The following is a 72,089-nucleotide window of genomic DNA, read 5'->3' on the forward strand; positions in this document are numbered from 1 at the left end:
ATTCTCAGACCTCTTGCAATCTCTTTTTTCAACTTCCAGCAGTCTGTCTTCTATGGTCATTGATTATCGGAGACTATTGTAAAGCCTATCTGCTAGTAGAAAGGAGACCGTTTTACAGTGGGCCCCTGGACATTCATTGCGGAATCCATGGCAATGAGATTGCCGACTCATTGTCCAAAAAAGGTGCCTCGACGCTACAATCATATCATGCTAGTTTATCCATCAGGAACAACTAAACGATCAATCAAAAATACCAAGACAGAGGAGTTCAAAAAGTTTAGAAAAATGTCAGAAAGTTTTCATTATTTAATTCAATTTCATAAGAAAATGGGATAGGATTTGTAAAATTTCCCAGCAGGGTAGCCAGACAGTCAGTAAACATAAATCACAGTCATTCAAGTATTTTTGAATCTTTATAAATACAGTACAAACCCAATTTAACGATTGTCAAGGGACTGGAAAAAGTTATCGTTAAATGGAGGAGCATAAACACCCAATGCAGTCAGATCTGGACCAGTGAAATGTATCATTAAATCGAGGAAATCATTAAATTGAAGTTATAGTTTTGATATAGAAATATATTTTATTACTTTTGGTATAAAACTTAACAAATAAAATATTTTTTTTTAAAAATAAAATAAAGAAAGTTTAAATATCTAAATTAGTTTATAATTTCTAGCTTTCAAAATGATTGAAATATTTACAACATGCAAAGGAATTGGAACTTGAAACAGACGCAATTTTCAACAAAACTATTTTAATCTTTAGAGTTTCAAAATTTTATTTACAAAAATTCATTAAAAATTGCATTCCAATGCAATTATTAAAATATAATTTCAGAAAAAAAATTAACTACCATATAAAAAATATGATTTTATTCATTATGTTTATGCGAATTGTACTCTAACAAAATAAATACAACTTAACAAAAATTGCATAAATAATAAACAACATGCACAAAACATCATTTCTGCACTGAAACAATGACTGTCAGGTAACGTTGAGCATTTGTAAAAATAAAAATTTAATTAAAATTTAGTCCAATAAATCTAAAGAAACTTCATTTTTTCTTTCACTTTTTTTAAAACCCCTTTTATTCTTTGGAAAGTCCCCGTAGAATTTGGAAGATTTTCAAAATTTATGTGCGAGGTGACATCCTTCGAAAAAAGTTCATAGTCGGGAAGCTTGGTATAAGAACTGTGACGGGACAGGGAAGGTGTCCCCAGAGTCATGAATTTGGATTGGCTAGTCCTGCTCTCGGACCTCACTAATTTATTCGAGGTCTGAACGGGAGATTCTGGCCGAGACGGACTCTTGCTATGGACACTGATTTCGCTGACAATCGACATGTCGTTGCTGCTTTCTAGAGCCACGAATTCTTCATTCAGGGAAGACGGGCTGCTAGCAGCAGAGTTTTTCTCCCGAGCTACGTTGAGGCCGGTTTCCAAAGCATTGTCCCGGAGAGCATCGTCGGTCATGGTGTCTTCATCCAGTATTTGTTCAGTCAGTTCCATGACGAGTCTCTTTCTCATCTCTTCCAGTTCCGTAAGAGAAGGAGAAGATGTTCCGGAAATGGCTTCGTTCGAGATTCCGTCGTTGGAATTCAGATTGAAGCCAAGAGGTGGCACAAAACTCGGTGTATCGTTTTCAATCTGGACGGGAGATTCCATACCAGGAGGAGGAGGTTCAGGTTCCTCTTCTTCTGGTGGAGGAACAGGTGGAGGTGGTGCTTCATCCTCTGGTGGTAGGGGAGGATCATCTGGAGGTGGAGGTGGCACAGTTTCAATTGGCAAAGGTGGCACGAACCCGGAAAGAGATTTTTCATAGTCTTGACTAATGGCATCCTCATCTGAAAGACAGGTGCAGCTATTTAAGTATCCAGAAATCTGAACTGTATGCAGAAGTGTCATTAATGGAACTAATCAGAAATCATTAACAAAAAAAAAAGGAGTTAGAAAAGTGGAATAGGTCTAAGATAATCACATTTATATCTCTACATAGTATAAAATGAAGTCTCCAAAAAGCGTCTGTTTGTTTGAACTCGCAAAACTCGAGAACTACACGGCCGATTTTGCTGAAATTTTCACAGTTTGTTCCTTTAAGTCCTGAGAAGGTTTGCAGACCTGTTCGAAAAAAATTCGACGAGTAGTTCTTATTTTATTCCAATTTAGGCCCAATTTTCACATAAATTCCCGAATATGGGGGTGAAAAATTACTCGCAATTAGTAATATTATATATCGTTGGAAAGGGAAGAATTTTCAGCGTTCTATACAATTTGTTCCAATACTCTAACTTCATTGCAGCGGGAGTTTTTTACGTTTTTAGCTCGAATTTTTTTAGGCTTAACTGAAATTTAGGCACTACTTTCTTCATTAAATTTATCAATAAAAAGTGAATGAATTGTCCTACAGTTTTCGTTTTGACACCATTGAAAAGAGCTACCTTTTTTACTCCAGATCTAACTCGACCTAAGGTCGAAAGTTTAACCCTGTATCTCCATTAGAAAAAAAGTTACAAGTGAATTAAATGAAGTTCAAAATCTTTTCTCTATTCAAGTTTTTAACCATTTTATTTTGCTTTTCCACGGTAACGCTTTTTGAATCCATTGTTTATTTTCATCTTTCTCATTTTCAGTTCTTGAACTTATTTTATTTTGTGTTTCCATGGTTATGCTTTTTAAATCCATCTTTTTCATTTTATTTTAATTCCTTAAAAGTATTTTAGTATCTGTCGTCATTGTTTGGCGAGAAAATTTTGCATGATGGCTTTTTTTCTTTCATTTAATCCTGGTTATTGAAGATACTTCACTTGATGCAATGGTTTTTTTCAAAGTCGACCGGGCAATGCAGCTAGTATTTACATATGAAAGAGAACCTGAACTATTAGTTTATAAAATTAGTATTGAATAAAAATACATTTATACACTGAACTTAGCCACCAATTTTTCATTGGGTTACTGCAAAAACATGCAATAGTAAAATGTAAGGAACCCAGAATAATCAAAACATGCATGAAAATTAGAAATAGTAAATTTTAGATGTTATTATAACTAATATTATCATTAAAAAAAAACAATGACTAATTATTGAGGCTCATTCATTCTCAATATCTAAATTAAGTTTTTCAAAGATACATTAAAAAATATTTCCACTGATCTACCAAATAATGTTTTGTATAAAATTAAAAAAAATTTTCAAAATAAATAAATTAATAAAATTAAAAGTATCTTAATACATTACAATATCAAATCTTTAAATTATAACCTTTTTTTTTTTTCAAAACTTTTGAGTTTTATTCTATTAGATTTGCAGTAAATAACATGATTGCCCTTTGCCTGAAATGTATTCTGAAAATTACTTTTATGCTTTTGAAAGTCTGGTTTTGCATGAGAGTAAAACGCTAGATTATTTCAGCAAGAAAATAGCAAATGTGTTTTGAAACAACTTTGTTAATTCTAAATTATGGACATGCCGCATGCTGTGGAAGCAGTTACATAATTTACTTTCAGTAGTGTGATGACGAGAAAAAAAGCTTACAGAAACAAGTAAAAGTTAGTGACGTCAAAAGGTGGGGTGGTTCCATTCCAACCCCACAAAATAAACTCTCAGAGAGATCACTCTAAAGAGATTGCCATAACCAAGTGTTTGTTACATCAGATTAAAAATAATTAATACTGAATGCCTTTATTACACACTAGTGGTACCTGCACGGCTTTGCCTGTAGTAGAAAACTAAAAAGTCATTTGGTTAGCATATTGTTATAAATTCTGTAAATAGTAATTATTGTAGGAACGTAACCTGTAAATAGTTTCCCGTAATGAATATACAACCCCTTTTTCATATGGCTAAAGTATACGACCCCTATTTCCTTTTTGTTCATTGATAAAATTTGATAACGGTCTACTACTTTACAGAAGCGTGTGGAATATTTGAGAAATTTCTTTTCGGTGTATTTAAGCCGTTAGCGATGGATAAACAGTTTAGTTTCGATTGATATTTCGAGCTGAGGGCATTTTGCTCTGTTTATAGCGAGGCATTTCGCTGTGTTGTTTTCGTATTTGGAAGTAAATACGTGTGTAAACGTTGAGTTTACGGTGTTGTGTGATAATTGCTTAATTGCTGATGAATAATTTAGCAGTTGTTGAAGATCTTTCCTGTACATAGTGTAAATAAATTTCCTGTGTTTTTATCAAGAACTGTGTCTTCATTTCAAGAAAGTGGAAGCCGCACCGAATCCGTTACAATATATATTTACAGATAATAGATGATGAATTTCTTGCCAATTTGCTATGTTAAATGGCTTGCCCATGTTGTGGTAATTTGCTACGTTATGGTAATTTGCTCATCCATGTTATGATAATTTGCTTGGTATAATATCCTTAAGATTGGAATACAATCAAACAAAAAAGAAAAAAATCGAATGTTCGAAAAATCGCTTCGAGGTGCACACCCCCATGCTAAAAACTAATTTTGTGCCAAATTTCATGAAAATCAGCTGAACGGTCTAGGAGCTGTGCATGTCACAGAGATCTAGATATCCACACTTTCAGCTTTATTATCAGTAAATATTTTCATTAGTGGTTTGGATAAGATTAAATAAAATGTTAGTATTGCGTACTAAACTTGGTAATTAACAAACTAGAAATGTATCTTTAATTATCCATAGTATAGGAAGAAATGCTATTTTTATTTGCATGCTCTTGCCTTTTATGTACATTTCATTCATTTATCTGTCGACTATTGTAAACAAATCTAATTTCATAAAAGTTATTGAATAAAAATCACCCCATATTTTTGACTTTGATTATTAATTAGGGATTTCTCCAGCTGATTTATTCTAATTCATTAGCTTATGGTAGATTAGAATAAATATGTGTAACTAGCATTCCCGTACCCGGCATTGCTCGGGTAATGGAATTAGCAGGGGTTAACAGTGCTTGGTGCACCTAGTTTCGAAAATCCCCTATAATAATTACTTATTACCTATAACTTTTTCTAATTTGGGGAGGATCCCGTGGCCCCTGAACTCCTTACATATATGCCTTTGTCCTTAACCGATCTTTAACTGTCATTAACGATCCTTTTAAAGTATTGATTATCTTTGCAAACACAGGCCATCCACATTTTATTGATATACCTATGTTTAAGCAAGAACTTCTTTGTATACAACATTTTTAGTTTTTTTTTTCTGGTGCTAAAATTATTAAGCTGCTTGATGAACTGACTTTGGAGAAAGCTACATAACATTGGCCATGTGAAAAAAAGTCTTCTCTTAAATTGGTCCCTGCTACTTTTAATGTCTGTCCTTGTGATTTATTAATGGTTATTGCAAAGCAAACTTTAACAGGAAACTGTACTCTTCTTAATTCAAAAGGATAGTTCGCCTGTGATGATGTTCTTAAAAACTACGTTTCTAGTTTTGAAAAAACGAAAGCAAAAGACAGAAACATTATGATTTGACTTGAGAAAAGCCTCGAAGAACCACGTGAGAAACAAAAACAATATCAAATTTATAGTTCGCTATCGACCAAAAGTTGAGATGAAGTACTGAATAATGATTTGAATGGAGGAAAGCCTTCGAAAATAAGGGATTTGAATTCAATGACATGTTTTAATTTCTCAGAAATTAAGGGGTTTTAATTAATTTCTCCCGAACTAATTGAGATTTCGAAAAATCCTTTCTTAGTGGTTACTTTCGTAGTCATGCGGACATGCCTGCCAAATTTCAAGTCTGAAGCTTCAGCGGTTTCGGCTGTGCGTTGATATATATATATATATGTATATATATTATCTCAGGACATTGATTTTTATATATTAAGATTATTTTAGACTTGCCTTCGTTTCTCAATGATGAGAACTCACAACATAAAAAGCAACCATTGAATTATACACATCCAGCAACATATCCCAAGATTTTGATTACCACACATACCTGAGTTTTCTTCCATTTCCATATCAACTTCACATCGCTGTACTTTAAATGGTCTATTTTCAACCAACTCTCGCTTTCTTTTAGGTCTCACATCCTACATTACAACGTTTAAACAATAAATGTTAGCAGTGGATATCAAAATGTTATTTTCTAAAAGCTAAATCATAATTCAAAGTCTTAGAAGAGAAAAGTATATTTTATGGTTACTATTTATTTGAAATTTATGATGGTTCTTTTTATTATTAAAATTTTATTATTAGAAAGCAAATTTAGACAAATTACTTTTAGGATTTTAATCCAATTGAATAAGACATTTTAATAACATAACAAATGAAGGTTTTGAGCATTCAAAGAAATCATTTTTAAACAAACATGTTTTATACATTCTGGTAGCAACATATTGCATCCTATGCAAATGAAATTTTCCTTCCTAATAAATAAACATTCTTCAGACTTTTAATGAAAAATACACTTACGGGCTTCACCATAAAGGTTTCCTGTACACATCTCAAATCTTGGAAGTGGATTGGGGGAAATCCTAGTTTATCTGCTTCCTGAAAGCATTTTTTTTTTAAATTAAAAAAAAGGAAGAAGAAATAAGTAATTTAAACGGAAAACATTTTACACAACTAAAACATAGGGAAAGACCAAAAAATGAATACAGTCATCCCTCTCTACTTCGCCGTTTTTTCTGTTTTTTTTTCTTCTTCAATTATAGCGCTGAGCCTTTTTTTTATGTTCTCGCGTAAACTTTTTCTTACAAGAGAATTACAAATTATGTCTTTTAAGTAAGGTACGCTCTTCTTAGGGACTGTAGTTGTACTAGTTGAGGGAGTGGAGGTTTAAAATCGCCAAAGAAAGTTTATCTCAATTTAACCTTAAACGCTAACTGCAAAGTATAAATCACCGTATTATTACTAGGGGATAAATACATCTCGAATGGTGTTCAACAACGTACTAGCTTTTTAAGCTGTATGCGTAATACCTTTGATGAGGATAAATGTAGAGAAAGAAAAGGGGCACATACAGTCACTAACTGGAAATTAATTCATCATTGAACAAGTTGAAGTTGAGCTATTTTCATAGTTTAGTAGTGTGTTTAAGAACTGCATGTGTGTGTGTGTGTACTTTATTTTCCAATATATATATATATATATAATTAATGTGATATCGATTCCGTCTAATATATCTCGTTTTCTAATATTTTGTGCAATATATTAACCCTTACAGGCGCGGGTCATTAAAATTTTAGAAATATAATTAAAAACACAATGGATGGGATAAATTGGTTATCTGGACATAGATTTTACAGTCAAATTTTTTTTTAATTCACCCCCTCCAGCTGGGTGTGGTGTCCCCGTTTGTGACCACCGCCCTCCTAGAGCAAAAATTGTTTTCTGAAGTGGTTATGCTTACCTCGTATGACAATTGGAGTAATTTCAAATATTTTAAGCTCTTAAGCATTTTTACTAATTCAATAATTTATGCCATTAAGAATATTTAGAACACAAAATTCAATATTTTTACTATAAAAATTCCAAGATAAAGATGAAGTAAAATTCAAGAAAGTTCATATAGATTATATAAAATTATCTAAATAAGCAACTTAAAATGTTAAAAATATTTTTGGCATATTGTTCTTGCTTTATGTGCATTCCTTTTGTGCTATAAAATATTAAATGAAAAAATACGACTGTATAATACCATTTACAGAAAAAATAATATCAAAGCTGATAATAAAAAAAGTATACAATTGTCTGGTAGGAAAAGCAGATCTCAAATGTGTGCAGTCATGGACCTTCATATTCACCTGTTCTGGGTCAAGAACCCAAAATAAATAAACAAAAGCCCATTGTAAACTATTCTTTTGGTCCCCCTTTTCTGAAATGTATCAAATTACATCTTTCACCCACAGTGAGATCAATGCCCTAGACGGGCGGTGTCCACAATTGGGGACACCTGGAAAGAAACTTTGTTTATGCATTCAAAAATGAACTCGAATCTTTTGCAAAATTATGATTGATTAGCTCAGGATTCCTGAGGGAAAATGGTTGACTAATTTAGTTTATGGTGTAAATTTTAAAATCTTGAAAAAATATTGTATTTGAGCTTGAAAATCGAGGTATTTTGAACAAGAAATTAAGCCAACAAAAAGAGTCATATTTAATAGTGCTGCCATCTGTGTGCATTAAAGAGAAATAAAAGCAACTAATGCAGTGATTTTTGGAGTTTTAAAGAAAAAATTTTTTTTTTAAAGAAATTTTTAAAATTGGTGTCCCTTTTTGTGACCACCGCGCCGGAAAGGGTTAAGTAATACAAATGTAATGTTGGCTAAGGGTGCTGTTTCATGTCTAGGGGGATCTAACTATGTTAAAAACCTATTTAAATTGTCGTCAGTATGTTTCATGCCCTCTAATTAAGAAAATATTCGGTTTACAAATACAGAATTATACTTCGCGGAAATTCAGTTATCGCGGTAAAGTCTGGAACGAATTAGCCGCGATAAACGAGGGTTAACTGTAAACCTACCAAATTCCATTAAAATTCACTTAAAAAATGTTTTGCAAGAGTAAAGCATCAACTATCTGAAGCGATGGCAGAACTGGCGTTCAAAACATTTGCAAATAAAATTTAAAAACAAAGTCACAGAAAAAATGAAAATCAAAGAAGCAGTACATTCAACACTAACTCAGTTCAGAACTTACATCAACAAAATCAGTGGGGAGAACAGCATTAAAGCCTGGATAATCAACCAGCTTATCAGGATCATATTGAACTGTTGAAAAAGAGCAAGTAATATAGTGACACAAACAAATGAGAAGATAAGAAACATTGTCATATTTGCAAACTATATGAAACTATTTCTTTACATTTAAAACACCTGATGCTCTAACAATGGTCACTCTTTCAACTCAAAGTAACTAGGGAAGAATTTTCTGGTTATAGAAGTTGTGTTCAACTGCTGTCAAGTAAAGCTTTGCGAAACATCTGGGTGCACAAAAAAAAGTACACAGATTTTGTTTGTCCCAAAAAAAGAAGAGGGACTTGAAAATTTGAAAAGAGACAAGGGAGGAATAACCTTTAGCTCAATATTAAAAGGTAAAAAAAAAAAAACTGTTGTAATAATTGGTAAACTCAGAGCGAAAATAATTAAATCTGCCCAAAAGCTATCTGTTTCTTATTTGAAAATAAAAAAAATGCAGTTTAGGTGGTGAAAAAACTTGCTTGGAACAAATTTACTAAAGTGTACTACAAGCAATATAGTATATAACAGCAGGCACAGTAGTCATCATATAAAGGGTAAGCTGAAAAATTGTTCATTACAACTTGAGCATCACCTCCCAATGTTTAATAAAATTTTGAAAAGGTTGATCATGGTCTCCAACTAAAAAAGGGATTACTGTTAAAATTGTTTTAGCATAAAAAATAATAAAAAGAATAAGATTATTTAAAAAACAAAGTTATACTTTTCTTTAGGATGAATGAATTGGCTAAAATTAACAAAAAAATTATAAACCTTCAAAAATAAGTACAACAGTACAATTAATCAGCTGAACCTTGACACTAGAATAATAACCATGAAGACTATGAATAAACAAGTATAAAAATGGACAGGATTGTGCATTTTTACTCATCTACTTAACCATGTAGTTTTCACTCATCATTCAAATATATTTTTATACTTATAACATAAGTACAAATATGCAGGACTCTCAACAGATTTTTAGTTTGCCACTAGGAAAAAAAGGACTTAAATTCTAAAAGTAAGCAACTAAAAAAGGGATCTAATCTTTAAAGGTTAAAATTAGGGATGCACATTCATTAACATGCAATCGGTAATCTGCCACCTTGCTTATTATTTATAAACAGCTAATTTTACCCGATTTATCAGCTAAAAAAATTTTGTTCATTAATACTGTAAAAGCATTTATTTTCAAAAGGCTTTAATTTTCGCGAACCCATTGTAATCGCGAAAATTTAAACCTCAAGGATTTTCTTTTCTTTTAACTTTCTGTTAGGGATTAATATAATTTCGGGAGCCTTTTGTAATAGTTTAAACTTCCTAAGCCTTGTGATTTTTATTCCTTTTGACTTTTTGTTCTGTTCAGAAAAAAACCGCAAAATCATCTTCCTTTTCAGAAAAATTACAGGTCGCGAAAATGAGTGCTTTTACAGTATTACTTTTGCTGAGAACAAGAAACAATTCTAATTTTAGCTGATCAATTGGCTAAACGATTATATTATTTAATTAAAAAAAATAGGACAAGAAATTATGCTGAATGAATACAAATTATCATGGTAGGTGTAAACAACACATTCATATCCCCCCCCCCTATTTTTTTTGCAGAAAAAAAAAGCAAATGCATAAGAGGTTGCAGGGAAAATTAAAAATGAAATTGAGAAAAGGTTTGAGAAAATAACTTTGAAATAAATTCAATATTAAACAAAACAATTTACAAATTTTCATTTTCTGAATGCAAATTTCTTGAAATCACATCAATTTAAAAATCTTCTGAACAAATTTCAAGCCAAATTCTAAAGGAAAATCAAGCTAAAAACTAGGAGTAGTAAGAGCTTTTTGCTGTAGAGTAGGAACTTTTGCTGAAAAGTAGGACACTTCCTACTTAAGTAGGAAAAAGTAGGAACAGTAGAACGAAAATAAGCCCTGTTGTTGAAATGATCATCATAAGCCAATTTCTTTTCTGTAACATTATGGGTGAACAAATAAAGACTCAAGAGTACTACATTCTAACTAGGAAAGACTGAAGAGCCAATATTTTTAACGTACGGATAGTTTTTACTACCATAATTGTAAAACTCGTTAATTCGGTTTTTAATTAGTATCTCCGGTAATTAAAGTGCTACAAAAACGAGGCCAAGCTAAGAACGCTTTTGATCAAGTCACCTTTTGAACGAAAAAAAAAGAACTATCAAAATCTGTTCATCTGTTTAGGAGCTATAATGCCACAAATAGACACACAGATACACACTTTTAAAACTTATTACCCCTTCCTTTTTGCGACTTGGGGGTACAAATTGGCTTGGGAAATGATACCTTATAATTTAACCCTTACAGGCGCGGGTCATTAAAATTTTAGAAATATAATAAAAAAACACGATGGATGAGATAAATTGGTTATCTGGACATAGATTTTACAGTAAAAATTTTTTTTAATTCACCCCCTCCATCTTGGGGTGGTGTCCCCGTTTGTGACCACCGCCCGCCTACAGCACAAATTGTTTTCTGAAGTGGTTATGTTTACCACGTATGACAATTGGAGTAATTTCAAATATTTTAAGCTCTTAAGCATTTTTACTAATTATTTCAATAATTTATGCCATTAAGAATATTTAGAACACAAAATTCAATATTTTAATTATAAAAATTCCAAGATAAAGATGAAGTAAAATTCAAGAAAGTTCATATAGATTATATAAAATTATCTAAATAAGCAATTTAAAATGTTAAAAATATTTTTGGCACATTGTTCTTGCTTAATGTGCATTCCTTTTGTGCTATAAAATATTAAATGAAAAAATACGACTGTATAATACCATTTACAGAAAAAATAATATCAAAGCTGATAATAAAAAAAGTATACAACTGTCTGGTAGGAAAAGCAGATCTCAAATGTGTGCAGGCATGGACCTTCAAATTCACCTGTTCTGGGTCAAGAACCCAAAATAAATAAACAAAAGCCCATTATAGACTTCTTTTGGTCCCCCTTTTCTGAAATGTATCAAATTACATCGTTCACCCACAACAGTGAGATCAATGCTCTAGACGGGCGGTGTCCACATTTGGGGACACCTGGAAAGAAACTTTGTTTATGCATTCAAAATTGAACTCGAATCTTTTACAAAATTATGATTGATTAGCTCAGGATTCCTGAGGTAAAATGGTTGACTAATTTAGTTTATGGTGTAAATTTTAAAATCTTGAAAGAAAAAAATATTGTATTTAAGCTTGAAAATCGAGGTATTTTGAACAAGAAATTAAGACAACAATAAGAGTCATATTTAATAGTGCTGCCATCTGTGTGGATTACAGAGAAATAAAAGCAACTAATGCACCAATTTTGGAGTTTTAAAGAAAAAACTTTTTTTTAAAGAAATTATTAAAATTGGTGTCCCTTTTTGTGACCACCGCGCCGGAAAGGGTTAAATAGGGAACAAAAGCTAATTTAAATTGAATTAGAGTCTTTTATTCAAATATTTAAGAATTTTTAGAATAGAAAAGATTCGTTTAAGATCTGCCAAAAAGGGAACAGATACAGATCCTTATCTTCCCTCAGATATCTACGGATATGGATATCCGGAACAGCACTACTACAATTGCAGGAAAAGTGCAACTGTCCAGAAACTGTGGGAAATGCTTATGTTCAACTAGACAAAATTTTGTATAGTTGTTTATATGAAATCTTTTTAGTAAATTCAAATTTCTTTCTGTTCCAACTCCGTTAATTCCTTTATAAGATATTACAAGTATATTAAATAAGCTGTAATGAAACAATCTCAATGCATGTAATTAGTTTTGTATATTCATTTCAAAAACAGAAAGTTAAATATGGAAAACAAAACTGAATATTACTCTTAATGTCAGGAGGACCATCTTCAGAAGTTCCACCAGCTTCAACTGCAACACAAATTAAAAAATTAACTAAATTATTTTAACATAAATTAATAAAATAAAAAATACAGTTGAATATGGTTATAATTTCTTTGCTTAAAACAACTTGCTAACAATGTCAATAAGAGCGCATTAGTTGAACTGTCGGAAAATTTTACTGGTAACGGAACTCATTAATAACAACCAGCTCAAATTTATCACCAAGTAAAAGTTTATCACTGTTCAGAAATAATAAAATAATGTAATGTAATCAAATGCAAAACTAAGCATTAAAATAACAACCACATGCTTAGGAATTCAGGACTTCTAGCACTAAATGCTGAAGAAAAAAAGGACTTTAGAGACCAAAACTCAAGCAAAAATAGGGACTTTTAGTATCCTGTCATGTCAACTCATTACTATAAGTACTAAGTTACAAAAACAAAAACCCAAAAAAAAAGAAGAGGGGGGAGGTTTAGTTTGCTAGAATGTTAACTTGAACAATTGAGTTGCATCAATTTTTAAGGACATTTTGTTAAGCGATTTAGTGTCCATGGGAAAAATTCGAAACATTTATACAAAAACTAACAATAAGAACAAATTAGCACAGTCAGATCAAGAAAATTACAGAGATTCAAAATATATTTTCAGTTTTTTGTTTTAAGAAATAGAATCAATGTCAATAATAAAAACGAAAATACTTTTTCAGATGTAGGAAACTAATGAATCTGAAGTGAAGTGAATTAAAAATATTTTAGCAAAATGCTGCAAATGATTTTATTTTCGACATAACCGATTGTTGACCCTAAAATATTTACTTTCATTCTAAATTTTAATACGTATCAGTTTGTTTTATATAAAAATAGCTGCACTGCCCAGCTTTGCACGGTCTGCCTCGAAAATAAACGTTATGTCAAGAAGCGCATGTTCAACAATCAGGCTTCAATTAGAGAAAGAAAAAAAAACTATAATTCCCTGCCAAAATAACACTGGTCAACAAGGTTTCTGTTCATCAGTAAATAAGTCGTGACTTTTATATTCTAGAGAATGTTGAAAATGAATATGACAGTAAAAATATTCCATCACCCACAGATTTTAATCCAAAATCTTTAAAAAATCTCAATTTAATGAGACTCACAGAGCCGTGTCCAAGGGGAGGGTTTTAGGGGTTAAACCCCTCCCATTGAAAAAAAAAAAGTATGTCAAATGAAGAAAACGATCGGCTTAAATTAACTTTAATGCGAAAGTCTGCGTTTAACGCCCCCCCCCCCCCTTTCTCTCTGAAGTTTTTCTGTAATTTTAACTCAGTAATTCTGTATTTTTTTCCCTCTAATTCAACTCAGGTGGACCTAGACGCTTGCATTTCTTTCTCTTATAACTTAAAAAAATTTGCATAACATTCAAATGTTATGTATTACAACTGTTAAAGCTTTGCCGACTGAAATAATATTTTGGAAAAACTGTGGTGGTAGAACCGTTGAATTATCTACCGATACAAAGCATTAATATTGCTTATTGTAAGGAGGTAATGATGAATTTGGCATGTGTTGCAGCTATGAAGATGTATTAGTGATGGTGTTTAGTAATGTAATTTGCATCTAGAATAAGCTCGTTCGAAGCATTATTTCAGAACGTAAAATCTGATATACATTCTCTTACATAAAAAGAATTCGTGGAGAGTTTTTAATACTTGTTAAACCGCATAGTTAACAGATTTAATTAAAAAGAAACAAACAAGGTTTGATAAAAGTGAACCTGTAAAATGAAGGAATACTTTGGTCACGAGCAGCCAGAATTATTCTTCTAAGGGAAGGGGGGGGGGGGGGTACAGCAGTACTTACAGATGCATAAATGCCATACTGGGATCGATAATTTGTAGTAAAACTAATAAAGGTTGTGAGGGATTGAATTTCCCCTCCCCAGGTAAGATTAAAACCCCTCCCTTTATGAAAATCTGGACACGGGCCTGGATACTCATTTAATACAAGTACAATATTTTTATCATTTACCATTTTATAAACAGTTACAAAGCTTAAAACTAGTATAAAACACAAAAATATATATTGTTTAAAAAGTTGTAGAAGAATGGAAGAGATTTTTGATGAAAATAAATAATGACACTCATAAAAAATTTCCTAAATTTCATACTTTACATAGTTGTAAATGCTTTAACTGTGGATGCTCTATTATCGGCACTAACAAACTTTAACAAGATATAATATTCTAATAAGATTATAAAGTATTCCCAAGCATATTAGGAGTAAACCGTCCGTGATATTTCGTGTCCATTACAGAAATATCCTGGTGGAAGCGCTTTGCATTCTTTTCGCTCACAGCTCCCATACTTTCAGCGGGAAAAAAATTCTGTGATGTTGAACATCCTAATTTTTTGTAACTTTTTAACATGACTTTAATTTTTTTTTTCATAGTTAGGATTTTTATTATTTCCTAAAAACTGTCACTACATTTTTTAAATCAATCCATGCTGTTTTTCCTAAATCACTTAACCCTAGAACACTAGTGTACGTAAAATTTACGTACAAGCCTTCTATATTGGCTGCTTTCTCCCCTTTTTTTTCATCGATGAACTCGTCCGAGTAGAAGTGCTTCGAGTGATGACTTAGTTAGCTGCCTGCCACGTGGCTTACCTTCATCGTCTATTGTTTAGTCCACACGCTTGTTGTTCTAGATGTCACACGTAAATTTTACGTGTCTCTAGTAATACATGTGCAGTATTTTACACGTATATTTAACGTATCGCTAGCGATAACGTCTATTTTATAGTTATTAAAAATTTTATAACAACATTATTCGCAGCATTTTCATTTCGTTTTTGTATCAGTATGAATCAGCATAAACTGCAATCTCCATCCTCAAGATTGCAGTTTATGCTAAAGCTTCAGCAACAGCTATGTGAAAATTAGCAACATCAACGTCTGAGCACCCAAAATCTATCAAGGTTTAGAACAAGATATACAGAATACAGAAATTACACAGAATCAGCAAGGACGAAGAACCTGACTGCAGCTTTTGCAACTATAAAAAAAAAAAAAAAAAAGAAGAAGATGACAACTAATTACTGCATGTGTGGCAAGACAATTTGTGGGCAGCACCAAAAAAATTTTTTTCCAAGTTGCATTTAGACAATTTATCTGCATAATTAGACGTTTTATTATTTTTCCTCTATCTTTTATACACCTATTCCTTTTTCTTATTCTTTTAGCATCTTTAAGCTTATACTATGTATAATTAGTCTTGGTTTATAATGTATCCATAATGCAATTTGTTATTTTCATAATATTTCCTAATACTATACATTTTATGCATTTTTTTGATATTTTTTGAACTGTTTGTATAATTGATAGCTTTTTTTTTTTTTTACAAACATTAGTAAATAAAATAAATTTTGTAAGAACATGTAAATTTTACGTATTTCTAGTAATAACAGCCTATTTAAACAAGCTAGTGTTCTAGGGTTAAACTAGCTTCAAAATTTTAGTCTTTCATAATTTTTGCATAAATGAGGGTTGGGAACTGTTTCGACAAATATTGAAATCCAAACCCTTCTTAATCCATTGTTTTAATGAAATTCTACATCAATCCCAACTTTATGGGTAAAGGTGGGGGAACATTTTTTTTTAAATCGATTAGAGGAACGTTTTGCATATATATTTTTTTCCACCTGCAACATATTGTTTGCACTCTGGCCATTTCTGTTTGATATAATGTGCATGCTCTGCCCTGCTGTCCCACTCACACAGAAAATAGTAGTATATTGTATAATCAAGTTGCGGACCAATGACAATAGTAATTGCTTTAAAAACTGTCCATATGCTCCAATTATGATCTGAATAGTCAATTACATGAATCAAGAGCTTCATATTTTCGTTGGATTCTTTCAATATGCAAGAATAAGCTATTGGAAACGATGGCAGAATATTTCCACGCACCGAAGGACAACATCAACTACCATGATCTTGCGGGAAACTGAAATGATATGGAGTGCCTAGCGCCATCTGCTCGGGGACACATATATAAAAACTATCAAAGTGAATTCGGTTTCAACTCTCTTGTTACATGTTCTATGGATTTAATGAGTAAAAAAATGTGTCTATGGATCAAATGCATCTAAAAAAAATATGGTAAACTTGTAACTGCTATAAGATAGCATATATAATCCAGAACTTATGATTGAAATTTCTTAAAACTGGAGGGTGATAGAAATTTTTTGCAAACTTATTCTTTTTCAGTGCACTTTGAAATCTATAAGAAACACCCAAAATACCTTGAGGAACAGGAAATTCGTTAAAACTTGTTTTTCAGCATAATCATTCTTAAAGAAAGAAAACAGCAAATCAAAAATTTCCTAATAAATAAATTAAACCCAACACTCTATAAATACAATTATAATCCTTCATTATCTTCTGCAGGCAGTACAAAAAAAGATGAAAAATTGCCAAATAATAATCAAAAAGGGAAATTTTTAACTTAAAACAAAAATTGAAATGAGATCACGCAATGGAAAATTACCCCGAAACGAAAATAGGCTTAAAAATGCTCATAACTATTTTTCTAGTGATTTTACAGCCTTGTTTTTTTTTTTTTTTTTTGAAGTTTGAAGGAAGTAAACGTACTCCAAGGGTATTTTTTGCGGACCTTAGAGTGGTGCTAAAACCGAACTGGTCATATAATTATTTCAGGTGGAAAAAGCCATTTAATGACATTTTCAGGCCTTAAAATTAAAATTTGAACAATTTAGTACTTTTTGAAAACCTCCCTCCTTCCTTCTCAGGTGCCCAAGTACCTCCCTGCTAAATTTGGTCGATCCAACGAAAACTGTGGATTTGTATAGGGAACATACATACATACACACATATAAATATACTAGAAGACCGGACAGACGTTGTTCTGTTCAAACTTTGTAAATTGAAAAGTTAAAAAATTTCAAAAAGCTATCAAGTGTTTGAACTGTTTTGTTGAAAAAAAAATAAGTAAAAAGAAAATGTTTTAAGCTGCTTGGTGTCAGAATGCGTATACTTATTACGACTTGATTTATTTAATGCCTACTGGGCAGTTGTTTTATTAACTATTTTTTCTCCTGTACTTGATCGTTTGTTCCTTCAGCCATACTCAAAGGATAAAAAGCGTTCTCAGATATTAAGTGTAGAAAACTAACTACTCATCTAGAACAAACGGAAAATCCCGCTGCAACATATTCCCCATATGAAAAAGAATAAAACAATCGAAAGGATATCGTTTAGAAAATAATAAAGGTAAAAACAGTTCTCTGAATAAGCGAAAATCACTCATCCCTCCCCCCCGTCCGTCCTAATGTAAAATAAACATTCTTCAACTAAAATCACTAAAAACTCTTTAAAAACGAAAAGCAATTCTTTGAAATTTGAAATATTTCACCAAATAAACAAAAAATACAATAAATTACATTAACAGTAGATTTAAAATGTAAACAAATGATCACGCAACTCTATTGTTCATTGCCAATGTCGCCAAGCCACCACGTTACTGTAATCAAGCCGATCAGTGAGTGAAGCTAACTCCGACCGATTAGCGGTCCGATCTTTTGAACGAAAACTTTTTAAAACTTCATATATTGCCTACTTTGTTCTTTCCACCAAAGGTCCACCACTGCACTGATCTTTTGTGTACAGAACTACTCTGTTGTAATTTATATGGATGAAAATAAAATTTGTTTCGTCTTTCAATTCCATCATCTTTTCCTTTAATAATGTATTGATTAGTTTGAAAATCCTTAAAGTATTCTTGACATTGGTGCCAAAATTCAGATGGATTTCAGCAGAGAAACAAATGTTGCTAGGTACGGTAGTTTCTGAGTACTTTACTTTAATATATAACACGGGACCTAAAATTGTTGTTTTCAAAAAATGAAGGCTCCACCTCTCTCTCTCTACGTTTTATCTATTTTCAATTGACATACAGTGGTGGACAAAATTATAGACTCAATTTTTTTTTCTTTTGTTTCCATTGCAACATGACTCAATTTAAATTACTTTCATTGAAGTAAAGATGAATAGTTGAAGAAATAGTTCTAAAATTAGTACATCTTATCAATTAAATTAAAAATTTCATAAAATTAGAAAATTTGCAAATTTAATATTTTATTATTATGTGAAACCTGGACAAAAGTATAAACTCAGAGGTAAAAAATCCAGGATTACGAGAAAGTTTCGTTCCAAAATGTTAATTTAACGCCATAGAATGAATAAATGTTGCCATCAGTGATTGCTAAAAGTTTTGTTTTTGGAAATTAATGAGAAACATATAAATGCACCGCTGGACAAAATTTTAAACTCACTTTTTTTTTTCATTTTTTCAATCATAATTTAACTCAGTTAAAAAACTTTTTGTTCCAGTAAAGATAAAAAACTGACTAAATAGTCCTAAATTCAGTATAACTCATAAGCTTTATAAAATAAATAATTTAATTAAAAAAATCTCAACTTTAATATCTTTATAATACATGAAACCTGGACAAAAGTATCAACTCAAAAGTAAGAAACTTTGAAGTTTGGTAGAATTTTATTCAAATTCTTCATCATTTAACGACCAAAATTGAACCAATCTGAATTACAAAATTACAAACTTACAATACTGCATAAACACAATTATAAGCTAACAAAATTTTAATTTTTTTGAGTTTAATTAAGTTACATTTGCAATTACTTCAGTAAAACAAATGCATAAATTTAGGAAAATGTAATTTTGCTATTAACATGGATAAATTGAAAAAAAAAAAATCAATATTTGAAATGTTTTAAAAATTAACACTGCATTAAATCTAGCCATTAGTGTAAACTACGAACTTTTAAAAACGAGTTGGGCTCCCAGTTTTCTGAATTACCTCGAATATGCGAATGGGCATGAAGATTTCACAAGCGTTTCCAACAGCTGCAGTGGCATATGGTTCCATGCTGAAAATATTGCCCTTTTTAATTCCTCTATGGTTTGGTACTGGTGCCGATCATGATAAACTTTGCGAACCGTGGTCCCCCAAAGATTTTCAATCGGATTAAGATCCGGACTACGAGCTGGCCATTTGGTAACTTTGATACCTCAGCGCTTGAACCATTCTTTTCTACTTTTCGCTGTGTGTACACTCGCGTTATCTTGCTAAAATAACCAGTTACCTCCAGGAATCAGATGAGCAAAAGGTAAGAGATGATCTTCCAGTATTAATTGGTAATCTTCAGCGTTCTATCTTCCATTAAGAAATGCCAATCCTGCTTTACCATGCTGAGAGAGTTATTTATTTTTACTGGAACAAAAGTTTTTTTAACTGAATTAAATTATGATTGAAAAAATGAAAAAAAAAAGAGTTTATAATTTTGTCCAGCGAAGCATTTATACGTTTCTCATAAATTTCCAAAAACAAAACTTTTAGCAATCACTGATGGCAACATTTATTCATTCTATGGCGTTAAATTAACATTTTCGAACGAAACTTTCTCGTAATCCTGGATTTTTTACCTTTGAGTTTATACTTTTGTCCAGGTTTCACGTAATAATAAAATATTAAATTTGCAAATTTTCTAATTTTATGAATTTTTTAATTTAATTGATAAGATGTACTAATTTTTAAACTATTTCTTCAACTATTCATCTTTACTTCAATGAAAATACTTTAACTGAGTCATGTTGTAATTGAAACAAAATAAAAAAAAATTGAGTCTATAATTTTGTCCACCACTGTATAGCAGTAGGAAATTTCATTACAAAAAGCAGAGTTGGCTTTTTTATTATCCTTTGGCAACGGGTTAAATATTTATTTCAGTTCTCGCTCAACAATAGGTTAAAATAAATATTAATCATTTGGGAGATATAGCCATCCAATGCTTAAATTAATTAATTACTTAACAAAAACGTTTCCGATTTGGTCCATCGCGCTTCAAAACCATGCTTGCCACAACTTAATTACACACAAAAAAGTTGATCAAAATTGGTCCAGCCGTTTAAAAGCCTTTTGGTGACAAACGTCCGCACAGAAGATTTTTATATATTAAGATATTCACATTATCCAGTTCCATCCTTGAAAAGGCTTGAAATTGGTTTTCAAAAAAGCATGCATATTTTATATCTTCTGTAGTCATGAAGTGTGCAATTTCTAGTAATAATGAAACAATGAGGGAAAGCATAATTTTTTTAAAAAAAATTGTGGAGTTATCAGGGTTGCAAACCTTAGAGAAACAATTTGAAGAGCATTTGTAGCGATTTTGAGGAGCAATTTAAAATTTTGCGGAGCAGTTCGGTATTTTGTATAAAAACTAATAAAAATAACTAACACCACTTATCTAAATGTTTTGTAGCTTTAATGAATCATTTTAAGCACAAGTATAACATTAATTTTACATGTTTATTATGATAAAATAGCAAAATTAAAGCTTGAAAACTTTCGGTCGGGAAATGCGGAGCAAAAGAACTTCTTTGCAAAGCCACGAAGTTTTGCCTTTTTTTGCGGAGCAACTCCACAAAATGCGGAGCAGTTGGCAATCCTGAGTTATATAATGTTCTCCTGACTTAAGAGAGCCAACTGCATTTTCATAGCACCAAAACTAGCAAAGTAAAACTTTATGGGGAGAAAGCAAAATCTTACCATTTCCGTCAGATCCATAAACTGTGATTCCAGAGCTTTCAACGGCAGCTTCTGCCATCCAACCAGGAGGATAGCCCAATACACGCATGTGATAAATGTAAGAAGGAATCTGGTTACTCATCAGGCCCATTGCCTCTCGTAAATCGTCACTAGGAAATTTTGTTCTAATTAATTGGTGCTGGATATGAAAGCTTTAGAAATGATTTTCAACCACAATTTCATAGACACAGAAATTGGAACCATTTCGTTGAATATTTTCAATGGGGCATTCCACGGTATTTTTGACATTTGTGTAGAGTCCGTAACGTGACCTTTTTTGCCATAACTTCTTAATTTACTGTTTGATTAGCATATTATTTTATTTTGATCTTTTCCTACCAACACACCAGCTCAAATTAAAATAATTTGCAAATCAAACGGTAAATTAAAAAGTTATGGCAAAAAAGGTCACGTTACGGACTCTACATAAATGTCAAAAATACCTTGGAATGCCCCCAATACATTATTATTTTAATTTATTTACCTTGTTCGAAAAAATAAATAAATAAAATAAAATAATGAGTCTTTAGTTGAAATAAAAATATGTCGCATAGGCATCTTCATGTTATACTATGAGGATACATTCAAAATGGAAGCAATAGTTTAGAAAAGAAAGTAAGAACAGAAAGAGAATTCTGCTTGATTTCATTGTACTTTGATCCCAGGTGTTTTGCAGAGTGTCGACAGGGGAAGAAAACACCAGAGGCATTAAAAAGGTGTGAGAAGGAATGGATAGAAATTTTTTGTGCCCCATTAGTAATTTTCATAAGTTTTCTTTAAGTTTAATGATTGAATTTTAAATCTGTAATATTTTTTGGGACTGTATTGACCTGCAGCTACCCTGCAAAGGAAATAAAAGATAAAAAAATATTTTCCATGCAACACTTCTTCCTCATACTAAAGATACCACATTCATTACAATAGTTACAAGCAGTTGTGACCTAAAAATCTTATTAACTGCTTCGAAAATCAGTTACTTTCAAAGTAGAGGAAACAAAAAGCAATACCAGGGCTTTTGCCGATATTTCCTGCTTGCTGGACTAGTTTGTGAAATTGACAATTTTTGTTCTTACAATCATTCACGTTTACCACAAAACAAATTTTTCAAAGGGAAACATTGGAGAAATAGAGTCAAATGTGCTAGAAAAACCAAAAACCAAAGTTCAGGGATGAGAGTGGTCAGAGAGCAAAAAGGAGGAAATCCAAAAAATTTTGTAAAAGGGATGATATCCAAAAACATTTCGTGAAAGGGATGAACCGCATCAAAATAGAACCTGGAAGCCATGATATTCAAAAATTCAACAAAGAAATGGCTAATTTACCAGTTTTAAAGGTAATACGTATTTAATTAAGAATGAGTAACAATTTTGTACAATTTGCTGCATTGTACCATATTTTGCAAGGGTGTTTATTCCTAAATAAATCTAAATTTTGAAAAAGAGGCAACAATTTCTAATCCCTGAGTGGGTTGGGGGAGCCAGAGTTCAATCATAGCTGAATCACACAATAGTGTCAACTTTTCATATTTTTTAGAGAAAAATACATTTTTTTCATTAAAAACATTTGAGTTTATAGTGTTAAACGAGTGAGAACATAAATTTTAAAATTAGATCTGTTTGTAAAGTAAAAATTTACAACAGAGAGAAAAATCTCAAATTTCTTTATGTGGTAGAACATACTTTTCATAGTAAGAATTGAAAATAAATAAATATATGTGTATATAAACGATTGGTTATCTTTTTCCTTGCATTGGAACCCAAAATTAGTTTTTGAAAACTTCCTAATACAATTTTGGAATAAAAAGAACAACTTGCAGCTGCCTCATTTAATCATGAAATCTCAAAACTTTTAACAGGCTGTAAAGCCTAAACCATTTGAGATTCACCATAAATATTTTTTACATTTTCTTAAATACACAAAAAAAGTAACCATGCCAAGGGCCAAGTTTTAAAAAAAAAATCGAGACTGTGGATGCTAAGCCACATTTTTTTTTTTATCGAGTTTTGCATTTTTTCTAAAATAAATTAAAGAAATAAAAATATTATTTAAATGATGAATAAAATGAGCAGATATAAGGTAGAAAATAGTAAAAAACCACCCAACATTAAAAATATTTGAAATACTTTCAGGATGTAAAAAGATTAAAATCTCAAACGAGGCATGCAACTTTCGGCGCAGCACGTGTTTGACGTCATTGGCATGATTCCAAAACGTACGTTTTTGGCAGATATCGCGGGGGTTGTAGATTCAAATGGAAAAAATAGAACAAATAAGAAATCAGAGACCGAAAATTTAAAAAAATCGTATTTTTTTCCGATTTTTGAGAAAAATAAGGTCTGAAAGAGGCAAAAAAGGAGGAAAGGTTTCAAAAGCCAACAGAAAAAGCCGGAAAATCTCATCCCTGAAAGTTTCTTGCTTTTTAGAGAAGAGTATCTGAAAAACAGAAGAATTATGTTAAAAACGGAAGCCGTGGCAGTAACGCTGCAGAGTCGGAGTCAAAGAGTGGGAATCTGGCTGACTTTGGGGTTAAGATGTCAGAGTCAAAGGTTTAAAATTTCAAGATTTGGAACTGAGCCGGTTATTTTCCCTGAAAGTCCACAACCCTGCCAGTACTTGTTCAGTCAGAATTAAGACTGATTTTGGGGAAAGGAGGAAGAGTTGAATGTTCTAAAACTTCTGGCGTCAGAGGCGGTCTTTTTTTTTTATAACTTTGCAGCCCTGGTTGGCAGGTATGTGTTATTCACATCTTCTGTCCATGCAATATCTAAAAGGAATTGACGAGTCTAAACTCCCCATATGCATTCTTGTACAGGTGTATCTTTGATACGCAAAGCATTAAATAACGAAAAGATCCAAATGAACTTACCTTGGCAAACCAGGTTTGAACTCTGATTCTTTGCTCCCATGCACATGGTATCTTCTGTAAATATAAAAAACAGTATACAATTACAGGGCTTGCACAGATTTAGGAAGAAATAAATCTGAAGTCTCCAAGAAATTTCAACTTTTAATGAAACTGTTAGTCACAGAGTATGTTTCATTCAATTACAAATTAGCAAAATTTTTTGTAAGACCAGAAAGCACAAATCTCTACAACTCAGAAAGAAATGAATACAAAAGCAGGGCTATCAGATGAAAGCAGGGTTGCCAGTGACACTGAACTACAATAGCAAGTGGTAAGTGACTTTATTTTAAAACATTGGGGATTTTTTTCCCCCTCAACATGATGTTTGAAACTAAGAACTTTTGTGACTAGAAAAAATTGAAAAAACTATTAGTCAAATCAAACACTGTATTAAATGCTTTAACAATTAGAGAGTATATATGTTAAAACAAAAATTTTTATTAGAAAAAAAATTGTGATTTTTTTTTTCAAACAAAGATTTTGTAAAGTTGGTCATGTAGAAAATCTAGCCCAATGTTCACACTAATTATTTCCTGAAACTTGGAAAATTTTATGTCTGTTTTAAACTTTAATATAATACATTTTAAGTTCTTAATTATTATCGGCAGCTATTTTATTACTAAAGTATTAAATATGAGCTGCATTCTTTTTTGTTTTCAATTCATCACTAGCTGTTATCTGCTAAGTTTCCTTTTCCTAAAAGCAATTTTTATCCCTTAATAACCGTCAATAACACTGGTAAACACCGAAAATGCATGCTCAAAAATAGCTAATTCTGAAGTATTTTGCCTCACTGAACATGAAAATCATCATAAAGAGTTGAGACTAGCTCTTGTTTTCAAGATAGAGAGACAACTAGGATAGCAAATTCTCACTAATGCATTTTTTCCCCGGCAGATAGAAACGCCCCCCATGGACTGACTGTTTTCTAAACTTTGGTTCTCCCAGGTTGTTAACAAAAATCTCGCTACATGAAAACCGAAATGGACTTCAAGAAATTTAAATTCTGGGAAAAGAAATACCCAAAATCAACCTCTAGTAGATCCACCCTTTTCTGCTTCCACCCATGCTCAATCTGCTGGGAATAATTAAGAACTTCGTGAAAGCTGTGAACAAAGACAATTTTCCAATATCTTAGAGGTAAAGGTGATAATTTTTAACGGTCTTTCAAATATGCGCAGTTATGAAAATCAGCTTTTGAAAAGAAAAAAAAAATTGCGAGAGGAGAAAAAACACACAGGAAGCCTTTGAGGGTGTAACTTTCTAAGCAGCGGAGAAGACGAGAACTAAAAACAGTTAGTCAAACAATCCCTATGGAAATTCTGCGACTATTGATAAATGATGTGTCTCTGAAACTCTATTATGTGTTCACTTCTTCAGGATATTTCGTTTAAACACTAAAGCAATGAGCAATGAGCACGAGGGAAGGTTTCCCCAAGATATCTTTACAATGGAACGCAGATATTAGGGTCATTGGGCTGAGTTGATGCTCACCAAATGCTGCTGAACTATTACAAGAGATGTTCCTTCTTTGACGTACAAAAAGCAATCGAAGATGAAGCGCTCACAGCAATAAGCTGAAAGAAACCGCTGCTACCTAAAAAATAAGCATCTTTACTAATAATAAAGCTGAAAGTCTCTCTGTCTGGATGTCAGGATGTCTGGATCTCTGTGACGCGCATAGCGCCTAGACCGTTCGGCCGATTTTCATGAAATTTGGCACAAAGTTAGTTTGTAGTATAGGGGTGTGCACCTCGAAGCGATTTTTCAAAAATTCGATTTTGTTCTTTTTCTATTCCAATTTTAAGAACAAAATTATCATAAGATGGACGAGTAACTTACGAAATTATCATGACGTGGAATGGGGAGAGCGAATGAACATAGCCAATTGGCGAGAAATTCATCATCCATTATTTGTAAATATACAGGCTAGCCGAATGACCTTTTAATTTTCAACTACGGGCAAAGCCGTGCGGGTACCACTAGTCATTTAATAGAACAGGATCTATTTAATAACATTTATTGCACAGGATATTTTTTTCCTTTTCAACATTACCTTTAAATCAATGTGTGGTAGTTGTGCATATTTCTCCAGTGGGCTTTTATGTATTTTGAAAGCAAGAGACAATAAAAAAAAATCCACTAACATATTCGTTTTTCTCGACCCAAAATTAGTAGGAATTGACTATTTAAAACCAGGATGCAGACAAAAAGTTCTTTTTTGTTGACTAGTGTAATCAATCTAATACTCCGACTTTCTTACTAAACTTTTGTTTAAGGGTCAATTTTGAACAAAAGTATAGTAACCTGAGTTTATCTACTTGAAGAACAAGTACGAAACAAGCTTTACGCTGAGGTTGATTCACAGCTATACAGGGTGTCCCAAAACAACCCCATAAACTCTGCACAGCTAGATTCCTCGTTGCAAGTACTTAAAAACTGCCCAAAGAAGCGTTCCTGTGCGATCCATAATTTACGAGAAAACTATGAAAAACAAAGTATGACGCCACTGCCGGTGCAAGGAAAAACTTTATTGGACATATCAACAACAGTACTTGCATATCTTTCCAGACGATAATGTTTAAAAGGTCATGACACGTATTTGTTGTTTTAAGTAATGAATGTATACTGTTGTTGATATGTCCAATAAAGTGTTTTTTCCTTGCAACAGCAGTGACGTCATACTTTGTTTTTTGTATTTTTATCATAAACTATGGGTTGTACAGGTAAGCTTCTTTGGGCAGTTTTCACGTACTCCCAACGAGGAATCTAGCTGTGCAGAGTTTATATGCGGTCATTTTTGGACACCTTGTACATTGATGAGCTTAGTAAAGAAAACCAGTTCAGCATTCTGACTAATTATTTCCTGTAACTGTTACAATTTAATATTTGATTAATAAAACTTGGTAATAAAATGTCCATGAAAATGAAATTTCTAAATTTTAAATTTAAATTATTTACTCATTACTAAATTTTAATATCTTTTTATTTTCTAACTTTAATTAGTACAACACATGTCAATTAAACTAGTGTTTTTGTCCCAGGTATGCATAGTTTATGATACACAAAATGGGATAAGAGTGTTGATAACCCTTGCTATATAGGCAGAAATCCATGTGGCTAATAAGACTAAAGTACATTAATTTGCAACAGCATAGAGATCATGTAAAGTTCCAACAATGTTGATCAGCAAGTTCCAGTTTTAGTTAACTTCAAATATAATGGTATTTTAAAGTACTGTCAGCAGGCAAAATTGCTAGAATACTGACTTGACTTACCTGATAATACCTCTAAACTTGAGCATGATAACCAACATTAATACGCTTTGCACAACAGATGCTTCTTTTATTCTTTCTTGCAAAAAATACAAACTTTACTAACTTTTGAAAATAATGCCTAGTACACTGAATAAGCCAAAAAATACTAACTTTTACTGATTGTGCCAACCATTTTTACTGCTTACAGGATTAAGTTTTAAAGTTGAAGAAACTAAGTTATACAGAATTCGATAGAGAAAACAAATAAACAAATAATACTCACACATTCTGAGAATAAAAGGGCTTATTTCGTTTTCTTGCGGCAGCCACTTTTTTGTAATCTATCATATAAGGACATTCACCCAAGTGATGGTCTTCGGAGCAATTGAAGCAACTTTTAGCACTTGACATGAAAATGAAACATGGATGAAATTTAAAGGCAATAAGCGGTGGACACGAAAATGAAACATCAGTGCAATTTAAAGGCAATAAGCAGTGATTTAACATAGCTAGTAAATTTCAAATCAAAATAGAATTTCTACTTGAAACTTGTTTGAATGAATGCCAGTTAATAAATCCTGTCACTATTTAAACAAAATGCTAAAAATGCTTAATTTATTCCATTTTAAACCCAATAAAAGCCTCAAAATAGAATGTTAGTCTTTTAATAATATTATCCCTTCCTTAAATTTATAAATAAACCAGGCATTTCAAAAGCTTGTTATTATTCAAACGGAATATTTTTACTTTCTTCTATATCTAATATATAGAAGAAAGTATTGGATTCGTGCAAATTTTCGAATTTCGAATTTTGACGGATTCGAACGTTTTGAGGTGTGCTGAGTCCATTTCGACTATTTTTGGAAAATGTCTGTCTATCTGTGTGTGTATCACGTCGGTGTGTGACCAGTTTTTTGTGGCCGCTCTACAGCAAAAACTACCGCATGAAATCAAACGAAATTTGGTACACATATGTGCCCCTATGTGAACTTGTGCCCATTGGTTTTTGGCGTGAATTCCTCCAAGGGGGGGGGGAGCAATGGGACGTTTTTTTGAGGTACGCGTGCTTGCTATTCCTCAAGAAGTAACAGGCGGAATCAAACAAAATTTGGTCCATATGTTGCCCCTAACAGGAGCAGGTGCTGATTCAATTTTGGTGTCAATAGCTCAAACGGCGGTTGAGTTATAGAACGTTTTTTGTCGTCAATTGTGACTGCTGTATCTCAAGAAATAACGAACGGAATCAAACAAAAATTTTTTGACAAGTAGCCCTTAGTGGGTATAAGAGCTGATTTTATTTTGGTGTCAACAGCTAAAAAGGGGGGTAGCGCAATCGGACGTTCTTTTTTTCCATTGTGAGTGCCCTATCTCAAGAAGTAATGCTACGTTCTGGTTGAAATTTGGAATATATGTGAATCCATACGTAAACAGGCTTTGGTTCAATTTTGACTCCAATCGCTCCAAGAGGTGTTGATTTTTTTTTTTTTTTTTGCGAATAAAAATAGTTTTATTAATGCAACAATAAGAAAGATAAATCGTAATAGATTGTCGTCTGCGTATTTCTCGTGATTTTAATTGAATGGAAATGATCGGAAATATTATCTCAATGATTTAAAATTTTTAACTGTTGCCATCTTATGTTTGTTAATAAATAAAATATTTGTAATTAATTCAAGTAAGGCTTTTAAAGTAACTTTCAATTTTCGCTCTTTGCTTTGCTTTTACAATAATTCAGACATTGGGATGGTCGTCAAGTTTTTGCATGTGTCATTTTGTTTTTGTTAGGAATATTGTTTCCTCGTCACAGATGGGGAGGGATCAGAAAAAGGAAAAATATAGAAGAAAGTTTCGTGATGGCCACAACATACTAGTTTATTCTTGCTTAAAATTATTTTTAAGATGACATTACATTTTTTTTTTTTTTTTTTGAAACCTACAAAAAAATTACTTAAAGTTGCAAGTTTGATTTTTCAATCTTGGAACTCAAAAAAAAAAGAAAAAAACTTGAATTTTTAAATTTTGAATTCAAATTATGTTTTTCGCAACCACGAGTTGCAACAGGACCCTGCTCATTAGGGGCTATTGTTTCTAGAAACGGCTCCTGTCCCCCCAAGCCTGCTCCTCCTCCTGGGTGGTTACGTGTGTATGAGCTTGCGTGTGTGTAAGACACAGTGGCGGATCCAGCCGATTGTTTTGGGAGGGGCCATCCGAAATTTTTGAACAAACTCTGAACTCCCCAGAAATTTTATTAAAATGAAGTTTTAGAAACTCAATTTTCGGGGTATCGTGACATTGGGTGAGGGGTGAATTTAGGAAACTCCCTGAAAAATGTTTCAAAATTTAAATTTCCGAGTATTTTTTGAAAATTAGGAAACTAAAAACGCATTTCGTCAATTTTTGATGATGTACAGAGAAAGGTCAGGTTCCGGTCGCTGGCCCCAAAATACTTTTTGAAAATAAAGCTTAGATACCAAAATATTTTGTCATTATACATTGAGAAGTTAGAAGAGGAGGGGTGCTCTTCTAGCTCTTCAGCTGTCCAGCCTAAAAATGCACCTTTAGGTAATGTTTGCTTTGCTTACATTAAAGGAAGTGTGAAGGTGCTTAGAATCCTTCCTTCCTGGAAATATTTTGCCTTTGAGGCTCTAAAAATTCGATTTTTAACTATATTTATACACATTTTAGAAAGGGATGGAAGATTCGTGAGCTCCTCCAAAAACCTCCTTTTAAAGCTATCATCACGATATAAAATAGGGAGGGAGGGGGTCCTATCAAAACTCATTTGTAATTGAAGTCCCAAAAATTTCATTTAAGTTGCTTTTAAGCAAGTTAAGTGATAAGGGCTGGATAAGCTAGTTTCCGTTGACATTTTTTCCAAATAAAAGAAGTAAAATGCAATTTTCTGCTACATATCAAGGCATTTGTGAAAGGGCATAGGAAAAGAGGATTCTCCCCCTAGTTTCGAAATTAAAGTCATAAAAACGAAAATTTAGGCTCTCTTTGGTCTTATGAACAATAGGTATACTCTAAAGGCCGCAGCATTTAGAGATCGTCCAAGTGTATGTAGTTGGAATCAAGAAATGATGTAAAAGATGGAAAAACATTTTGGAAAATAAAAGTTTTGTTTTGAGGATAGGGATATAATTTATCTCCCAGTTAAGGCTTATCCTTCTTTTTCAGTAAAACAGATGTGTTAAATTTTGTTATCTTCTCAAAATATTTTTTTCTTTTTTTTTTTCCTGAAAAAAATTACTACAATCACAAGGCTTTGGGAGGGGCCATGACCCCCATGGCCCCCCTCTAGATCCGCCCCTGGTAAGACATGGGCGCCACCGACCAGGAGAAATGGAATCTGGGAGGCAGTGCTCGGAGCCGAGCCTGCAGAGGACGGTGGGACTGCAGAGGCCCCTGGTCCAAGCTGAAAAAGGCACGGACATCAAAAGCGGTCAAACAATTCGCAACTCCAGCGCTCGAATACGCTACCCTGCGGTGATTTACAAAACTGGCGAAGAACCTGAAACATTGCCACGTTGTGTTCCACGTGTGTCTGTTGACGTAAACACAGGCAGTTTGTTCAGAGTATTTATTAACGCAATCGATGTGTCTTAGATTGCTTTCAGCTACAGAAATATTGTTTCGTCCCTTAGTAGTATTCTCGAGCTTCTCAAAATAATGTTAGTTTTCCTTAACACAAGAAAACTCTGGATTAACAAACTTGGATAACGTTATACCAGGTAAAACTTTTTATTGTTTTGTGTGAATTTGTAAGAATATGGGTATTTTTTTTAAATCTTAAATTAATTTAAGTAACCATATTTTACAGCAGCATTTAGTTGGAATGGACAGTATGCAAAATATTTTCTTGAATATATTATCGTAGAACAAAATGAATAACCAAGAAAGAATTTACTTTATTCCTTTTATTCTCAGCTGAAAGGTTTCGCCAAATTTGTTTAGGGTTATAGTTTTAGTATTGTGCGAGCAAAGCAGCCTTGGCGAGATTTCGCGTTTTTAGTTAAACCATTTTTAATTTTTATCATGAGTGGAATAAAATGGTAGTAAGATTACAGAATTTGTTAAGTAAAAAGAAATAATGGTCAATCAACTGAAAAGAAAACTACCACCATATATCCGTAAGAATTTTGTAGATGATTTGCATAACATGACATAATTAAATCGTAACTCAGAAATTAGAAACATCGAAACAGAAAAATTTTAAATGAACCGATTCGGGAATTCGAGAGAAATAACTCAGCTACAAATGGAAAACAATAAGCGCTAGCCAAGCAAGGCAAAAAAGTATCATCTATTTTTGATAACAATTTGTAATGTCATATTGAATTTTCTAGCATTAATTGTTATTCTTGTCAGGCCACAATTATTATTTAGTTTTATCAAGAATTGATTAATATCGAATTCAACATCGTGAAAATGGCTGCTTAGAACTACGAACTACGTAGTTTGCATTAATGTTTGACATTTAGTAATGCTTCTCGAATTCTCATTTCTTTCTAACGTGGGTCAGAATATCAACAAGACTTTGAAAATTAATTTAAAAAGAATAAAGCGAAAAAATCATGCATACGAACAAAAATCACAACAATTTTAGCATTTTCTTCGTTACTACATGCGTTTGTTTTAGTTTTTTCGTTCGCCATTAGACAGTGACTGCAGTGCCCCCTATAGTTCGTTGGAGTTGCGAATAAGCAATCGTGATTACTTTAAAAAAAGTCAGCAGAATACAATTTTGCAATGTCCCCTATTGACAAGAGATTTATGGAACTGTTCACAGTATTGTTCACTGGCAATAGGTATGATAACCAATATCTGAAATAAAGTCTTGGAAGAACATTTCTTCACTAAGAGATCTATTGGATTGGAATGCAATTTATTAATTTTATTATCCTCATCAGATGAAGCAAAACTTGTTTTCCTTGGTTTAAAATTAATTTTTGAAAGCTTTAAATAATGCCCCACATTATTTTTAACATTTCTATGAATTATTAAGATTCCCTATTAACTAACTTTTGTACCACCATGCATGTAAGACCTTTCTCTTACTTATTGTCAGGGGCCTGCACAAAGGGGGAGAAGGGACACCTGTTGTCCCGGGGCCCGACCTTGAAGAGGGCCCAATAGTGTTAAAACTAGGCGTAAAATATAGATGTAAACAATATGGAGTGGGGCACAGAAAAAGTCATTTTTGATGGGCCCCAAAATTTCTGTGCTCGCCCCTGCTTAATGTTACCTTCTTTGGTACATTGTCCCCATATTTAGCCTAATACATGTAAAGCAAATGGAAGGAAAATTAACATGGAGTAACTTTTTCTCTAAGTGAGTTCAAATTTTTATGTAGGGAAAGCTTTAGGTAGACTCCCAAGCTCTTTGGAGAGAGAGGGGAAATTTTTTTAGAAATATTACTTCACAATTTTAATTTTGTGTTTTTTTTGCATATTCTTACATTGTAAAACCACCACCCACTCACTCAATATGTCATAATAAATGAATTCTATTTTAGTAAGATGGTACTGAAGACCCATAATTTAGGGAGGGGGGGGGGGGTCAGGGAGCCTAATAGCTTACCTGGCTTTGAAAATTAATATTTTTACATTTCTGATTGAATTAACATCGATTGTACAACTTTTGTCCCACCCCTGAGAAAATGTGAAATGATGGACCTGTGTTACTACACCAAACCGTTAAAATTATAAACTTTCTGCTGTCGTGACAAATTTTATAAGCTCTTAAAAACTTTTAAATTGAGGATTTTGGGCAACAAAATAATTTTAACGCTGTTTCGACAAAAAGAAGCATTAAAAAGTATCCTTTGTGCACATAATTGTATCTGCCAGCAACAATCTAACAGCAGTATCAATACACCAAAATGATGTCTTGTGGTCAGTCCACATGAACTTTGACGAGTGTTCTATCTCTATTACTTTAAAGGAGGAACAGAGGAATTTGTTGAAAATCACACCTGAAAATTTTGAATTTGTGACATACAGATCATGTGATACACGAATCATTAAGACATTCAGTCAAGAAAACAGTATGTCTGCCAACCTCCGAGAAAAAAAAATTTGGAAGATTTTTTTTCTTTAAATCAAGAAGATTTTAACGCAAAATAAAATTAAGCAGGGCATCTACCCTCTTTACATTTAACAATATGAAATTAGTTATGAATTTCATATCAATTGAACTTACTTTTGTTTAGTAAAAATTACTTGTATTGCTTTCTTTAAAAGTTTGGAAATAACATTTACTCATCTTAAAAAAAGAACAAAGCAAAAACAGCACGAACTGAGAGAAGGAGAAAAAGATAAACGGCGCCGAAATCATTCCCCTAGTTGCCCACTGCGACACTCGCTTTAATTGGATCGCTATTTTTTCGTACAAAACATGAAAAATCTGGAAGATTTTGCTCATAATCGGAAAAGGACATGAAAAACCGTAAAACTTCCAGGAAATCCGGAAGAGTTGGCAGGTATGAAACAGGCACTTAACGATAAATCACTTTTCACTCATTTATATATATTTCATAACAACTACAAAAAATATACAGCAGAAAACTACATCAATAAAAAGCAAAAGTGATTGAACATAAACAAATAGTATGCCTTACATTTTTGGTTTTTCATTCTTATCTTTTTGGTTTTCTGGCTGCAGAATTTCTGAAAAACTTGTTTCGTACCTAAAACACAAAAGGAGAAAAAAGTTGTAACACAAAACATAATATAAATACAGGGAGGATGAAGTCAATCATCCTTATGAAGTCACAATCAATTTGAACTCCCTCATACACTGAAATTTAAAAACCATTTTAACATGAGCTTTTCAATACAAGTTGATTTAAAAAAAAAACAGAATCCATACTCCAACAGCTGCCCCCCCCCCCCCCCCCCCCAAAAAAAACCCTGACTTTTCCAGACAGATCAAAAGAAAATTTCAGGTCAGTGCTTTATGTTAGGGCTTCCTAAACTTTAAAACCAGTGGATCTTTCACAGACCAATGTTCAATGCGGACTCCTGTCATTCGAGGGTATAGATACTTGTAGTTAGTAGATGTTCAACGTAATTAAATTAACCATTACTAATTAGAACTTTGTTAGCCTAACACGCGAGCTAAACTCTTGTAATTCTAAAAATAGAGTCAACTCCACAGGTCAGGAGATGCCTTCAATGTTATATGTTTCATCGAAGATTGAAGTAACAGAAGTCAATTAAAACTAACTTCATTTTATTGAACAATATATAATAATTAACAACTGTAAATTATATAACTTCTGTAAATATTAAAATAATCATAACATGTTTCAACAGCATGAAACTAACTTACGTTTCTTAAATATGTTTCAAAAAAATTTAATTCCCTAACACTCAAGGCAAAAACAATCATCCATTTTCCTATGCTAAGTTCCGGACGCCGCTTCAATAAGTGAGCGTTCGTCAAAGAACGGCTATCTACAGCCGAAGGGATGAAAAACGCGAGCAGAAGTGATTCCGCCTAAATTCCTTCTGCTTATGTCCTGCATCGCACGATGCAGCACGTCACACGGAAATGCGAACCTAAGATCCGCATCTGGAAAATTCTATCTACCCCGTCTCAACAGGAGATTGCGTCATCCATCGGCTCACGCACTGACCTCACATCCTTTGAATCATACATTCTACACTGTTTACTGCTTGATCGCAGATTGTATGTAATTTGGCAATCTGCCAAGTAAAGACTATTCCATCTGAATTAATTTAGCAGGGGAGAAGGGAAAATAACGATGGGATTTTTTGATGCACGCTTTTTATAATGTAACTAGTGCCTTATTCATTTATTGCATTCTCTAAAATAAAATAAAGGAAAACAAATATAGTTACCATGGAAACAACAAAAAGAAAAGAAAATATTTTCATTTCGTTCAGGAACGTAAAAGCAAAATGGTAAGCTCAAAACTTTGTTGTGGATAAATAAATCAATTCATTTTTACAGTGAGAATAAGATCGAATATACATAAGTTTTAAAAAATGTTGCTGTGAGCAAACTTTAATTTTTACAAAACTAAGGTTAAATAATAGAGAGGCAAATGTGCACGTCTGTAGCAAATCAACTAATACCCCTATCAACTAATAGACACGTCCATTTCCACCTATAAACCGGACATCAGCCTTTCCATGTAATCAATGGTCAAACAGTACATATCGTAACTTTCTGATCCGCGACTCGTAACAAGCGTCCGTAACGGGACAAGACAACTGCTCACACATTAATGAAGAAACAAGTGAGTAAATACATCTTACACTTAACATTTAAGATGAATTGGTGAGAATCAAACCTGGATCGACATTTTGTAATTATCAAACTTCCCTATGCATGATCTTGCAACACTGTACCTTGAGATGCCGGGGATTAGGGCTCAAAAGACAACTCCTTACTTCTTAGGTGAAAATTCTAGGTTTCAAAGGCAAAATTTAAGTATCATTTCAGACTTCTTTAACTTTTTTCTTTTCGAAGTTTGCCATGGACTCCCTACTAAGGGGTCCGTGGATCACAGTTCGGGACGCTCTGTTTTACCTAAACCACATTTCATAACATTCATAGACACAGCTACAGTCGTACCTCGCTACTTCGCAAATCAACTTTCGCGGCTTCACTACATCACTTTTTTTTTTCAAATATAGTAATTAGCCTTTTTTATGCACTTGTGTAAACTTTTTCCTACAAAAGAATTACAAAGTATGTCTTTTACGTAAGGTAAGCTCTTCTGAGGGGCGGTAGTTGTACTAGTTGAGGGAGGGGAGGCATAAAATTGCCGAAGTAAGTGTAGGTAATTGCTATCGCATTTTAAATGTTAAACACTAACTGGAAAGTACAAATTAATGTATTATTACTAGGGGATTAATGCTAGGGATGCACCGGATATCCAGCAACTATCCGGTGTTCGGCCTATCCGGCTGATTTTTTAACTATCCGGAACTATGAGGTATCCGATCCGGCAAGCCACTCCGGATCCGGATATCCGACAGTTTTTTGCAGGATATCCGGTAAAAATGTGAGAGATATCCGGGGTTGATTTGGGGTTATCCGGTACAAAATGAGGGTTTAATTTTAAATTTACTTTTGCAAAAATTCCAGTTGAAGCTTTCACTGTTTCATAAACTTTTCGATGATGCTTTCTCTTTTAATTGCTGCTTCAAAAACGACCATTCCTCTTCAAACCTAGCTTCTGGCATTCCCCCGCGTCGTCCCCCCTCTCCTTCGGGAATCTGCTGACGGTATGTTGCCAATAATTTCTCCCTCCCTCTCTCACTCTCTCTGCTTTAACAAGCTGAAGTGAAAAGTTGACCTTGAAATGGTTCATATCAAAGCGCTTGAAGTTGGAGGAGCGGCCGTGTTGAAAATTAAAATACAGTCAAGTTCTGACTGACTTGCGGGAGGAATGCATTTCACTACTCCTCTCGCGTAAGTTGTAAGTTGAAATTTAGCGTAGTAGAAAAATGTATGAATTCGGATTTTTAGAAACACACTAAAAAATTTTAGGCATTTGTAAACACCTCTCACACTATTTTGAACCATTTCTTAACTATATATTACCGTTTCTTACATAAAAAAAGCTGTATTATTCAACATAAAACTCTGTTACGATGTACAAAATTAATGGTCAATGGGAGAGAGACATAAATAAAACAATAATATAGTTACAGTGTATTAATAATTTAATAATGCACGCTTTGGTGCCATTATATCTCATGAACATTAAAACGAAGAATGAAAGAAACTAATGAAAAATGTGGAATAGTTGCACTAAAACAAAGCAATGTTTAGAGTAGTACGGTGTGGAAACTTCCGTTTTCAGTGATACTAAAAGGATAAGAACCATCAAGAAACCAATATGTAGTGACCAATGACGTAGTCGATGCTTGCACCCAGCGCGCGCAGTTGTACAAACGAACTATTTTCGAAATTATATTTGCTTGTATATTTCTACACATGCTAAAATCCTTTCATTGCATTCATTTATATCCAAAATTTTGTGTTGCGTTTGTATTTTTTCCATTTTTAGTTATCCGTAAAAGTTTTCTCCTCCTTTTCTCAATTATTCCACTTACGTAAAAATTAGTTGAAATCTACCTGGAAAAAAAAAAACCATCCACAAAAAAAAAAAAAAAATCTCAGAACAAACGGTGTTTTAGGGGTATTTTCTCTTTTTTTTTTGGGGGGGGGGGGTATTTATGGTTTTTAGGGAGTGGGCCCTTGCTCTTAGGGGGGGGGGCACCCCTGTATTTAAGATGCTAACTTGCATCTTTAGAGAAAAAAAATGTACCTTTATTTCTGGAATTAAAGTAAAATTTTAAGTTGATTATTTAAGTTTATTTATTTATTTTTTGAGTCAAACTGGCCCTGTTTTAATATTTTCTTTTTTAACTTGTATGTTAGAAAAATTTTACACATGTATTATCTGTAATGAAAATGAATTCAAAGCAAAGTTTTATTTTTTGTTATTTCTAAATTGGAAACAAGAAAATGTATTACTTTATGATGAAGTTTAAAAACATTTCTACACGTCATGCAAACCTAATAACAAATACGACCTTTAAGATTTCAACTATGAATAATTAAAAGTTTAAACCATGTGTACATTACGTACAGAATTAATTTTTGCCGAAAGTTTGTCTCTTTCGAAAAAACCTGCCGAAATAAAACAATATTTTAATGTTTCATTTTATATATAGCACAATCCCTAAATTAAAATACAGAGGCTCTAAAAAAGTTCATTTGAATGTACTTAACATGTTTTTAAAGAAATGATATGTGGAACAAGTTTGATTTACTGTTTTGAAACGGCGTTGTAGAAAAATATGCGAACATGCAACGCAATCGAAATGCCGGATATCCGAATCCGGCAGGTAAGGGGGCATCGGATATCCGGTATCCGGCAAAATCACTATCCGGTGCATCCCTAATTAATACATCTATCAATGGTGTTCAACAATGTACTAGCTTTTTAAGTTGTATACGTAATACCTTTAATGAGCATGCGTGTGTGTAATTTGTTTCCCAACAAGTGTGCATCAATGTGCTATCTATTACATCTAATATATCTCATTTTCTCAAATTTTGTGCAAAATATTAAGTAATACAAATGTAACTTGTGGATAACGGTGCCGTTTCATATCAAGGGGGCTTTAACTATGTTAAAAACCTATTTAAATTGTCATAAGTAAGTTTTATGTGCTCTAATTAGAAAAATATTCAGTTTATAAATAAAGAATCTTACGTGGTAAAGTTTGGAACAAATTAAACGTGATAAACGAGGGTTGACTGTATTGCTAGACCCAGGGTTCATACTCAATTTGGATAAAAAAATTCCATGACTTTTCCAAGACTTTTTCATGACTTCATAAAAATTTTCATGACTTTGTTACATGAAGAGAATAGTACTATTAAATACCAAACTTGCCAATTTTCGGAAATGGGCTTTCAAAAAACTTTTATGTGAGTGCCACTACCTCATTGGAGGTTACTCATTGGAGGGCACTTACTTGTGACTGAAAAAATATCAGTGCACTGCAGAAACTAATAAAGTTGTGACTATAATCTTAGTTGTCTTCATCATATGAATTCAAGTAAAGTAAAAATGCAATACACTGATGTTTAAATGTCTAACAAATATTTAATAAATAGGGCAGAATGGTAATGAATGGGACAAAAATTGAATGGGTCATTACTAAGTTACCAATAATAAATTTACTTCATAAAATAGTGCATCTACACACCAACGTAACTTAACAATATACTATATTTGTTAATTAAAGTAAAGCCACATTTTTCAGTTTTTTCATTTTTCTAAATCAGCTGGCCCCAAGGGAGATTCCCCTATTTCTATGTTCTATTGCCTGACTAAAATCTTCACTTTCTCTTCAACATATTAAGATAAGCCCTGGTAAATTTAATAATGAATTTTTTACAAGTAGTTGAAACGAACTCGGGTGCAATTGAATTACACTTTTTGAGGGGGCGTGGCAAAATCAAGAAAATGCAAGTCCACTACTACAGAATATAAAATATAAAAAGGGCAGAAAATAATGGTGAAATCAAAATTAGTGATGTCCTAGTAGTAAAATCACATTACTAAAAAAGGCGAGCGGCTGTTACAGAAGCAGATGAAATTGGATTCCAAAACTCGGACTTGTTTCTGAGATTGTTCAAGTTATATGCAATATTACTAAACCACTCAACATTTCTAGTGCTCTTTTAGATATTGTTACTTTCTTACTACTCAAGACATTTTTTCATGACTTTAAATAAATGTCCATGACTTTTAATGAAAATATTAATTTTCCATGTCTTTTCCAGGTCTGAAATTTGTTTATTTTTTTTCCATGACTTTCCAGGAACATGGAAAAAAAATAAACAAGTTTCATGACCCGTGCGAACCATGTAGACCATCTGATGGTAGGTTGGTTATATGTACATAGTTTTAGAACAGAATCCAGTTTTTTGTTTTGTAAAATTGTAAAAAATCTACTCATTATCTTTTGAAAATGCAATCAGCCTCAACTATTTATTTTTTTAAACCAGGGTTCTGATTCCATTAATAAGTGAAGTTACAAACATGACTAATTTCAATATTTTATATGGTATTTATTGCATTAGATTGAAAATTATTAGATGAGAAATAAAAAAATTCATTATTCATGACAATTGTTTTAATGCAAAATCATGCATTGTTTGTTTTCAAATTCAGATATAACAAAACTTCTGATAGTAACACATTAAGGTATATATCAAATGAATATGAAAAGTTTTAAAGACATGCTATAATTGTTTGATTTGATACTAGTACTTAAAACATCAGATGATTATTAATGTACCGAAGTAGTAACATTATGATGGGCAATTGTTTATTGCACTTCAATCGTAATAGGAATGTTCAGATTTTTTAAGAAGGAGAAAAAAAGACTTTTAAACATTAACTCTTTTAAGCTGAAGCAATTATTTCATTTCTCCCAATTAAAAAATGAGGTGTAAAATAGTAAATCTAGAATAGTAAAAAAGGTATTGCATAGTACATTTTAATTCGGGGAAGATTGTGAATGTTGCTAAGCAGTGCTTAAATGCTTAAAGAAGAGAATAAGAAAGCAGTGGATGCAATTGGATTTCAAAATGCATAAAAAATCAGGAAGAATTAGTAAAGAGCGGCTGACATGCAAAAAATCTTTTAGACATGTTATGAGTCTATTAGAAAGAGTTATAAAAAGGTTAAACTTGGAGATTAAAAGGTTAATTTTTCAGAAGAATCTTGTGACAAGTCCGTCTTTAAAATAAAATATTTTCTCAAAGGCTAACATTTTCCCATGGAGTTTATTGGGAATCCAATATCACAAGCAGCATAGATTTCATTGAATCAGTAGAGAAAAAATAAATTCCTGACTTTCCATGACTTTTTGAAGGGTATCTTTTCCCCCAAACTTTTCCAGGTTCTCCAAGAGCGTATGAACACTAAAAAATAGCAACAATATTCCAGCTGAATGTATATATATATATGTATTAGATCCAAAGAGAAGTTTTTTTTTGCTGATGAACAATAAACATTTGAGCTTGAAGAAGCATTGGTTACATATTATACAGGTCACAATGCAATAAAAGAGACAATCAATTTGAACTCCTTCATGCTCTTCAATTTGAAAACTTTGAGTACAAAGCTTTTACTCGTGAATAATTAAAATTAGAGCTTGAAGAAGCATTGGTTACAGATTATACATGTCAAAAATTCATATTATAAATTTAAAATTAAAAACAAAATGGCTGTTCTGAAGACAGTGTGATATTTTTGGAAGCTCATCCCCCCCCCCCCACCTTTCCCATAAAAAATCTTCAAATATGCAAACAAAAATCATCGAAAAAACCATTTTAAAAGGTGTTTTTTTCCTTTTTAATAAAATGTTTCAAAGTGATGCCAGGCCAAAATTTTTTCGAAACAGCAACCCGAAATCTTTGGAAACGTCGGAATTTTCTGATCACAAACACCCCTGGTTGAGACCATAGAAAGTTTGGATTTTCAAATTGTTCAAATTTTTGAAGATAACCAAGAAAATACTATTTAAGAAAATGGTATGCCAGTTAATCAAATTAAGCGGTTAGGTTACATAATATGCAGGGGCTGATACAGACTTCCTATTTAAGGGGGTCACGCTGAAGGATGTAGTGTTTTTGGCACGTAAAATTTCTGAAATTGCTTTTGTCTACAAAAGCACAAAATCGGTCAGGAAGAAGGCAGCTAGTAGTGCATAAGTATTTCAAATATAATTAAAGAATTGAACATATTGCTGCAATCGTTCACATTTTATTCACAGTATTTGAACACAGCGAATGGGTGATATACTCTATGATTTAGGGGTCAAGGGTCATGACCCTCCCGACAACACACATGTCATACAATACAGTACATAACGCTACAGTACGCAATTACATTTTTCAAATAAAATGCAACACAAATTTACAGTCATTTGTATACTGAACATATAGGACAATTTATTGAAACTTCATACGGGTGCGTTCAGATTTTCGATGTTCTACTGTATATGAACAGCAACTTTTTTCTGTTTCTTTTTTTCACAAAATGTGTCTTTAAAAATAAAAGCCTTGTTGACCTGATCAGATAAATAACAATGCACTAATATTATGAATCAGTTTTTCCAGGTGTAAGCAAAGGAAGGAACAACAAATGAGCAATAAGTATTATATTTATAAAACACAAAATAGAATGTGTATGAATTTAAACATTTACAAATACATACATTGAGTATTTGGCATTAAATCTCAGAGAAAATTTCTTCACACCCACCTTTTAGCATATTCCTTAAAGATTGCCTATATGCTTTTATTAAAAAAAAGAAGTCCTAGATAAAGTAGCAACTAACTCAGTCTATTGGGCACTGGTTGCAAACCAAAATTTGAACTTTTTAGGTTGAGTACAAAAGTGACTTTGAATAGATCAGAATGATCAAGTTAAAATAAATTCTCAAGACAAAATCAAAACAAAAAAAGAAGAAAGAATGAAAGAATTAAGAAAAAGACAGAACAAGTGAAATTCAGAATTTTCAAGAGGAGTTTTAATGTTAAAGTGGAAAAATGATTTAAATCAATTGATTCAAACCACTGCCACTCTGATACAATGAATGCAGATTATAGACTGAAAATTTTTGTATCAGAACCAAGGACACCTTATTCAATGGAAAATGATATTGTTATTAGACATAAAATATATTTAAAAAAAGTAAAAGGATATATTTTTCTGATTAAAAAACAAGGCTTTGTGAATAATAAAAGCAAAAATTACATCATGATGTTTCTTAACATACTTAGGAATGGAAGAGCAGGCATCTGGATCAGGTATTGCTGATATATCAAGCGAAAACAAATCCCCCTAAAAAATAAATATAACTTTGATTCTTTTGCTTTACAAAAAAACAGTCGAATGAAATGATATTCAAAAAGTTCACAACATTCAACAGAAATATTACAGAGTCAGTAATGTGTAACCTCTAGATGAAATGCATATAATTATACAACATAGACATTACAAATAAGTGACATGAATAAACAGCTTTTATGAATGATCAAATCTGATTTTCAAATATGTCAAACTCATTCCATCTTAAAAACAAATGTGCATTATGTGAGCAAGTGAGTTAAAAAGTTGCATAATTTTAAATTTTAATAGAAAAACTTTTATTATTGCATTTCATAAAAGATAAGCTTTCCTTTCGGTTGTATCTGCTTCTTTCCCAACACATTAAGGCATATCTCTTACAATAAAATTGAGAAGGAGAGCTAACTTAACTTATAGAAAGATGATAGAAAAATTGCTGTGAGATTAGGCAGTGGTGGCTATGTGGTGCCTATCACTCATTAATATTTTATTTTTGGGCTTAAACTTCTTCAAAAAAAAAAAAAAAATGTGCTATGTATTTTTTTTTTTTTAATTTCAAATGGCGGAGAACTTAAAAAACTGATAAAAATAGTTAAAAATAACTAAAAACAAGGAACAGGAAAAGACATTGTCTAATTCAACTTCTTGCTTCCCAGTACCGCCTAACCAAGGAAGTCACAAGGGGTTCTCTGCAGTAGAAAATATGGTGACCGTCCATGAAGATGAGATGATCTTCAGAAATGAATTTTCAAGATACTTGAAGAAATGTTTGTTGGATTCAATACTAACAACACGGAAATGCTCAAATTAGACGCTTTTTTTTTGCACCTTTTTTTTGCGGAAATCAAATAAGCAAGCTTGTACAATAAAACTAACGTACAACAGATGACAAAAAAAAAAAAAAAAAACAAATTTGCAGTTACTGCCTTTTACCTGCCCACGGCAGAGATTCTCACAAAAGGTGCAGTGGGGATCTGCAGAGACACCAATTATAAAAACATGTTCAGTCAGGCAATCTTGTACACAAAGTCTATGAATGAAGTATGAAGTGAAAAGGGGGGCACGTGAAATGAGCGCGAGCACTGAAACTACAGGTCTATTGTACTATCCCCGCTTAGACTACTAAAGGAGCCCAGTAACAGAAATAAATTTCAGCAGTTGCCTAACCGAAATTCTAGGCAGTTTCCCAGGGATCTACATGGTAGTATCCCAAGTGTTCAAATCTTTGTGCAGAGTAGAAGTCACATTTATATAGCACATGAATTGATCTTTCATCAGCCATATGACATCCTCTATACGAAGGATTGTCGGCAACACCCATCAGATTAAGATGCCTATTAAGAGAGCAGTGTCCAGTTAGTAAGCCAACAGACTTATTGATCTCATTCCTACTCAAATTAAGCAGTTCCTTGGATCTAAGCCAGGGAGGCTGCTGGTTCAGAGTCTTGGCCTCTGTTTGAGAGTCGGGACTGAAGCCACAGGCCATATGATTCATCCATAAGAAGGTTCTTTGCAGTAGTCCTTACTGCATTATAGGGCAGGCTCGGGTCCCATAAATGGTGCATTGGAGCTCTGCTTAGCTAACTTATCTGCCAATTCGTTGCCCGCAATGTCACAATGATCAGGAACCCAGTAAAGGGGAACCCTATTACTGCCAGTTAGTCTTACCAATGCATTATGGCACTCCCAAACAGTTTTGGTAGAGAAGCAGTCTCGATTGAGAGCTTTCAACACAGCTTTTCGCGGAAATCAAATAAGCAAGCATGTACAATAAAACTAATGTACAACAGTTGACAAAAAAAATTGACAAATTTGCAGTTACTGCCTTTTACCTGCCCACGGCAGAGATCCTCACAAAAAGTGCAGTGGGGATCTGCAGAGACACCCATTTTAAAAACATGTCCAGACAGGCAATCTTGTACACTAAGTCTATGTTGAAAGGTTGTGTAAAGCAGAGATTCAGACAGCTGAACATAAACAAATACGTTTAATACGAAACATGGGGACACACATACAGCAAGACACATAGAAAAGTAGTGAAGACCCTGATAAACAGACTGCGGCTCTTTAAATAGAATAGAGGGCAGATTTTCAGTATCCAATGATGTTTCTCAAATAGCAATGAGCTTTCTCCAAAGTCCGATGTTGGATTAAAGAAGAGATTTTGCGAACTCCGTGGAAAGCTGCAAATGTCTCTTCCAATAAGATGTAAGCACAGTTCTTTCTTTTAAACCAATTGAGAAAGCAATTACATTCAACAGTCTAAGCATAGTAAACCACTCACGGTGGGGTCATTCGGGTAGATTGGATTCGTCCAAAATAATAAAATTTTTGGAAGTGGTTCAAAACCTCAGTTCTTCTAGATGTCGAGATGAAAATAAATTTTTGAAGAGCCATTTTACCACACAAAATGGTACACTATTGCCTGCTATTTGCAACACACCAGCACCCTTCTTTGCTGGTGCGTCAGCGTCCTCATTGTCATTGAGCAAATGCTCTGGATTTCAATTCTGTAGTCGGAGATGATAACGGCATTTTGCAATTTCTAGCAGTGGATGGTTAATTGTCTAAGTGCTATGCGTATGGCCAAAACTCCTCCCGTGAAGGCTGTACAGGAATTTCCAATCAGAGAGAAAAAGATGAACAAATCACAAAAGATTCCTACACCAGGATTAGGTTTGTCATTATTAAACAAGTTGTCGGTATGTACTCTTAGCCAGTCAGGTTTGGGTTACAGATTATTCAAAGTCTCTAGAGCAAGAACATGAAGAACTTCAGGAGCTGTGTCATATTTAAGAACCAGAGTTTCAAGATTTAATCAGGCACTTGTTTCATTAATTAGTAAGGGGTTACATGGTTTCAAAGCTTTATCCAGGGCATTAGGGAGAAGGTGAGTGCTCTTGCCGGCCAGGACTCATTGGACAAAACCTCTTCGGGTTTTAAGATTTGAGGTGGAATCTGGTAATTTCTCCAAAAGGTGTCATCAAGATGTATTAATTTTTCGTACAGAGTGGTAGCTTTCTCTGTGAAAATAGTCAGTGGTTTAATATTTGTAAGGAGCAATATAGAATCAAAAGGCTTGGACTAAGCCTCACCAGTGATACGGCTTGATTTAAAATGATCTTCAGGTTTTTCATTAAACTTTTGGTCATAGTTATTAGTGGTTCCCAACAATAAATGAATACTGGCAAAATAAAAAGTACTGTAAGTGGGAACTAGAACTGATCTTGCACAGCCCCAAAGACAGCACACAAAGGTTTTGTTATGTGGTCAGAAATGTACTCAGCGTGATTTTTCTAGCAGGTTTTTTTAAAAATCAAATACAACATCTTGATATGAGAATGTGTCTAATAGGGTATTTTGGTAATAGAGTTAAAATTTTTAATTTTGCTGCACCATGGAGAAGATCTGGGTTGCAATTTTAGCTAAATTTAGTCATTGTTTTCTTTGCTCCATGCCTTCAGGACATTAAACCTAGTCTCAATTTAGAGTAGCCTCAGTATATGTTTTGGTACTTCTCTAGAATGATCAATCATATAAAATAGTTTCACATACATACAGGGTTGGCAGCGGTTAAAACCACTGGTAGAAACCGGTTAAAACTGGCATGACAAAAACCAGTTTCTGCCACATTTGCGGCAGAAACTGGCAAAAACTCACAAAATGACAAAAAAATAATTATTGACACACAGTAGAAAATACATGAAAAAAATAATTGTTAACTAAAGCACAATCAATTGTTGCATTGCAACAAATCTTACATTGTTTGGACCCTGCGGTTGCCTCTTAGAAAAGGTGGTTTCAAAAATCCAAACAGTTTTTTCAATATAATGTGCACAAATGAGGAACTTAAGAATATTCTTGCAACATAAGAGCTAGCAGGCAATGCATCAAAGAACAAGCAATATTCGTGAAACTTTCATCTGTTGTATATTTTTTCAAACTGATCCACCATCTAGTAACAGGGAAAGTGGTAAAAATTTGACTGGAAAAATAAGTTTCGAGAAATGGGGCCAATTTGTTTTGCAAAGCTGTGACATTAGGCACATACAAAATCTAGGTTAATATTGGCAAGTAAAATTCTGACACTTTCTTCTTGAAGCACATGATAATTTCAATCACAAGCAATTTAGATGAAGCATATAAAGCGAGCAAATTACAATCAGTAATGCCTGTTTAATTCTGTATGTCACTCCTCTTGCCTAAGAACCCATATGATTTTTGTCCTTTGTTAGACTAATGCAAATATTATGAACATCTACAATTGAAAAGTTCCTTTTCTAAACTAAATCAAGGGAATTAGCATAGGATTTTATTTTTTACAATGATAAAATGAAGTTTGATATATCAGTTTATTTAAACGAATATCATTCAGTAATTACTTTAAAAGTTAAGTAAAGTTAAAGTGCTTAAAGACACTTTAAAGTTTTTGCCAGTTTCTGCCGGTTTTTACCGGTTATAACCAGTTTCTGCCACTGTTTGCCGGCAGAAAGCCAACCCTGCATACATAAGAAGAGGAATTTTGACATCTCTGCGGTAGATTTTAAATCCTAAGTCGGGTTGATGTTTTGTACTTGCTTTATTTGTTTCAGTTTAATATATATGTTACTGTTTTATAGGTTATATATGGAACTGTTATTAGTTTTAATATCAGATAATTCTGCAACACAACTCTGATGGAAAATTCCCAAGACTACTTCTAGTGTGCATTGGTTAATTTTACTCATTAAACTTAACATCAGGTATGAAATTTTCATTCTCATGAGAAATACCAACCCATTAATACAGCTAACTACAATTAAAAATATTGCAGGTTAAAAATGTTTTAGGGACAAGTAAAAGAGTAAAAATTTTACCTCTGGTGATTGTCTGTTGCTTTTTGGTGAACTACAACTGTCAGATGCTAAAAATTTCTTTAAGTCTTCAACACTAAATTTTTCTATTATCAAACCTTCAACAACGTCTTGCAAAACAGGTAGAAACTTACTGAAATAATATAACCATGATTATTAACAGGTTAATAAAATTCATCACAATATATCAATTCATACTAAGCCACTGAAATATCTACAGTAGAAGACCGTTATAACGCACACCTTGGGACCAGAGCTTTTGGTTATACAGGTTTTTGCGTTATATAGATCATTTCACAAATTTTGAAACTAATGTTCAGAATATATCTATATATTAGCACTTCAGAATGAGTTTTATCTGCAATGAGTATTAAAGCACTAATATTACAATTAGCTATTCACAAATAAATATTTTTCACGATCAAAATCCTGCACTTCTGCTAGCTTCATGGTTTGCATAACATCTGCATTTTCAAGAGCCATCTGGTATTTTCTGTTTACTATGAGTACTAATTTTCAATTTAAAAGCTTTGAAATAAGATGGAAAGATGAAAAACTTTCAAAATTTAATTTGCCTAATAATTTTTATGTTTGCAAAGCAAAACGGAGAGATTTTTTTAAACTTCAAAACCTATTGTTTACTTCTGAAAAGTAGTGCGGTTTATAGAGAATTGCGTTATACAGGTCGACGTTATAACGGTCTTCTACTGTAATATGCATAGCAAGTTAAAAATATATACACTGTGGGTAGCCAAAAATTTTAGTAAGACAATGCCTTTTGCTTTCAATCATGTATCCATGGGAAGCAAAAGGTGAAAGCCAACAAATAAATACAGTTGGACTAGCTTATGATGAGCGTGGTGAAGGGATCACAATCTTAGACCATCAAGTAAAACACAGCTTTGGGGGGGGGAAAAATCAGAAAAATATATGTACACATTTTTTAAAAACATTTCTGAACAATACTAAAGTTGGTTAGTTTGTTTTTGGCTGTCATTGTCTCTTTAATGTGTTAGTGCTTTTTGGAGAATATTCATGGCCCAAAAATCTTCATCCTTGATTTTGCCCCCTTGATTCAAAAAAAGTTTGAAAATCTTCTTTGCACTCAAGCAAGAGCACCCGAACTTATATTTAAAAGGGAGGAAACTTTCAACTTCGCAAATAAAACTCCAAATTTTTCTTTACACTAAAATGCAAGCATACCTGTATCTAATGAGAAAAGACATTAATCATTTCGAAAAATTTCAATTTGCAATGTTGTTTTCAAATTTGCCAAATTGACAGACGAAATTCAACAAATATGGTCATTTTTTGGGAGGGAGGTCGCAGTGACCTCCTATCAGGGTGCACCTGCTGTCAAAAGTCATGGAGTATGGTTTGGGTGGAGACAAGGAGGTTAGCTTGAAAATTTGCCATCAAATATTGGTTTTATTATTGTTTTCATCTGCTTCAGCTTGCAATTCAGCAACAATATCCTTAGGAGTTGTGCACTACACAAAATTGAAAAAAAAAAAAAAAAACTGTTATTACTTGTTTGCAGGATTTATGACTCATCTGTAACTTTTGTTTGACTTCATTGTACCAATCAGGTATGTCTAATTTCGTTGTTAAATAAATGCTTATTGTAAGTGAGATCGACAAACAAAAAGTCTCGATAAGGATTTTACACCTTAAATTAAAAAAAATAGATTATTTCAGCAAAATCAATTCCTAACATATTTTGTTATAATTACCTAGGCGCTTCAAAAGTAAGGTAACAAGAGCTTGGATGGGTGTGCAGTTTCTTAGTATGAAGAAAAATCACGCTGAAGATAGGGAAGATGATCAAGTTTTCACACCTTGCCGGTGAATGGAGCTGGGTGTCCACTAACAGGACAAAACGTAGTTAGAAGATGGCTACGTTGACGGAACGTGTAGCGCCAATGAAACATGAATTGTGATAAAGTTTTCGCGTTGGGAAGTGTTGGACCAACCTCATTACACTCCGGACCTCGCACCAAGTGCTTTCTATCTCTTTGAACCTTAAAAGAAATACTTGGGTGATCAGCAGTTCAGAACCAATGCTGCAGTTTAGCAAACTATCTTAATTTTCAGTAAGTTACCGCCCTATAGCCAGGGCTAAGGCAGAAATACATGAAATATACCGCCAGCTCAGTCATTCCGGCGGTAACTTACTGAAAATACCATGTCTTGCCTTCAATCTTCAAGTTGAACCAAACAATTGTTTCAGTCACTCGTTTGGTCAGTGCTAATTCCATATTGGCTACCAGTTTGTTTGGCACTAACTTCCTTGAGAGGTTTTTCACCTCCAGCTCAGTTGCTTCATATGCCGGGCTGATGAGTGCTAATAAGCGCGAAACTGCAGTCCTCGGATAGAATGACTGAGCTGGCGATGTATTTCATGTAAACTATCTTAATGTGGTCTCATTTTTGACGATGCTTTCTTCCATGCCAGACCTTCAAGTGCCAGACTTACATTTTCTCCTGTTAGTGGCAGGGTTGGCAAAAACCCGGGTTTTTTTTAAAAAGCCCATGGACCCAGGGTTTTTTTAAATAAAACCCAACTACAGTTGGGTTTTTAAAAAGAAATATGGGTTTTTTTGTTTTTTAGGGAAAATGCGGGGTACTTGTAGGATATTGTAGCGTAAGTATATGGACAAAGTGCAAAAATTGTCTTCGGGTAAAAAAAGCTGGAAAACTAGTTAAAATTCGGTGTTTTCCGAAGAAAAGTATAAAAGACGAAAAAACCCAAGAATGGTGAAGTTTCAGATTTTTTAATTTTCATTATTACAAACAGTTAAGGCAAAGTTACTTCTCGAGTGATAAAACCTATTGCTTGTTTTTAATTACTACATTTTTTTTTTTTGCATTTTACTTTATTGTATTTCATTTTGTTATGCAAAACTACTGTAGAACCTCAAGTAGTTTAAATCCCTTTTTACTGAATTCCAGCTTAATCAAGACATTTCTTTGAATTTTATGTTGCCTGTTTTTCTATTTCTGTGTACAGAGTAAGAAATATTAAACTTTTTCGTAAGATAATGAAAATACTGTACTTGTTCTGTTTTCTGTCGACCGTTTGAAAAATCTGTTTATTTCTAAAAAATATACCTTGTGTTTATTCCAGATTTGCGATGTACTGGTTAGCAGAAAATAATTCACATAAAAGCCTTTTAACTAAATTAGTTTCCTCTGTACAATCTACAAATATTGAGAAAATCAGACGTGACAGGACTTGGTCAAGATTATTTGAGTTATTTATTGACCAGTTAAAGAAAAAAGTTAAATACATTTATTTAAAATCTTTGAAGTATTTTTTTAATGCCGTTAAGAGTTAAGAAATACCATTAAAGTTCAAAATTCATTTTTTATGTTCATTGTCTGTGGTGAAGAACAAATAAAAAAGAAGTTGAAATTGTAAAAGTATTTAAATTAATTAATTTTTTTAAAACTTCTCAGAAAATTTTAAAAAACCCAAAAGTGGGCTAAATAATGGGGTTTTTTTAAATGGGTTTTTTCAAAAAAACCCATAGGGTCCAACCCAATTGAGTCCAATTCGGTCAACCCTGGTTAGTGGACACCTAGCTCCATCCACTAGCAATCTTTGAAATCTTTGTTATTCTCAGAGTGACTTTTATTCAAACAGAGAATCTGCATACCGGTTAGAACACTTTCTGAAACCCCTTCGTATTTAAATTCTTAAAGTCATATAGAAATCCTAATAAAATAGCTCAGACAAGGCAATTTTTTCACAAATACTTTAATTAATTGCAGACAATTATCTTATCTGTAACTAACTTCCTTACTATTCTAGTCACTTTTTCAAAGTGGGAGACAAAATTGGTCATGAGACGAAATTGGTCAATGAAAAAAGTTAAAATGAAATGAGTATATGTATATATATTTGAAAAACAAAAATAAATTTCAAAAGAAATAATGAAATTGTTTTTGTATAATATAATACATGCAATAATAATTTTTTTACCAACCATAATTTAGATTCATTTTAGATGCAACAAATATATATATGGTTATTTTTTTTTTAATCTTGGAAGTTTTAAAGCACCTGGGGAATCTTTACAATGAATTTTCTAAAGAATTTAGTCAAAATGCACCCCATGGAACAAAATTCTCACGCGCTCCTCCCCTCAAAAAAAAAAAAAAAATAAATAAATAAAAAAAAAAAAAAATTAAAATGTTTAATCATGGTGAATCATTATTAAATTTCCATTATGGAAAAAGATTAGAAAATATAAAATTTAAAACATCACATCGATAACGGATAAATGATACTTACTACTCCAAATCTTTTCTTCTGAAAATAATTTCTACCTCATTGTTTGAAAACGAAGGCCACTGTTGGTTGATATTTCTCAATTCTTCTTTCAATCTGAGATGTGCATAGATTAAGGTCAAATCTAAATCATCAATTTATGAGTAATGAACTTCATTGACTTCATCAGGCAGTCATGAAAATACTAAAATAACACATATGCATAATTTAATTCCTCACCTTCAACAATTTACACTGGTACTGTTTTGGGTATTTTAAAGCAACGCTTGCTTACTTATTTATTCACTTAGTAGCAAAGGTAGAAATTTCAAAAAATAAGTTACTGGTCCAATGAACGGACCAGTAACTACAAAATTTAATCGGTTCGAAGACACGTTTGATGGTTTTAAATAATGAAAAATTAAAGGGAAAAAATATAAAGAAGAAAATTAAAATGACAAATGGAGTTCATTAGCAGTTTTCAATGCACATTGAAAATGTAGTTTTCAAAACACTGGGTAAAAGAAGCAAGTAACACTCATCTCTCTGCTGCTGGTAAAATCTTATTTGTGTAGTTGTTCTGGGAAAAAAAGACAAAAAGTTGAATATGTTAGGATGCCGTGTGATATTTGTATATCTAATTTTTCTTGCCAAGAAAACCGAAACATTGTAAATAAAGGTGCAAATTTTCTCTCTACAGTTTCAAAAAAGGGTGATGTTTAGGTATTTTTCAAAGGAAAACAGGAATAAAACCTTACTGGTCTTATGGACTACTAAAATTTATATTCTGCTGGTCTGACGGATATTTTAGTGGTCCCAGACCAGAGGACCAAACTGTTAATTTCAAGCCCTGCTTAGTAACATCAAAGCATGGTTTGTATTTTTTTTATACAGTCAAACCTTGATATCTCGAATCTCCTTATCTCGAAACCCTTGATGTCTCGAAACAAAAATTTTTCTCAGCATTTTCTACAAAAACTCCTATGTATTTTCCATAGTTATCTCGAAATTTATTTTTTGAAACCCTTGATATGCCGAAATTTTTGCACAGAAGCAAGTTTCAATTGTCGTTTTGCTTTGGCAATTTTTGTAGTAAAACCAGTTCCAGGGACAATTGCTTAAAGTTTTTCATCCCTTTTCTTGGAAATTTTGTGAATAGGGGGATTGGGGCAAGATAATAGGGGAGTGTTGGTATGAAGGAGGTGCTGTGTTTTTCCTAGAGTTTAGAATCTTTGTGCATTTCTCTCAAACATGTTATCCATTTTGAGGAAAGGGGTTCGATTTTTTTCCGTCAGTTTTCAAGCGAAAACGGAAAATGCGTTCCTCATCTTCATCATTCAGCTTTTTTAACTCCTACAAAATGATTGCTGAGAGCTTTTTGAATGTGAGGTTACTGGTTAAAGATAAAATTAGAATTTTAAAATTTTTAGGTGAAAAAACCAAGTTGAAATTGTTGTTTATTTCAAAATCTCATCCTGTGCACTTTCGACAATTAGAAAATTTCAAATCTAGTGAAATATTGAAGACTACTTTATTGATCGTAATTCGAAGTGGTTCCATAGTACATATATAAATGCATATAGCGTGCATGTGTGTAAATGTGAGAGTTACTAGTGAATTTTTTTTTAAAACCTTGATAACTCAAAAACTCAATATCTCGAAAATGTTTCCCATCCCAAGAGATTCGAGATATTGAGTGTACTGTAAATCAAAAAAGTTGGATTTTTTAAAAATTTAAATCAGCTTTTTTTAAAATCTTCCAACATTTGTAGTTATTAATTACTTTACACATAAAAACATAATATATTTTATACAATAGATGAATCAATTTAGCTTACTTTTAAAGCTAAGATAAGTTTGCTAACTATCCCATACATTTTTAATATGTATAAATTCATTTTTTTACTTAGATAAGAAGTGATTTTGTTTTAAGCTTTGCTTAAAAATAAGGTTTCCATCATCATGCATATTTTAGTGTAAAAGAATATATGCTGAGCAACTACTTTTCTTAACTATATTAGTGATGGTGTATAAGAAAAACTGCAAATTTATGTTTGGTTCTATACTGAATTGAACTAATTTTGGAGTAAAAGCAATACAGTTGACGTTCGTTATAACGACCCCTGTCCTCCAAAGGGAATCGGTCGCTATAACGAGAGGTCGTTATAACATATTGCAAGTTGTTAAGTCGATTTTGGAAATGCAGGAATAATTTCTCATAGTTATGCTTCATTTTAAAGATAATCAAGAAACTAATAAAATAATTTTTTAAAAATTGCGTGAGTTTCTGTTTTTTTTTTTTTAAATTTTTGCTGCAATTGTAGAAGCTTTCCGCTTTTTTAGACTTTTTCCATTTGTGATGTCTATTATTTGTGCGCTATTTTCATTATTTCTTTTACCTCATACTAAAAAATAATTCATTTAAATGAACATATTTTACTTTTAGAAACGTATAGTGTTAAAACATTAGTTTTCGGATAGTTAGTCCTGAGATTAGACCAAAAATTTGAACTTAGTTTTGGACGTTATATTGGAATGAATGGTTCAGTTCGGACGCTCTAATGGACAGTAAAATAACGTTGTATCTATGGAATTGGAAACCGGACTTCATGCATCGGTCGCTATAACGGAAAGGTCGCAGTAATAAGAGGTCGTTATATCGAGCGTTGACTGTATTGCCAAGAGTGAAAATCTGTTTTACAGATAGAAAGAGGGATCTATGTAGATTTGCCTTTTGAATTTAAGATTGTTGTATGCAGCGTAAATAAATTTAGAACACATTCTAAAAATGCACCACATAATTAAAAACATTATATTTGTAATTTTCTTGCAGTCTTCATGTTATCAAAAAAAGATTAATCTATTCGCTTTTTCTGTGTGTTCTGGCCCTGCAAGATTCATCTTAATATAACTCTTTAACGAAAATTAGTTGGGCATCACTGCTCTATAGCACAGGCTGCAAATGGTGCGTTGACGTAAAAGGAAGAAAATGCTCGGTAAAAATACTAAAAGAAATTTTTGTAACCAGGGCCCAATACAGGCTAATTTTGCTACCGTTTTTCGGTACCTTCACAAAAATCTTGTTTTGAAATCGGTACTTTCACAAAAATCAAATTATAAAATCAGTGGCTTCACAAAAACATCGAAAATTTCACAAATATAATTTATAATATATTTAAAATATAATTTATATATACATTAATATAATTTATATAATTTATATATTTAAAATATAAAATTTGTTTCTTTGTTTAAAACAAAACTTACTCATAAAATAAAATTCTAAGCAGGTTTATATGAACAATCGCTTAAATAGAAACCTTTTTTGTAGTATTTTAACTAATTTTTAGCTGTTTCTCGCCACAGTGTATTTATGCAATATTATCGCAATCTTTCAACATCTGTTTTGGGAAACCATTTTTCTCATAATTTCCTTGTACACAGTACATAGCCCATTAAGCTGAAATTACAATTTTTTTCATACTTCTTAGGTTTTTAGCTCCCCCTCCCCAAAAAACGAAACCTGTTAAAAATAATACTAGATGACATTTACACTTTTCAAACTAAAATTTCACTTGTTCTACTTCTGTTTTACAAAAATTAGGATGCCTCTAAAATTTCACAAAAACAATGCAGATAAAAAAAAAAAAAAAACTTTCACAAAAATAGGTAGCAAGAAAAAAAAAAACCTGGATTGGCCCCTGGTAACAGAAAATGCATCAGATTTCAATCAATGAATAAAGTTGTATGTAGTTGATTAAGTTTTCTCAGTTACTGCTTTGTTATTTAATAGAAGTGGCACTTTATCATAATTTATAGCCATTAAAACCATCTGCATACACAACATTAAGTGTACAAGCAATTTCTGGTGCCTGCATTAGTTTTTCCCTGCCCCCACCAAACACTTCACAGATTAAATTATAAAAAGTATATTAAAAATTTAATTTTTCCAGTGTAGGACCTGTGACAAGTGTACATGTAACAAAAAAGTACAAAAAAAAAAAATTTTTGAATTTTGACATCTTGAATTCAAATTATGTTTTTCGCAATCACGAGTGCGTGTAGTGTGTGTGTGTGTGGGGGGGTATGTGTGTTTGTGTGTGGGGGGTATGTGTTTGTGTGTAGGGGGTATGTGTATGTGTGTGTGTATATGCAGGTGTCTGTATGTATGCATGAATGTGTGAGTAGTTGTCTGTATGTATGTGTGTATGTGTCTGTATGTAGCCGTGTGTAGGTGCGTGTATATGTGTGTGTAGGTGTATATGTGTTTGTGTGTGTGTAGTTGAGTATGTGTATGTGTGTGCAGGACATGGATGCAACCTGGAGACGGCTTTCGCTATAGGAGCAGCATCATGAGGACCCGGTCGACGGTGATGGTGGGAAAATAAAATCAAAGGACATCAAAACAGTCAAGTGAGAACAATAAGCAATCGTGATTGCTCAAAAAAAAAATGTTATCTTGATGATGTGGACTGCTTTCAATAAAAGAAAATGTGCCTTTGAATTCTGTATTTGTACAAAAATAAGATTACGATTACGCCAAGAATTGATTTTGCCTGATTGGATTGTTTTGACAGGAACACTTAACAAAAGCATGAAACCAATGGAAAAAAGTGATGTATGAATATAAATTTGACCCGTATTTTTTTAAAAATCTTTCTAGCTAACTGCATCAGTTGTGCAACGATATAAATACAAACATTCGAGTAAGGATATTTTCTTCGAGTAAAACTTGCATTTGATTATCAAAATAGCCAGACTGAAAATGATTAGGAACAAATTCGGAATTCCTATGAACATCTCTCATTTCAAAATGAGCAGTGGGTTGATTGTGATTCGATTTATTATATACAGTTCGCTGAATTTCAAAGTTTCTGTTATGATCAGTTACAAATCTATTTTCTAAATAATGTTCCTTTCGGCGTCTTTCAGCATTTATTTCTTTAATGTTCCAATTAGGTACTAAATTAAACTGATTAGTATCATTTCCTCTCTCATAATTTCGATTTTCGTCGTGAATAAGAAAGCCGTTTTCTGCGCTGTCCGTTTTGTAAACATCAAGGCAAGGTGCACCATGGTTTTCTGTATTTGCTAAAGATTTTTTCTTTTTCCGTTCTTTTTTCCTTATTCTTTGCATCGCTTTCTTGTTCTTGCGGTTGGCATGGGTTTTTTTCGATGTTGGTTTCCTTTCTTCAGATATCAACAAACTAATAGACGAATCACCTTTATTTTCAATTTCTTTCTCACAGTTATCCGCCATGTTCCGTGAGAAGGGGTTGAGTTGTTTAAAACTTGATTATTGACAAATCAAAGATCGAGTTTCCTCCGGTTTAGTTCAGGGGTGTGTTCGAATAAAGTGGCCGGTCCATTCTCTCTACAAGGGACCCGCGGAACCCTAGACTTCCGCTGAAAGATAAAAAGAGGGCTCCGCCATGAGTAAGCTACTGCATCATGAAGATGCTCAGTGCTTATACAGACTTACGACTGCATGAAAAATGCTGAGAAGCTGAGAAAAGGAGAAAGTAAAAAGAGAATGCGAGTTTTCAGCATGTTTTTGTTGAAGAACCAAAGAGGCATAAAATCATGAAAATACGATTATAAAGAGAGTCTTTTGTGTCAAATGAATCGTTCATCATTCATTTACAACGTTACTTAGTTAAAAACTTCCAAAAGATCTTTTTTAAAAAAAAAAAAGAAGGAAGAGTTTATAAGCCGCACAAAAGCAAGTGTTATTAGAACTGGATGTTTGTCTGCTAAAATACCCACAAAATGCACCGTAACGACGTTTTTTATCCGCAGTGACGTCAGATGAATAGGGTCCATTAATTTTGTGAAGTCTCGTCCATCGAAGACTCTTCGAAAAAATTTATGAAGACGTAGTCCGTACAGATATATGCTGGGTGTCCAAAGTAAGCACTTTTAAAAGGTTTATGAACTCCAAAATGAACTGAAGGGTTTCAATTGGAGTAAGACTTCAATATCTTCAACGTATTGAGACGATCTATAGAGAGACACGAGTATTCAACATAAATGTACTCATCTCCACATCCAAATGCGGATACTTTCACAGAAAACGTTTTTCGAAAGATTGAAATTTTCACTCTTTTGTATGACGAGCGGTAGGTCATAAAATTAATTTAGTTTTCCGATATGTTTGGTGATTTGAAAGAACTCATTATTTACATGAAAGGAAAAACAATAACCTTATTTTGTTGAGAGACAAAAAAAAAAAAAAAACGGTAAAAAGAGAGCTCAGTTTTTGTATTGCCTACCTTAAAGAATGGTATAGAATGTATAAAGATATGTCGTTCATCAACGAACGGGTCAAAAAGAACAAATCCTTAAAATGAACGGTTCCTTTCGCGTTCACCTAAAAAATGAACGACCGTTCTTATGAACGGTGAGCAGTTTGGAACATTATATATGGATTCACTTGTGATAAAATCGCTTTTTTTTCACAATCACGATTGCTTATTGTTCTCACTTGACAGTTTTGAATTCCTATGGTTTTATTTTCCTCCACCTCCTGCACCACCGCAGTCGGTCGGCCGCGTCACGATGCTGCTCCTCTAGCGAGAACCGTCTCCAGATTGCGTCACTTACTTGCCTACACGTACACACACACACACGCATACATACACACACCTACACATACACGCAACTACAAACACATACACACAACTACCCACACATACACATACCCCCCCCCCCCCCTCCGAAACAAAAACACATACACACAACTACCCACACAAACACACATGCCTACACACACATACACATATCCCACACACACAAACAAACATACTCCCCACACACAAACACACATGCCTACACACACATACACATATCCCACACACACAAACAAACATACCCCCCACACACAAACATACACGCCTACATATACACACACACTCGTGATTGCGAAAAACATAATTTGAATTTAAGATGTCAATGTTCAAATTAATTTTTTAAATTACATTCATTTTCAAATTTTTAACCAATCTCAAATCTTCTTTTCCCAGTGCAGTATATTCATTTCGAACCTTTTTACTTTCTAACACTATATTCATCCCTTTTCTTTAACGGTTGCGATTCACTTTTCTGGTGATCATTTTGTCTTTTATAACATCCATATTGAACTACTTTCTATATTGATCTGGTTTTATCTTTACATTGCGTCTTCCAAGTCGCTTATTTTACATTTAATATCCACAGACCTTTAATAAGGATTATTACTGTCTAATTTTCTCCCATTTAAAAAAGTGTTCGTTTTTTTTCCCTGTTCTCATTGGTGCTGTAGAATAATTTTGAAGCTCCCAAATATTTAGGTGGAGCTTTTCTTTTTTAGTTAAACTATTCAGGAAAAAAATTATAGAATGATTATCTCTCTCAAACTTCTGCAAGAAATACCATCATAATGAAGAAAACGCAGTGCAACTATAGTATGATATGAAAAAACGCAGTACTGTGGAACATACCTTATAAAATCCTATTGTCGGAATACTTTCCATCTAACTCATAATATGGCTTTGACAGAACAAAACCCATCTAACAATACAGATATGACACTATCCCCGTGGATAAAGATGGTATGAATCTTTAACATGGGGGTAGTTTTGGTATGAATCTTTAACATGGGGGTAGGGGGTAGTTTGGGGGTAGTTCTTCTTCTGTTTTGCGACACACATTTCAATTTGTTTCATTCAATGATTTATCAGTAATTCAATGCAGGCCCGTGTCCAGATTTTCCTAAAGGGAGGGGTTTTAATCTTACCTGTGGGGGAGGAGGGAATTCAACATTCCACTTGTCACAACTTTTAGTTTTACGACCAACTGTCGATCCCAGTATGGCGTTTATGCAATTGTAAGTACTGCTGTATCTCCCCCCACCCCACCTATTCCCCTAGAAAGATAATTCTGGCTGCACAAGGGAACAAAGTATTCCTTCATTTTACGAGTTCACCTTAATCAAACCTTGTTTGTTTCTTTTAAAGTAAATCTGTTTCCTATGCTGTTTATTGCAACAAGTATCAACAAGTAAAGTGAACATTTTACAAGTTCACTTTAATCAAACCTTGTTTGTTTCTTTTAAATTAAATCTGTTTCCTATGCTGTTTATTGCAACAAGTATTAAAAACTCTCCACAATTTCTTTTATAATGTAGAATGAATATCAGATTTTATGTTCTGAAATAATGCTTAATACGTAATTACTTATGAACTAAATAAGAACGAGCTTATTGTAGAAGCAAATTACATTACTAAACACAATCAATAATACATCTTCATAGCTGCAACATATGACAAATTTATCATTACCTCCTTAAAATAAGCAATATCAATGCTTTGTATTGGCAGATCATTCAGCGGTTCTACCACCACAGTTTTTCCAAAATATTATATCAGTCAGGAAAGCTTTAACAATTGAGGCAGTGAGAAGCAAAGAGATGTAAGCTTTTAAGTTAAAAAAGAAGAAAGAAAGGCAAGCGTTTACTGAGTTAAATTACAGAAAAACTTCAAAGAGAAAGGAAAAAAAAAGGCTAAACACAGACTTTCACATTAAAGTTAATTTAAGTCAATAATTTTCTTCATTTGATATATATATATATATTTTTCCCAATGGGAGGGGTTTAACCCCTAAAACCCACCCCTTGGACACGGCTCTGATTCAATGAATTAATTTTGATAGATTGGGAAGGGATGAAAGATTTTCGCGCCATTTTTGGTACAATTGCTTTCGAAAAACATAAGCTGCTGATTGTGTGTGTGTGTTTTTAATCCAGTGTCTATTAGAATGCGTTACTTGTGTACCATGTTCTGCTCCATTGAAAACGTCCTGAACAAGAGCGGTACGTTGCATTTAAGTAGGAGCAATTGAAGAAATTAGTGCTATAAATCAATAGGATACATTTATCCCAGAACTATCGAATATTTTATTCGAGTAAAGCGAGTAAGTATTTTTTTTATTATTGAGCAATCACGATTGCTTATTGCTTTCATTTGACTGCTTTTGACGTTCCTTTGATTTTTCCCACCGCCACCCTCTGCACCATCACCGTGGACAGGCGGGCTCCTCACACTGCTGCTCCTATAGCGAAAGCCGTCTCCAGGTTGCATCCATGTCCTACACACACGCGCTTACATACACAACTACACACACACACACACACACACACAAACACACATACATACAGACACTTACACATATACACACAAACACACATACATACAGACACTTACACATATACACACAAAACCCTACACACACACACACACACAAAACTACCCACACTTTCATGCCTGCACACAGACACAAACACACATGCCTACACACACATACCCCATACACACAAACACACATATCCCCCCCCCACACACACACTCGTAATTGCGAAAAACATAATTTGAATTCAAGATGTCAAAATTCAAATTAATTTTTTGATATTTATCGCATTTAACTTCAGGTCCGTATACGGGCCATCAGGAGGAGAGGGGGCAATGAACCCTCCACCTCTGGATTTAAAAAACAACAACATTATTATGCATTTCTACCATTTTTACTTTATTTTGATGCTATATTCATTCGGATGCAGTTAGATAAAGGTTCCGTTAGTATAAAATGCCTTGAGCACTTATACTTTGCTCTCCCCTGGAAAACTTTGAAATGTCGGGCCTGTTTAGCGTGCTTTAGTCATTGTTCACAATGAATGAGGAATAAAAGATAAGAAAATATCCTTCCAGACTAAAGTTTAGTATTAAAAAAAAAAACTGTTAACATCTTAGAGCAGGAATATAAATGGAGAGAGCAAGTCCAATCATTGGCTTAGCTAAAGCTGAGGCTACGACTCCAAGTCACATGACTCAACAACGACGAATGGTTGACACGTTTTGATCGAAACTAGCGAAAGAGACCTGATTTCTTCCAATGCTTCGCTTTAAAATCTATCGCGTGACTTGGGATCTTTGGTTCACGTAAGAGAGTCTTCACTCCCTCCATTTTATCTTTTCTCAATGGTTAACATATATTTGTTGCCTATTCATAAAATTAGTTTTTATGAAGTCCAACTTTGTTACTCTTAGTTAATGATTTAATCAGAGATGCTCACCTCTTAAGAGCAAGGGCACATACCTCCCAAAAAATATTTCAACCCCCCAAAAGCAAAGAGCCCCCCCCCCCAAAAATGAGAAAAATACCCGTTGAACCCACCCTTCCTAAAAAATTTCAATGGCGCAGTCTGCGTCATGACCCCCTCCCCCAGGTGAGCACCTTTGATTTAATTCATTGTTTGCATGTTGTCGGAAAATGCTTTATATGTCTATGTTTATGGGAAACTGCTAACAACCTTAGGAAAGCATAATATGTGTTTTCCTAAGTATCGTTATTGGAAAATAATTTTTTCTAAAGGGTGTCCCAAAATTAACGCAAGATTTGAATTTGCCGCCATTTTTGCAATAAATGGTTGTCAACCCTGAAAAAAGAACTATTTGACAGCTGAGAGTTTAGGGTAATCAAAAATGGAGCGTTATACGATACAATAACGCGCTTTCATTATTGAACAATTGTTTCAAAAATAATGAAAGTCGAGGCTGGTCAAGCAGTTACTGTTATTGGCGCTCGGTATCGCAACACGGTAATGCACGGGTGGTTGTGGGCTTGTTGACATAGACCTTTGAATTCAAATAATCCCATAAGAAGAAATTTAAAAATGTTAAATCACACGATCTAGGGTGCCAATTCTGATCACCGAAATGAGAGAGTACGCGACTAGGAAATGCCTTATGCAGTCATTGAAATGTTTCACTCTCTCTAGCTGTATGGTACAATAACACCCCATTTTTACTAACCCTAAACTCTCAACTGTCAAATTGTTCTTTTTTCATGGCTGCCAACAATTTATGGAAAAAATGGTGGCAAATTCAAATCTTGCGTTAATTTTGAGACACCCTTTATTTTATGCCTCAATAAATGTAACATTTCTTCTAAAAATTTATCCTTTTTACTATATATTATTATTTAATTTTCTGAAGGAATATAACTAGCATATCTTTTGTTCTTAGGCGCAATATAGCACCGAGGGCAACATGTTACTGTTCTTGAATATTAATATGCATGTATTTTTTTTGCAAATATACATTTTTAGCGTTCCGATGATACACAATTTAGAATTTACTGAAATATTTTTAAGTCATTGCTTGTGGCACAAAGAGTTTTATTTTTTGAGTCGTACGTTTTAAAATGTCCACCATACGAACAGGGCCGGATTTGGAAGTGTGGAGGCCCCGGGGCAACGAAGGAGTGGAGGCCTCCTAATCAGGGTTCGAAAAGATCATCATATTTTCGAAAATATCCGATACTTTGATATATATCCTAATATTTTGATATATATGTATATATCAGTTGTTTTCGATTTAAGAAACTTCCACTCAAGTCATTTCGTCAAATAATTTTTAAATTTTTGAGCTCAAAAAGCGAGAAGTTGTAAGGAAGACCTGCAAAGTTAACCATTTTTCGGATTTTTTTTTACTTACTTTATTTCTCTTTAACTCATAGGTACAAATTACAAATTAAATGAATAAAAAAATATATATTGCCACTGAAATGCTCGATTAAATAAAAAATTGATATAAATGGATACTTGCAATCAGAGCTTTTTCATATATCGATAATATTATTATTTTTGTGCAAGCATTCTTTGCAGAAATACAAAAAAAAAAAAAAAAAATGTCTGGGAGAAAAAACGTAAAGTTTACTGACTCGTGAAAGTTTGGATATTCTGTAAAAATTTTATTGTAGTAGCCCTTTTGTTGTGGAGGTCCCGGGGCAGTAGCCCCACGTGCCCTCCCCTAAATCCGGCCCTGCATACGAAAAAAAACGCTCATACACTCTTAAAAAAAAAAAAAAAAAGAAAAAAAAAAAGAAAAAAAATCGGAAACGTTTCTGAATATAGGGGCAGCTGTGGTTCATGAGATTTTAAGAACATTTATTTCGGAATCCGTTTTCTGTGAGTTTTGAAAACGTTTCTGAGTATTTTGGAATCTGCTTTCTGTAATTTCCAAAAACGTTTCTGAGTATTTCTGAATTCCCTTTCTGTACTTTTCAAAAAAAATTTCGAGTATTGTGCATCTGCGATTCATAATTAAAAAAAGAAAAAAAAAATTGTTAAGCATTTCAGAATTCTCTCTGAAATTTTCAAACATGTTTTCAAATATTTCGGAATCCTTTTTTCTGTAACCTTTTTTTAATACAAGTCTTTAACTATAATAATGTGTACTATTACAATTTTAATTTATTTTTTCATTGCTGAGATGAGTATATTTCATTCCAAAAAGTAAACAAAAAATAAATCAATAAAATGCTTTCATAATATTGTAAAAATGCAAAATTATTTGTTTTAAAAAGTCCTCCAGTTTCTTTTGTTATAAGTCTATTTTTATGAGCCATTACTTTTACTAATAACAAAAGAAACTGGAGGATTTTTAAAAAAATATATTTTTGTATTTTCACACTATTTAAAGTATTTATTTATTTATTTATTTTGTTTACTTTTTGGAATGAAATATTACCCATCTCAGCAGTGAAAATAAAAATTAAAATTGCATGGTACGCAACATTATACAGTGGTGGACAATTGCTAAGAACGTATTGTAATATGAGCGTTAGCAACCACAAAATGGAAGACAAGGAAATATGGAAATTGGCATAGGTTCGGAATACGGTAAGACGTATTGTGCGTATGCAAATTTTGGTTTCACGACGTTGTTCGTCACGTGATAAGCGATAAAAAGTATTTGGCTAGTAAGACCGTTTTTGTTCAAAGGCAGAGTTAGACAGGAAAGAATCAATTGACGAACTTGCAATTTTCGGTATGTCTTGCCGACATAGATTAGATGATTTTATGGGTAGCCGAATTACTGACAAAATTGAAGAAGGGCAGAAAATATCATATGTTGCCAGGGAGTTCAAAATCAATCACGGTGTTGTTTCAAAGCTTCGGAATTCGTTTCGAACAACTGGAATATGTTGCAAACGTTGCAGAAAAGGTTATGCATGCAGCTCGACGTCAACAGAAGAGAAGTAAATTGTTAGCAGCAGAAATAAACCGGTGCAGGACCGTTGCTGGGGTGGCAAATCAGTTTCTTGCTGCTACTGACAAAAAAATATCCCGAAAAACTTTAGCCAGACGTTTGCACGTTGTGGAACTACACTCCCGTTGGCTTGTTTTGTGCATCCTTTTGTCTCCAAGTCAATGTCTCGCCCGTTTGTAATTATGTCGCTATCATCGCAATTGGAGGGAAGTCGACTGGGCTTGTGTACCACTCTCAGATGAAAGCAGGTCCAGTCTGTTGCCTGATAGTGGACGACAACTGACCAGGCGCGAGATTGGTACTGCACATGGGCGCCCATATGCAAAATTTTAAGGGGGGGGGGCTCAGATATTTCCCCGATGGTTTAGCAGGATAATCTCCCCATAGAAACCAATTTCAGTACACATTAGAGTTATTAAAATTTGACATCTGTAATAACTTATTCATTAATGGCTGGAGAAAAAATTTTTTTACATTTTTGCAAAGAAAAAAAGTATTAAAAGCAAGGAAGTTCTAATCTCTAGGGGAGGGGGCTTGAGCCCCCTCTTGCCCCCCTATATTGGCGCCCTTGGTACTGCATACAGGCCGGCAAACATAAAAGAAAAGGACCAATATCCTGCAAGTTGTGTCATAGTCTGGCTGGGAAAACGAGCAATGGCAGTACATCGCTCCAGATCCTCTAAAAGAGACTATGGCTGATCAGCTATACATTAATATTGTTCTGCTGTCTCACATTCACATGTTCCGTGGTGCTGTGGGGTGATAAACTGTTTTTCATGGATGACAATGCAACATTTCATCGTACAGTCACTGTCCAGGAGTGTCTAGAGAGAGCGAGGATATTCAACGTATCGGATGGCCAGCACGTTCTCCAGACCTGAATCCCATTGAAAACGTTTGGAATGATTTGGGGAAGAGTCTTTGCTGGTCGACAATACCCTCCAAAAAATAAGGACACCTTCATCCATGACTGACAGAAGACTGAGATAAATTACTTCAACAGCTGCTGAGTAATGTTGTGTAAAGCATGACACGACGTGGGGATACGTGCATGGCATCCCACGCACGTTTCCGTATCCCGAACTGACATCTTGCACCTGAATTCCTGGGGACGGAATTACATTTTTTCACTTTTACGTATTCAGCACAAAACGACCGTTCTGACATCTTACACCTGAATGCCTGGGGATGGAATTACATTTTTTCACTTTTACATATTCAGCACAAAACGACCGTTTTGTCCTTTAAACACTTTTGAAAGCCTTCTTGGTTTCAGAGCACAATTAATTATCGTCATTTTAATGTTTTAGCATTCTGGCATTAATTTATTTCACTTGGCATGTAAACCACACTTATTTTTACGCGTTACATAGCCCTTTGTTGTCCGTCTTTAGTAAGTCCACCAGTGTAGAGTTTAGATTTGTATTCCTTATTAAAAAAAATGAAATTTCGAAAAACGTTTTCGAAAACTTCAGAGAGGATTCTGAAATACTCAGAAAGCTTTTTGAAAATTTGAACCACCAGCTGCACAATATACTTAGAAACGTTTCTGAAAATTACAGAAAGAGAATTCCGAAATACTCAGAAACGTTTCTGGATATCACAGAAAGAGGATTCCGAAATACTTAGAAACGTTTCTGGGTATTACAGAAAGAAGATTCCAAAATATTCAGAAACGTTTTTGAAAATTCCATGAACCGCAGCTGCCCGTTATACTCAGAAACGTTTCCGGATTTTTTTTAGTGTATGCTTCAACTTTTGAGTAAATCAGTGTTTTGTCGTTGCCTTCCTTAGAGCAACAATAAGATATCGTATTGTTCTTATTGTTGTTTAGAGGATTAGAAATCTTCCTGTTGCTCTGACGCGACGTTACGTAGAAGACGGGTAATTTTCATGAGAGTAAGAGAATTTATATTTTTATCGATACTGATGAGAGCACGCTGAAAATGATCAAACAGAACAAAAGTTACAAGGGAAATTTTATTCAACGTAGAATCTTTTATTTAACAAAATAAATTGCATAGATCATGGGTTTGTAGCAGTTTCCATCACCGAACTCAACGACATGTGCCAAAAAATAGATTGCAGTTGGTGAAGTGCTTACATATGCCTTTTTACAAGGAATGGAACAGCGAAATTATGTTTCGTTTTCATCGGAAACTGCTTGTTCGTAATAAGCTCTTCGAATGAATAGACATTCAAAATAGAAAACGCATTACTTTTATGTACAATGTGAACTGATTATGCAAAAATAGAAAAAAGTTTGCATTGATAAAAACATTTTCAGGAATACGTCTCATTCACTGGAATTCCATGTTTCAACATAGAATACAACAACAATAACATGAATGATAAAAGATTGCTGACAATGGTTTCATATCACAAAGTGCATTCTAAATATGACTATCAATTTTTAATAACTTCATACGTCAGACCTGCCAAGTAGTATTCATAAGTTATGTGTGAAAGAAAACGAAGTAACAGTTAATAGAGCATCAAGTAGTAGGAGACGCCATTTTAAAACTTCAGTCACTTTCTTAAGTGTTGCCAATGAGCTAAATAATAAACTAGAGTGGCATGTGACATCTGTTACTGAATTTAGGAACAGACAAAGAGAGAGAGAGCCTACAAGGTTGTCTAGAGTGACCATATTTCTGAAAATCAATTTGAAGACACGTCTTCAAATGCAGGGATAATTTGATTTGTGACACATGACATAAATTTGCTGACATTAAAAAAAAGTTCTGACTGCAGAACGTACTGCAGTATGTACAAAAACATGTTAACGGTTCTTCAGAATATTTACCGAAAGTATAAATTATTTGTTGGCTCCTAGACGGTTGCAAAAGATGAAAACGAACCGCCCGGATTGCACTCCAGTTTGTTATAGAGCTCAATGGGGCGGTTAATGTGTCAGACATATTTTCGTTTGATTTATATGTGTGAGAAAATTATAGAAAAAAATATCATTTAGTGACAAAAAAGAAATTCGCAACTCCAATAAACTATAGGTGGCGCTGCAGCCACTGTCTAATGGCGGATGAAAGGATGAAAAAGGTAAAACAAACATACGCCGTAACTTATAACTTGCTTTGACACTTAGTGAATGAAAGTAATTTTTCATCGTGTTTGTGGGAAGGTTTCTTTTCAATTCTTCTGAAATTACATTACATCATAAACTGTCTGAAGCCTGTAATTTACCCCAAAGAAAACACGTGGAATGGAATGTTTTACCTTTTTCTATAGTGTTGTTAATCACCGCAAGGTAGCGTATTCGAGCTCTTGAATTGCGAATATAAGTTAAAAAGATGTTTGATTTAATCAAACGACTAAAATATCGGCAAAATTCGACATTGGCAATTAATAACGTACAAAATTCATTTTCGAAAATACGTGTTGCATTTATATGGTGTCATGAAGACCATACATGGAATTATAAACAGTCAATATAGTATAAAGTAATAATAAATCACAGGTATAGGTTAGGGTGCGTCTTATTTTTGAAGATGTTATTTTTTCATGAGGCACCCTCTCATTTTGCTCCTTTGGATGGAAAAAAAAAATTCACATATCATAAAAATAAAAATTGAATAAAATTTAGAGGTTGCTACCATTGCTGCAAAATTTGAGTTTTTTTTTTGCATCGATTATTATAATATTTATTTATGTTATGTTTTTGTCATTAATTTTAATTAGTAATAAACTAGATTGTTACTGACTTTGAAATTATTTCATATTTTATTAAATCATGTTTATTAACTGTAGCTACAATCAACTCTCAACCTCTTAACTAAATGTTGGTTAGCAACTCAAAGAAACACAAGTTGTCAGTTAAGAACTCAAAAAGAAAATTAAGAGATTTCTATTTCAACAATCAAAAACAAAATTATTGGAATCCATCATTAGATTATTTGCTTGACCTTGCTCTTGCTGATGATACTTTATGTAAGATTTCACTTAAAGGCGAGAAATTATTTTTAACTGAAAGAAAACTAGGAGGACAAGACAAAATTGGTAGCAAATAAATCTCTATTTTATATTCTAAGAAATTTCAGAATGAAGAAAATCATGAGGAATCTGAATCAACTGTAGCGGAAGTACTTTTTTTTTTTAAAGCCTCTGTTGTAACTGAATGTACTTTGATTCTGAAGAACAAGAATTTGCAATAAAGGTTACCTCGATTTGATATTTTGTTGTTGAATAGCATTTTTACTTACAAGAAGGAAACTGTTGCTTCAAGTAATTTTATTTGACATCCATGTGTCATTTCTGAAGAGACAAACTCCAAATTGTTCTCTTTCTTAAAGAAACCTAAAAGAACAACTAATCCAATGAAACACTGAACAGCAGATGTTGTAGAACTAAAACCAAAGGGAAAAAAATAGAGGATTTCATTACTAGCATTCAGATTTTTCACCATAAAGGTCTTTTGATCAAGTTTTTTTGAAGAGATATTTTTAAATAGTTTGGATGATGAGTAACAATCAGAAAAAGACTTGTATACTTCACATTACTAGAAACAAAGGGAAAAAATTACAATATTGGTGAATGTAATACACTGAAATTGTAAATCAATGATATAAATGGCGTAGTGGAACTTTTGCATGATTTTTGTTGACATTATTACACAGCATAGCAACCATGAAATGCTTATTATTTTTTTGTATGCATAGGAAATAAGTATTTGGGTTTTGTTTCTACCCTAACCAACTCAATTTCATGTTGATGTCAATTATTGCCATAGAAAATTGGGAATATATTTTTACTCTACTTTCTCACAATGAACGTAATTTTAATCGCTGGTAGCAACCTCTAAATTTTGTTCAAATTCTATGAAACTTTTAAGTGGTTGTTTTTTCATCAAAAGGAAGCAATTAAAGGGGTGCCCTATAAGAAAATCAAATTTTTTTCAAAACGTGCATTATAAGACGCACCCTAGTATAAGTACCGTATAAGTCTTAAATAAATAAGTAACACACTTTACTTTTGAAAGTTCTTTTCACGAAGAAAACACATTTGTGACTTATTCTATAGCGATGTCTGTCCTGGCTAACAGGAGGCATTAAAATCGAAATTTGACGAATGGAAATAATTGTCCAGAAATGGCATTAAAAGTTTGCTATTTCTGGTGGGTAATGCATGAATGCACTTAGTAAAAGAAAGCGAAGAAGAAATTTTGATCCGAAGTCCTAAAACGAACCAGTCTTTAAGGGGTGTTGAAAAGGTAGGGTAAGAAGTTTCGATTATTGAAGAGGGAGATATTCGAAAACAGTTCTTAGTAGAAATTTGCTGTAGTTAATAAAGCGATGTTTTAAAGAACTTTAGAAACTAGTGGGATGAAATGATTTAATATGAAAATGGAACTTTTTTTAAAGGTAGTTTTTGAGCAGTGGCAACGTTAAACAATAGTTTCCAAAAGGTGGCGGTAGATGAAATTTTCTTTCAAAAAGAGGAAATACTTAAAGGCTGTTCGAAAGTCTGTTCTTAGAACTTGACTGTTACAGTTATGTTTGTAACTGATAATCAATTCTTTATAGAGTAATATTCAATTTAATTTAAAAAAAAGCAATCCCTTTTTAAGTAGAAAATAATGACAAAAGGCTTCCCCATTGGGTTTATCTATTCGATAAATCGTGATAAAAATAAAAAACAGCTTGTTTTGAATAAAAGTGTACAATGGTTCTGTATTTTGTTTGGCTGAGGGAAACTTGAAAATACGTTTTTTTTTTCATTTGACCCTAATAATTTTACTGATGCTTCAAATTCTTTTAAATGTATTTCACTTATTTTGGCAGGACTGTCTAAATCACTGAGCTTTAAAGAAATCTGGAAAGAGGAACTTCCTGAAAAGGAGTTTTCTCAACCGAAACGCAATGGTATGACCACCAGTTTTCGCTTCAGATTTCTCCATAACTCAGTGGTTCTAAAGTAACCCTAACATCTACTATTCATTTTTCATTACGTTTATTACAAACATGACAAACGTAAGAACATTTAATACAACATCAAACTATTCATTTTTCTAATTTTAAAACCCATGTAATTCAAAACAAAACACCTTTATATGGAGTTATTATACTTTCTGTACAACTTACTACCTATTCTCACTGATCATGAATATATAAGATTGTTTGCCAGCAGGTTTACATGCTTTGATGAAATTTATACAAAACTAACAATGAAAAACACGAAAGCTCATAGAATAAAAAAAATCTTTTCAACATCTAAATTGAAAAGCAGAAGAATGATTGAGCATTAGTTGAGTGGTCACTTATTGCTCAATGAATGCACAAACAGTTTTAATAAATATAACAAACACTTTTTGTTCTATTTATAGTAAAAATCCTATGGTTATTGCCATTAATATGTTAATAGTGTCTCTAAGTAGTACACAACTACAACCATACTAAATCATGTCTACAATCTAGTTCTTTATCAGCATATGATGTTATTGCTTCATACGACTTCTACATTATTGGTGAGTCTAGGATTACAACCGTCTGCTACAAATGTCTCAAACTTCAAAGCAGTAGCCACAACTTGTTTCTCAGAGGTAGTGTCTTCTCATTTCAATGATTTGGAAGTAGTACAAACAATAACATCATTTGTTTATTTGACTTCTACATTATTGGTGAATCTAGAATTACTCTTCAGCAACAAGCATAGTCAACTGCAAAGCAGCAACCACTATTAGTTTCTCAGTAGTAGTGTCTGCTCACTTCAATGATGTGGAAGTCATACAAAGCAATAACATCATTTGTTTATTTGACTTCTACATTATTGGTGAATCTAGAATTACTCTTCAGCAACAAGCATAGTCAACTGCAAAGCAGCAACCACTATTAGTTTCTCAGTAGTAGTGTCTGCTCACTTCAATGATGTGGAAGTCATACAAAGCAATAACCATCATTTGTTTATTTGACTTCTACATTATTGGTGAATCTAGAATTACTCTTCAGCAACAAGCGTAGTCAACTGCAAAGCAGTAACCACTACTAGTTTCTCAGTAGTAGTGTCTGTTCACTTCAATGATGTGGAAGTCATACAAAGCAATAACATTATTGGTTTATTCGACTTCTACA

The 72,089-nt window shown here is 33.1% G+C and overlaps 1 protein-coding gene across 1 annotated transcript; it reads right to left on the bottom strand.

Moving 5' to 3' along the window:
• Positions 1-826: 826 nt before the first annotated feature.
• On the bottom strand, positions 827-52,065 carry LOC129235086 (zinc finger CCHC domain-containing protein 8 homolog). The gene is made up of 12 exons (XM_054868765.1): positions 51,947-52,065; positions 47,653-47,782; positions 42,726-42,790; positions 33,995-34,063; positions 27,656-27,775; positions 24,077-24,130; positions 21,172-21,320; positions 12,525-12,569; positions 8,638-8,708; positions 6,409-6,486; positions 5,933-6,026; positions 827-1,849 (listed from the first exon to the last, which is right to left on the bottom strand). The coding sequence occupies exons 5-12, from the start codon at positions 27,718-27,720 to the stop codon at positions 1,050-1,052; spliced, it is 1,356 nt and encodes a 451-aa protein (XP_054724740.1). The 5' UTR covers positions 27,721-27,775; positions 33,995-34,063; positions 42,726-42,790; positions 47,653-47,782; positions 51,947-52,065; the 3' UTR covers positions 827-1,049.
• Positions 52,066-72,089: the final 20,024 nt, after the last annotated feature.

Source organism: Uloborus diversus, chromosome 2 (assembly GCF_026930045.1).
Source record: "Uloborus diversus isolate 005 chromosome 2, Udiv.v.3.1, whole genome shotgun sequence".
Taxonomy (NCBI): domain Eukaryota; kingdom Metazoa; phylum Arthropoda; class Arachnida; order Araneae; family Uloboridae; genus Uloborus; species Uloborus diversus.

Excerpts from the sequence above, each read along its gene's own strand:
- LOC129235086 (XM_054868765.1), bottom strand. The coding sequence starts at position 27,720 with ATGATAGATTACAAAAAAGTGGCTGCCGCAAGAAAACGAAATAAGCCC. Across the intron at positions 24,131-27,655 it reads CCCTTTTATTCTCAGAATGT|AAGATACCATGTGCATGGGA; the intron begins GTGAGTATTATT and ends TTATATTTACAG. Across the intron at positions 12,570-21,171 it reads TTATGGATCTGACGGAAATG|TTGAAGCTGGTGGAACTTCT; the intron begins GTAAGATTTTGC and ends TTTGTGTTGCAG.